Source organism: Alligator mississippiensis, chromosome 10 (genome assembly GCF_030867095.1).
Source record: "Alligator mississippiensis isolate rAllMis1 chromosome 10, rAllMis1, whole genome shotgun sequence".
NCBI classification, from domain to species: Eukaryota; Metazoa; Chordata; order Crocodylia; family Alligatoridae; genus Alligator; species Alligator mississippiensis.
The window spans coordinates 67,105,752-67,177,840 of record NC_081833.1 but is presented as its reverse complement, the minus strand read 5'-3'; the positions used below and the strand labels follow the sequence as shown (position 1 = coordinate 67,177,840).

General features: G+C 44.1%; 1 long non-coding RNA gene across 1 annotated transcript; it reads right to left on the bottom strand.

Annotated features, from left to right (window-relative positions):
- Nucleotides 1–12,905: 12,905 nt before the first annotated feature.
- Nucleotides 12,906–55,723, bottom strand: LOC132243608 (uncharacterized). Its single transcript, XR_009455300.1, has 3 exons — nt 55,125–55,723; nt 14,531–14,639; nt 12,906–13,730 (listed from the first exon to the last, which is right to left on the bottom strand). It is a non-coding gene; the product is annotated as an uncharacterized LOC132243608 (long non-coding RNA).
- Nucleotides 55,724–72,089: the final 16,366 nt, after the last annotated feature.

Here is a 72,089-nt window from a genome sequence, read left to right as displayed (position 1 = left end):
ATCAGGCTGGGGAAAGGAACTGAGCCCAATTGCTCAGTTCCCCTCCCCAACACTAGATCAGACTGGGGGGTGAGAAGTCCACCCAGCTGGGCTGACTTCCCATCCCCAGCGCTTGATGGATCTCCCCATTCGATCTAGCGCTGGGGATGGGGAGTAAACCCACCTGGGCTGGCTCCCCACCTCCAGCCCGATTTAGCGAAACATCAAAGCCACATTGAAATAGCCTCACTGTTTCAACAAAGCAAAACAGAATAGCCATTTTGAATTGAAATTAAGTTCAAAACAGAACGCTGTTCCGTTGAAACCTCAAAACTCAAGGTGGAATGAAACAGTGCTGTTTCGCACAGCCCTAGCTGCCATGGGGCTAACAGTGACATGATCAGCCATTGCTATGGTGGTAGTTATTTTTTTTTCCCCTCCCTAACCCTCTTGCAGTGTCCAGGGGGTCATACCTCATCCCGTCTTCTCCGCCCCGAGTTACACTACTATTCCTGCTATATTGGGATGGTTCAACACCATGGTAAAAATTTGAAAAAGTGATGCATGTTTTTGAATCTGCAGCTCACGGCCACCTTTTTAAGAAATTGGTTTTCAGATAGTACTGTGAAAAGCAAGGCCTTTTCAAGGCATGTCAAGTTGTCCACTGGAAAAAAACAACAAAAAAACCCAAGACTTCCAAGGCCACCCCCACTTCTGAAAGTGTAGGTCATGATGGTTAGGTAGAGGGCCTGTCAAGATGCAGAACTGCAAACTCACATTCCATCTGGATTCAGTGGAATCAATTTCCCCAAAAAGGCCAATTCCTGGAGCAGAATTTATGTTTAATTCAAACTCTGCCTCTGCTAGTAATCTTTACCTCATGGCTCTTCACTTTTTTCTAATCAGAGAGTGGCCACTAGGGTCCTCAAAGAGCACTGAGCTGTCTGTTTTTACCCAGTATCTGTGTGAGGAGGTAGCCATGGGATCACTCAATAGATAGAAACATGAGTATTGAATGCAAGTAATAGAAAATCAAATGCTGAAAATCTGCTACTTTCCAGTGAGATATGGGAATATACAGCAGCCAAATGTTTGACTTTTATGAACTCTGGTTTTGCATTAACCCCCACCCCACCCCCAGCTGAGTATATGAAACAAAATGTATATCTAACCTGAAAAAGCCAAGAATGAGAAATACTATAAAGGCATGTCCAAAATGAGTTTTTGCTGCCATTAGAATTTTCTTTTGAGTTACTAAATGCTGCTTGTTTCTATTATGCATTAACATAGCATTGGGCATTTAATTGCCTCACTTCTTAAAAGAAAGAAAATAGGAATTGCTGCTTGTTAACAATACTACCATTAAAAAGGTTCTAGTTAGGCTTTTAAATTCACCTCCTCTTCAGGTTAACAGAGTGGCTGTGGGCCAAGTTCCCATTAGTACTTCAGCTGTATTCTCTGGCTGGAGACAATTTTCTGGCTAGTTTAACAGGAAAGAAGCCCACAGTTCATGTTCCCAAATCTTTCCTTTAGGGCTGAACTTCAGCAGTTAAATTGTGTTAAAACACAGCTTCCCCAATCTACATTACGATTTAAAAGTGAGTTGGTCTCAACATTTCAGCAGATGCACCCACCATGATTTCCTTTATTCTAGATTTATTCAGTGGAGAAGCTGCACAGGAACAGCAATCAAAACACAACAGTGGTCACTGGTCAGGCAAGATCATGATGTCACTAAGTAAGGGCCAAAGCCTTCTTTTGATACTACACAGATTGTCTCAAGGCCAGAGACCAGACACTTTCAGGGTCTAAAGCTCAAAAACAGCCTGCCATAGCAGTGTTCCCAGAATCTCTGCCATGAAGCTGGGAGAATGGAAGCTCTGGGAACCCCAGATCTATGCAAGGATTGGCCTCAGGGAGACTGCAAGACCTTGGCATCTGGTGGCTTGCACAGCTGCCAACAGCCTGCATCAAAGGGCAGTGAGGCAGCAACAGGGGAACCAACAAGAAAGTCAAGTTACCCATGCTGCCACAAGGTCTGTGGGGTATATTTTATGTAGGAAAAAGTGCACCCATAGTTCCAAAATGAAATGCTATTGGAATTGCCAATTTTCAGGAAATGAAAAAATATATAACTTAACACCCATACACACTTGGGATTGTATATGGTAAAGTGTATACTTTTGGTTGTGTAGTGTGCATGTGTGTTTAATGTGGGCCAGCTGACCCCTGTTGTTCTGGTCATATGAGCTCAGCACATGGCAAGCTAGGGCCTGTATCCGGTCAAAATATGTAAAACCCTCTGGCTTCATTGGCCAGAGAAAGAAAGAAATGCTCTAGGCAGATTAAGAAAGAGGATGTCACACCAGGTATATAAGAATAACTTGACTAAGGTTTCTCTTTCTTTCTCCTAGGGTTGCTGAGAGCTGCAGTTAAATTGGGAGCCAGGAAACCTGCTCTCCATGGGGGAAGGGGAAAGCTCCCCCACTCTTCATTGGAGAGGCAAGTGAAAGCTATGTGACAGGAAAGTCTCAGGTACAGGGAGAGAAAGTCTGCTTCAGAGTTTGAGACTCCTGTTTTCTTCCTTGTCCCAGGGGTGCTACCACAGGGGGGGCTAGAGACCCTTTTCTCAAGGGACCCTGGGACGGGAGTTATACATTTCAAAGAAAAGGTTTGTAAAAGGAATCACTTACCATATACAGGAAAGCAGACGCTGAGGGAACAAAAGACGGAGCCCACGCGGTTTACAAGCTGCACCTATATACAGCTGGGACCAGAGGGCAACGTCAGAGGCAATCACCCACCGGCAAGGCTAAAAAGAGGCCGATGAAGGCAAAAAGAGGAGAGTGAGGAAGATGATGGTGGCTCTCCACACCAGCAGCAAACAGCACCAGTTAGAAGATGGACCTCAGAAGTGGAGAGTAGCAGAGGAGGCTGTAGAAACTCTCCAAGACGGCAGCGAGCCACCCCGGCTCATAGATATTAAACAGAGCACAGCAGCAGAGGCTGCTGCAGCTGCAGACAGTATCGAGTTGGGAGCAGATACCCTGATCAGAGAGCAACAATAGAGGTTGCTGAAGCTCAGTGTGCTGGCATCAAGCGGCGCCCGGACAGAGAAGCAAGGTATGTTCGGAGCCAGACACCCTGGGGGGTGAAAGAAGAACCCCATGCTGGGGGTAATCCATGTTGGCACCCGGAGAACAGCATCACTGAAGACAGAATCATGACCGACCCGGGAACGACAGAGACGTCACATTCCAGTAGGTCACAGGTACCAGATTATAAAGATAATCTGACCCACAGAAGGGGAGAAGATAGATCCACGGAAAGTTAGAGTGGAGCAGCTTTGAGGGGATGCCATTGGGTCATGACCCTGAGGCAGAAAGAGGGAGATGACAGCATACTTTCTGTCCCTTTTTCTTGTCCGCCTTTTTGTCCTTGACCTCTTTGTCTTAGTTGTAGTCTATATTAATATGTTTGCATTTGTTGTATTTTTTGTCAGGGTTCAGCCATTTTGGTGTTCTTTTCCTTTGATTCTTTTGCATGTTGCTGTAGTCAGGGATGTCTAGAAGAAAATCCGAACTGCATCACATTGTTAGAGTGACCCTGAGGCTTGATAAGCGGTTGCTAAAAACAGGGGAAAAAAGGCAGAACGGGCACAACCAGTAGGCCTGTGATTCATCACGGAAACAAGCCTGAGAAAGTAATCCTGAGGAGGACATCCAGATAAGAAGTCATCTTTACTGGAGGGACAGCTGCCACAAAATCTGGAGGCCCGCTGGAGGTTGCTGTAAGGAAGGGGTGTAGGGAAGGTGGAGCCCCATGAACATCCATTGGAAAGAGCAACTAACCCTGAGGGACCAGAGGATGAAACCCCCACTGAAGATACAATCAAAGTTGTGGCTGGAGAGTTTAGGGTCCTCCTCAGGGGTGATCGAAGTCCCTCCCAGGGATCACATGACTCCCCTTGGCCCCCACCACCAGGCGCTCTTGCTAGGGTGGCACGGGAATGGGCGTTTGAAGCCCAGCAGGCACAACCCTCTTTCGTTTCCCCCCCCCCCCCCCTCGAGCAGGGTTGTTGATCCCTGGAGTAGTTTGCGTCAGGGATTAAATACCCCCATAGTAGTATCCCACTCAAGGCCTGTATGGCCAGAACTGCCAGGACTCCATTCCTGATCAGAATGACCAGGAACAGGGTCCTGGCAGTTACTGGCCACGTGGGCTTGGCCCCCTCTGTTTTGTAATTGTACTGTTTCCGCATTGTAGTATAGGGGAGACTAGATGTCTGGGCTACAGCCATAGGCCTGGGCTCTTTTTGCTGTTTCACAGCTATTAAGTTCCAGCCTACCTGTGTGGCTGAACCCCAGCTATGTTTGGCTGGCAGATGTGTGTCAGGGAAAAGCCTGGCATGGTTTGAGCCAGGGTGAGACCTGGGGCTTCTTGTTATTGATCCAGACCTGTGAAGTATAAGGCTGCCCAGCTTTTGCTTCCCAGTTCAGGCCCAGCGAGATAGGCCTGGGCCTCCTTTTCTCTTTTTTGTACTTTGTCCCAACCAAGCAGTGTGATTGGGTGCTAGTTATAGTTCAGGGCCAAGCCAAGATAGGCCTGACTTTTCCTTTGAGTTCTTTTGCAGTTTTCTGCCCAGCAGAGCTGGGATTGAGACTAAGGATTTTGGGGTGCAGTATGCTGACAAAAATTGCAGGTAGAAGTTGAAGTTCATACTCTGTCTCCAGAAACAGCTGAGGCCCCTGCAATGCAGAAGGACCCATGCACTTGAGCAGTTCCTTGTGGCACAGTGAACCCAAAAAGCATCTCATAGGACTGTCCAGTGTGGGGCCTCCTCTGCAGCCCATTGTAGAAGGGCAGAAATAGGGCTGCAGGCCTCCAGAACTACCCATTGGGGAGCCTGGGCAGAGCCATCCCTTGGGTAGGATGAATTGGGGCAACCACCCCAGGCCCTGTGCTGGGTGGGGGGGGGGGGAGGCACATAGCTGGGTGGAGCAGCCATGGATTCTCCTGCAGTGCTCACCTGGAGCTAGTGGCTCAGCCCTGTGCTGTGGAAGAAGCTGCTTGCCCAACCCTGACCATGAGCCACCAGCTTCACATCCTCTGAAGAGCAGCTTGTCCAGTCCAGGGTACCCAGGATCTGCTTGACACTGGACACAACATTTCATTGCTATGACACTGCCATGCCATGCCCTTGCAGGGGTCCCATGGCCTCGTGCAGTGTTAAAGGAGCCCTGCACAGGCTGATTTGCCCTGTGCCCCACACCCCCTTACCCAGGCTCAGAGCCAAACCTATGGGTGCAGCCTCCCCCCAAAGGATGCCAACTAAAAAGCAAAGTCTATAGCTAAGTTTTAAAATTATATTTTGCATTTTGTTTTATTTTCTGTAATAAATTTGGGCTTCTGTGGTTACACTATTTGTGAGAAGGGGGTTTTGTTTAGCAGTTTTAGTGTTCAGTAAGTTTAGTGTTCCCAGACTTCTGGGTTGGGGCGTGAGGCACTGGCATAGTTTATTAGGTACTCCAAAACTTGAACCTGGCCCTTTTTGTGGCCAACCAGTGCCTGGAAGAAGGGTTACATAATAAAGTAAAAAAATAAATAAATAAAATCAGCCGGTAAACTGGAAATCCTACTCTTCAGTCAATTTATGTATGACCCCCAAAATCCTGTTTGTTCACTGAACAGTGGAAACAGCCCCTTCACAGCATCTGAGGAAGAGAACTTGCATGCTATAGCTAGATCTAACTTAGTCTGTAAAATTGCATGTCTACTCTACCCTCTTTTTCATTATGTGTTTGTGGCTTTGCTGCCGTATAGGAAAAGAGCAGAATTTATCTGTCTCCTAAGTTAGAACTTAAATGTGAAAGGTCTATCTGAAAAAATGAAATGACATGAGGTGAAAACTCCAGCTGGCAAAGCCTCATGGTGGATCTGGGATGCATGGCAAATCTAGAGCAGAATGCCAGCAAATATAGTCTCTCTATAGTAAAAGACATGGAAACGGTGAGAAATGCAAAGCTGCCCAAAAGATGACAAGGCAAGGCCGATAGGAAACCCTAGAAGGTTGCATGTCCTGACTGCCTAGAAGGTTGACCTATTCAGTATATAGGTCAGCCTGCCATTTGTAATGAGATGTCGCAATATGTTGTAAACACTACTGCAAGGAAGTGTTGCTATGGTTTTATCTTTTTCTCATTAGGAATAAAGGTCAGGTATAGGTAGGTGCCTTCGGTTGCTCTCGGCTCATTTGAGTGCAGGCCGTAGAAGAAACACATTACAGAATAAAAGTGAATTGCTTCAGGCTTGCAAGTTACGTAAGCCAACACCGAGGCAGAGGGCTCGTGAAAATGGTACGGTAGTAAATCATCTAATTTCTCACTGCCTCTGCTTCATTTTCTGATGGAAGTTGATATTTTAAAAGGCTTTAAAATTCAGCTCTGATCAGAAAATGTAGTTAGTTGTTGGAAAAGCAGCTGTGTGAAATAGCTATGTTCCCCCTCAAGCCCCAATAGAGCTTCCAATCAGCTGCCAATAAGGAGAGATGCAAATGCAATCCTCTCAATTTTTCTTCTCTTATCACTAATTTATTATTTCATTTCAACATTTCTAGCAGGTACTCATTCAAACAGCATGACCCAATGGAGTGAGAGCTGAGGATCTTGAATTCTCTTCCTGGCCCTTCCAGTGACCTGTTTATGCAAGTCACTTCCTTTGTGTCTTTGCTTCTTTCTCCATTATTTACCCACTTTTTTTTTTTTTTTACACTATTTATTTAAATAGGTGGCTCTCAACCTGGGTGCTGCAGCACCCTGGCTGCCTTGAGTTTCTTTCAAGGGTGCCACAGGATACACATGATTCACAAGATTTTTCACATAGGTTTTCAAGATTTTCAAATAGGAATCAACAGTATTAAAAACATTTTGACCTGTTGTCATCTTCCTGAATTTTTTGCAACTGACAAGTGTCTTTATTATTTCCTGTAGAAAACAAGTGAAAATTATGACCTGGAATTTTCAGTGGGCTGCCTTCAGTGTAAGGGGGGCCTTGGCTCTAAAAGGCTTCCGAACTACCAGTTTAGATAATAAGCATTGTAAGGTGCTATTATATGCTTCTATACTGTGATTAGCTTGGTAGATATATTCTGGCTGTAGAAACATAAGTCTAGAAGGGTCTTGGATTACCGAGACTGATGTCATTCTATCACGGGACCATGTAATAATTCATAAGTATATTGAGCTTCATCTTAAAAGCAGTTACCTTTTCACCCTACTACTCCCACTGGAAAGGCGTTCCAGGACCTGAATACTTGTAACATTTAGGAACCTTCTGCCAATTTCTAGCTTAAATGTATTCATGTCTGTTGTATACCCATCTATTCCTTTTGCCAACTCTATACACACACACTTCCCTCTTTGGTTTTTCCCTCCCTGCCCCACAAAGTTTCTATATCCAATGTCCATATTATCTTTCAGTCTTTATTAGCAACATACATGTAATTCTTCTAGTCTTTTGTCATAAGATAGGTTCTTCATGATCATCCCAGTGGCTCTTCTCCGAATCTTAGTTCAACTAACCTTTTTTGAATGTGTACGACAAGAATTATTTTTAGTATTTTAGATTAAGTCTCACCTGCCTTGTACAATAGCATTCTCTCTCTCTGGCCACATCCAGACATGCAGGCATGTGAGGTTTGTGACACCACAAGCCTCTTTGTGGTGTCTCATCAAGCAACAAAGTACCTGTGTAGCCCCTGTAGTTATGTGGAGCTGGGCAGCTTGGCTGAGGCACCGACCACTATTTTTTTTTTTGCCTGGCAAGGGCAGGAAAGGACCAGTTCTTACCAGGAGGTACAGAGCTGGAGGGAATGGAGTGGCATGTGGCACCAACACCGCAGTTTGTGAGCACCTGCACACTGAGGATTAAGAAGTGGGTGGGTTGTGATGTCACAAACCCTCATCCACTGCTGGAGCTTAGAAGACCAGAAACATCAGTCAGGTGGGAGAGAGACTGCAATATGTCTGCATTGCTCATTCCAGCAGGGAGCAAGGTAAACAGTAGTGCCAGTTCCCCAGACTGGAGACCCAGACAGATCTCCAGTTGTCTGATGGTGCAGGACAGGGGAGAAGAAAGTACTGCATGAAGCCCATGTCCAGATGCCCAAAGACAAAAACCCAGAAGATGAAACCAGGAAATCCTCGCACTGAAGTCCAAAGACAAAATGTCCACAAGGAGTAAAGTAAGCAAAAAACAAAAAAGGGGAAAATTTAGAACAGAGGCAATGGCTCACAGGACAAGTGCGAGCTCATATATTAAATGAAGGGGACACAATTGATCACAGATAAGGAGGGACAGCCCCAAGCTGCATGCATTATTGATGTAGGGCGAATTCTTCTCATAATTGAATTTACCACTGGATTTTCTTTTGGTATTATTTTTTATTATATGGCATATGAAATGATTTTATTTATATTTTCATGCCCATGAATTAATTGATTGAGCAGGGCAATTCAGAGCCACTTTTGGACATATGATGAATTAAGTCAGGCACCCAGGTACCCAAGATTAATTTATAAGTGTACTCCTCACCCTGACACAAAAGGGGACTGAGAGAAAATTAAGGATGAGTGAAGAGCCAGATACCACTTACTCACAATTATGACAAGTGGAGCCATCATGTCTCGGTTGGCAAGTAGATGAGGTGTAGGGGAGGTGGAGCCCCAAGAAGCATCATCAGTGGGAACATGCTCACAATAGTCTTTACCATCACAGAGACCTCCCTTTACTCTTATTGCAATCATGATGTGGCATAGACATAGACATTAGGGCTGGAAGGGATCTCGGAAGATCGAGTCCAGCCCCCTGCCCAAAGGGCAGGAAGTCAGCTGGGGTCATAGGATCCCAGCAAGCTAAGCATCCAGTTTCATCTTGAAGGTGTTCAATGAAGGCGCTTGAACCACCTCCGGCGGCAGGCTGTTCCAGACCTTGGGGGCTTGGACAGTAAAGAAATTCTTCCCTATGTCCAGCCTGAAATGATCTTGAAGTAGTTTGTGACCATTAGACCTAGTCATCCCTTGGTGCGCTCTGGTGAACAAACGTTCCCCTAGATACTGGTGGTCACCCCTGATAAACTTGTAGGTGGCCATCAGATCACCCCTGAGCCTACGCTTTTCCAGGCTAAAGAGCCCCAGGGCTCTCAGCCTGTCGTCGTAGGGTCTGCTTCCCTGACCTCTGATCATGCGCGTGGCTCTTCTCTGGACTCTCTCAAGCTTCTCCACATCCTTTTTGAATTGCGGAGCCCTAAACTGGACGCAGTACTCCAGCTGCGGCCTCACTAAGGCCTAGTACAGGGGGAGAATGACGTCCCGGGATTTGCTTGAGAAGCATCTATGGATGCAAGCCAGCGTTTTGGTCACTTTACTAGCCGCAGCATCGCATTGCAGGCTCATGTTCATCTTATGGTCAATGATGACCCCCAAGTCTCTTTCTTCCATAGTGCTAGCCAACATAGCACTGCCAAGCCTATAAGGATGCTGCAGGTTCCCCCCCCCCCCCCCAAGGTGGAGAACCTTGCATTTATCAGCTTTGAACACCATCAGATTCTCGTCCTCCCACTTGCTGAGCCTGTCCAGGTCAGCCTGGATCACCCGCCTGTCTTCTGGTGTGGATGCTTTGCCCCAAAGTTTGGTGTCATCAGCGAACTTGGCCAGTCCGCTTCTGACTCCAGTGTCCACATCATTAATGAAGATGTTGAACAGTATGGGTCCAAGGACAGAACCTTGGGGGACCCCACTGGTCACAGGACACCATGATGAGTGACTTCCATCAATTACTACCTTCTGGGTCTGACCCCGGAGCCAATTTTCCCGCCAGTGGATCGTGGAGGACCCAAGGCGACAATTGACCAGTTTCTCCAAGAGGTGATCATGGGACACCAGATCGAAGGCTTTTTTGAAGTCAAGATATACGACATCAATCTCTTCTCCCTTGTCCAGGTGATAGGTCACCTGGTCGTAGAAGGAAATGAGATTGGTCAAGCAAGACCTACCCACAACAAACCCGTGCTGGCTATCCCTTAAGATGTTGACGTCGGCCAGACCATTAAGGATGGCCTCCTTAATAAACTTTTCTAAGATCTTCCCTGGGGTAGAAGTCAGGCTGATGGGCCTATAGTTAGCCGGATCCACTTTCCTCCCTTTCTTGAAGATAGGCACCACATTGACCTTCTTCCAGTCTTCGGGCACTACACCAGAGCGCCAAGAGTTTTCAAAGATCCGTGCTAGAGGCTGGGCTATGATGCTCACCAGCTCCTTGAGTACCCTGGGGTGAAGATTGTCAGGGCTGGCTGACTTGAAGGTATCCAGCTTCTCAAGATGTTCCTTCAGAAAGGAAGCATTAATGGAGGGCAGGGGATCACCTTCACCCGGACTTCCCGGCCCTGTAGCGGGCATGGGCGTCCCATGGGGCTGATGAAAGACTGACGCAAAGTACCTATTTAATAGGTTGGCTTTTTCCTGGGCATCAGTTGTCAGCTGCCCCATCTGGTTCAGCAGGGGTCCAACGTTGCCCCTGCTTTTCCTCCGGCTCCCCACATATCTGAAAAAGGACTTTTTATTGTCCTTGATGCTCAAAGCTAGCTGGAGTTCAGTTGCAGCCTTGGCTTTCCTGGTCTGCTCCCTACAGGACCGGACCAGTGCAGAATAATCCTCCTTGGAGGTGACTCCCATCCTCCATCCTTTGTAGGCCTTTCTTTTTAGCCTCAGGTGGTCTGCTAGGTCCCTGGAGAGCCAGGGGGGCTGCTGTGCCCTCTTGCTGCCTTTCTTCTGAGATGGAATAGACTTAGTTTGGGCATTGAGGATCGCTCCCTTGAGGAGCAACCACTCTTCTTGGACTCCCCTCTCCCTGTGATCACAGTCCCTTAGGGCCTCACTGACAAGCCTCCTGAGCTTGTCAAAGTCGGCTTTCCTAAAGTCAAGGACTTGCGTGTTGCTGACCGACTTGCCAGCTTTTCGGTGGATGGTGAAGGCGATTAGCTCGTGGTCGCTGTCACCCAGCTTCCCATCAATCACTAGGTCGCTGACTACGTCATCCCCAGTAGCCAGTACCAGGTCGAGCAGCGCTTTGCCTCTCTTTGGCCCATAGACTTCTTGAGTCAGGTAGAGGTCATCCATGCATGACAGGAAGTTCTGTGACCGCTCAGATTTTGCTGAGCGATCCTCCCATGAGATGTCCGGGTAATTGAAGTCACCCATGACAACCATGGTCCTGGAGCAAGCTGCCTCAGCCAGTTCCTGGGCAAACTCCTGGTCAAGCTCAGGACTTTGGGTGGGAGGTCTTTAATAGACTCCCACCATTGTGTCCCCTGTGCCGTGTTCCCCACGGATTTTAACCCAGAGGGTCTCCAGCCGTCCACCCTGGTCGCCAATATCGGCTTGCAGGGACGTGTAGCTTTCCTTAACATAGAGAAAAGGGGCGGGCTTGTAGCTCTCTACACGATTCCTCCTGTACAGGCTATAGCCATCTATACCCGTGGTCCAGTCATGGGTGGAGTCCCACCAGATTTCCGTTATCCCTATGACATCGTAATTGTTTGCACTGAGCAGGAGGATGAGTTCCTCCTGCTTATTCCCCAAACTCCTGGCATTAGTGTACAGGCAGGCAAGTGCCCCCTGGGGGGCTCCTTCCTTGCCCACAGATTTTACCAGGGCTGGGGTGGGCTCCCTTGAGTGCCGTGATCCGCTGGCTTTGCAAGGATTGCTCAGCAGCCCAGCAGTGGCGGTAGTCCCCCCGTCCCCCAACGGGCTTAGTTTAAAGCCCGGTGGAGTAGGTCAGCCAGTCTGGCTGAGAAGAGCCTCCTCCCCAGGGGAGAGAGGTGGAGGCCATCTCTTCCCAGCAGCTCGCTGCCTCTCTCGCCAAAGAGCGGGCTGTGGTCATGAAAGCCAAAGCCTTCTTGACAACACCAGCACTGCAGTCTTTGGTTGACCACATAGATCCTCCTGTCCCTTCTCAGCCAAAGCATCTCCCCCCCTCTAATTCTGCCCTAGCTCCTCCAGCACGCTGGAAGCCAGGAAGAGTGGGGAAATGGCAATTTCCCTGAAGGGGGGCACTTTGCCCCACACCAAAGCACATGTGCAGGTGTGTCTGCAGTTGTAAGAAGTGGCAGCACAAGTTTGTGGCACTACTCCTTTTGCTACTGCAAACACATGCCCCTGCATTTGGGGACATGTCCTCTCTCTCAATGGTGATACACCTAGGATGCATTTGCCTCTCATGGCTGTATAAACACTAGCCTCTCATCGTTATTCTGTGATCAATAAGAAAATCCAGCCATTTCCATCCCCACAGTCCCTACCATAATATAATTAATTAATTTCTATTAATAATTCTCATTGTCCCATTCCCAAATAATAGTGAAATCCTTGTTTAATTAGAGGTTTAGGCCAAATACAGCTCATCAGATGAATTAGAAGTTAATTACTTAGAACATCTAAATGCATTTCTTCTGGCTGTCCCTTGCAACCTTCCCTTTTAGGCTATATTTTTCCCAGTTATGTTATTCTGGTAAGTGTCAAATCCCAGCCAGAAAACATGCCCATTACCATCCAATAGCCATAAAAATAAATTAGGTACTATACAGGGGTTTGCAATAGAGGTGGGGGGGTGGGGAAGGAGTGTTCAGGATTCACCATCAAAATTATTCTTGTAAAAAGTTGGTTTTTAGCTGCCTTCATCATATATTTATTTATGCTGAAAGTGATGCATCCTTATGGCAACAAAAAAAAAAAAATGTTCTTTTCAGGTATTTATTCATGGAATTACTACTTTTTTCTGTCCTGTGTTATAGCCGAGATTGATAGATTTTAATGCTTCCCCTTATTGATCTTGTAATTTGCTCCACTCTAACTAGTTTATTGACCAATTTCATTTTAAAAGGGACTTATGTACTCCATAAAATTAAGGTAAATTAGTACATTTTCTTCCACTTCATAAAATCTTTGGAGGCAAAGCAGTTGCCATGGAAAGGGCTTAACTCCTACAGAAATAATTAACTTGAGTGTAAGAGAGCTCATAGAGATATGTAAAGGTTTCAAATCTATCTTAATATACTGCAGACAATAAGACAGCACCCCGATATAATAACTAAGAGCAACAAAGAGCAAACTCAAAGCGAGGCAATATGCCAAGCTAGCTAAGGAAACTGTTAACATTACCATAATTTTCTTTTAAGCTGACAAATATTCACAATGGGGCAGTATAGGTTATACATGCTACCCTTTAGTGCTCACTAGATGTGTTGCATAACCGGTATCTCCTGTTCATTGTAAGCTTCCCACAGTTAACCTGTTCTCCCAAAGTGGCAGAAGAAAACAGCAAAAGGAAGTCTAGCAGTTTAATTAGGCCATACAGAGGAACAAGTATTTCTGATACATTGGACAAACCTGCATTAGAGTGGGATTGATGAGAAACAGCTGTTCACGAATCAATTCTCAGGTTTGCAAAGCAACATTTATTACATCGATCGCATACATTTTATTCCTGGGTACACGGCCTTCATTACTTGCCATTTTGTTGCTCTAAGTGACAAAGGAAAAACCTTTCCTTTTCCTTCTCAGTTCATTCTACATCCATGTGTGTGTCCAGAATTGGCGTTATATGAGCTTCTAAGGATTTTTCTTGAATGTGTAGAGTCCTTTGACTGCCCTTCTCTATTTAGTCTTCCAAAACTACAGTTTTTTCCACAGGTGGCACTGCAGTGTAAAAAAAAAAAAAAAAAAACCTGCTGGAATTCCATCCAAAAAGGCATAAGCAAGCCCAAATCACTGCTAAATTTATAGAAAAGTCCTAAAACAAATAAGCAATAAAAGAAGAGAAAAAAAAACAAAAAAAACCCCAACAACTGTTCATTCAAGGCGTATTCAAAGGCCCACTGTAGCCAGTAGAAAGATTTATTGATCCAAGGCTTTAGATTAGGCCCTTGCTTTGAGTATGAAAGAGCTCAGGTATTTATAGAGCTTAGCCATGGCCTTTTCTACGTTACAAACTCCAGCAAGCCACTAGTGGCATGAAAAAAAAAAATCATACATGGTAGTTGATGCAGCTGCTTTAGTGAAACCCCAGGGAAAATATGGTTCTGCTGGCAGAACTTCTGTTTTCCAGGGGCTGTCGTATAACTCTGGTCGCAGAAAGACTCCTTCTATACCAGAGGCCCAGCTGCCAAAGTATAACCGCTTGCTTAGTTGCAGCCACCCTCCATAACCTGTTGATTAATCATTCCTAGATTCTGCCTCCAGGTCTCATACTAGTTTGTGAGCAGCACAAAGATGCTTGGGGTTTCTGCACCTATACCACATATCTTAAAAACTAAATATAAAAACTACATGAAATGCAAGGGTGCCTCAAACTGGAAATAAACAGAATTTATTAACAGTCAGTCATTCACAGCAATTATTGGGACATTTTGTTGCAAATGTACAGAATGCTACACAAAGCAAAATGGAGCTTAGAATAATTAAACATAAAAGTTCACACCTTTTTAAGAATTACTGACCTGGAATTTCAGCTTGAAAATACTTTTAGGTCTTGGGTCCCTGGGAGGGTGTAATAAATACTGCAGGTATACAAGACTGACTTCTGGGAAAGACTCTTTTCAAAGCTACCTATGTGAAAAGCAGAGGTAGGCAAGAATATTTTTTTCCTGTGCCACAAGAAGTTGAGATTTCAAGGATTTCCTCTCCCAAAGCAGGATAGAAGCTTAATTTTATTTTCCCCAAACAGATTGACAAATGAAAAACAAAGAAACAAAACCAAATCTCCAGCAAGAGATACTGTGGATTAGTTGTGATGAAAAAGCTGCAGATGAGAGTTCATCTTCAGTTGTAATATCCAAGTACCCAATTCGAAGGTGACGAGGGAGAAAAAATGAACTCACTCTTTAAAATTTCAATGATAGCAAAGATGGTAGGAGAATATTTTCCTCACTGCCTTTATAATATGCCAATATAAGTCAAGCCTGTTTCTGTTGTTTGTATAGCTGATTATGCATACAAACATAGTATCTCATAAACTGAAATTTCCTATTTTTCTGTGCTTTAAGTGATACTTCATCAAGTTCACTGCAGTGTATTGAGGATGTTTGTGCAATAACTCTGAGACAACTACTTCATTTCATAGTCTGACCAAGACACAACATTAAATACATGTATAGTTGATTGTCTCACTATAGGGATACAGTCTTAAGGTAGAACCACAAAACTTGCAGGTTTTAAGGCCCTCCCTTCCTCCAAACCTTCTTGAAGCAGCATAGGCATAAAGAGAGACATAAAGAAGGATCAAAAGGCACTGAACTACTTGTACACACCAGTATCATAGGATGCAAGTTATCCAGCAGGAATTGAGATTTATCTAGAGGATTTATTTATGGACTTAACTCCATACTAGCGTAACTTAAGTGCTACAAGGTAGAAATGACACCATCTTGAAATCCTGAAATCTCCTCCAATACATTATGGGATTTGAGATTAAGGAGAGAGTTTTGAGGCATGGGAGATGTGAGTGAAACACAAACCAACAATATGAAGGATTAGAAAATTCCCAGCAATTTAGCAAGAAGATAGTAGGAACAAATCAAGTAAGTATCAAGTAATTTGATAAGCAGCAGACCTGGGCAGTCTCAGGCCATTCTGAAGCCTGCCCACCCCTATTAATAATTATTCAGAAAGTTTATAAGACATTAAAAAGGGAGAATATGAGAACAATTCTCCTGCAGTTGGTCTGCGACATATATAAATGTACCATAAACTAAAAAAACTAATAAAACAAAAGAGCTATTTATAGCAGTGTGTATTTATAGATGGTCTAAATTCTTATTATTTATATAAATAGCTTTATACTGCTTGACACTTGCAATATAAATAATAAAAATTAAGACCAAAATGTGAAGCAGTGTAAACCTATTTATATAAATAATAAGAATTTAAACCATATATTTATAACTCTTGTCATTCAGTAATTCAGGAAATCCAGCATTGCAGTCTTCATTTTTTAGGATAGAAAAAAAATGAAGACATATTATAATGTTTCAGACTGCTTTTTTCTCATAGCCCAAGATGAAGTTAACTGCTGGGGATGCCAATCACTGGATACTGGTAGCATTTATTTATTTATTTAAATCGGAGGCGATAACCCATGTAGTCTGACACTTAGTAAGACACCAGCATCTGACACCTCCAATATCCACTGGACACCACAGGAGCTATCTATCTCGTCTCACACGCAGTTGTAAGAGCAAGATTGACAAGTTCTTGTCTTTTTGGAGTCATCCCTAAGCTTCTTCCCATTTGCATTAGTCAGACACAGGCTTTGTCTCCTTGAGAAGAAATCAATGTTTGGCCAAAAAAAGAGAGGCAAAAGCTTGACAAGCATCTGTGCATGGTGTCTCAGTGTATGTTCTCCCTTTCTCCGATTATGCGCATCAACAGATGAATATAAACACACACATAAACACACCAGAAGAGTTGGCATTCTTTCCTGCAGATTGAAACGCCACTTCAGAAGGAGTGAGAGAATTCATGAAAAGTGGTATCCTAGCCTTTACTAGCAGTTACTAAAAACTGAGACTTCCATAATCACTTCACAGTTGTATCATCACAATCTCTTTGCTTTCTATTCTGTTATACCCAATGCCACCAATGCAGCCATGCCATATGCACTAACCCTTTTTTTACCAACTGTGTTGTTTTCTTTCATTAGCTTGCAGTAGTCACTAATAACATTCAATATAATCTCAACAGTTACCACGCACTTGCTTTTTGGTAATTGGACAATAAAAGATGGGAAATAGTGACTTTTTAATAGCTCCTATCATGCTGTGAAGATGCAGTGTCACACAGCATAATTATAATAAAAAGATGCTGCTATAAAATCCACATCCAGAGTAAAGGGTGGGGTGGGGGGAAGTGTTGCACATCAAGACAATCAGGGCTCATAGTAGAAATGATATCTTTTATTAGACCAACAACATTTTTTAGATTTTTTTTTTTTTTTTTTTTTTTTTTTTTTTTTTTTTTTTTTTGCAAACCCCTTTTTGGTCTAATAAAAGATATCATCTCTACTACAAGTCCCAGTTGCCTAGTCCTCTAGACCAATATGGCTACAGCCTGGATACCTGGCATAGAGACATACTTTTATATAAACTAGCAATAAACAAAATACCTCTTTCTCCATCCCAGGCATTGTTAAATATGGCAAGGACTAAACAAAAATCAAAAAGTTTATTTCTCTCAATAGGGAGGTATGATGGTGAGCAGCACTTGAATTAGGAAGAAAATATTCTTTAAATTTGCAGCAAAGATGCTATCATCTAATCCACTGTGACTAGTTTATCAATTTGTTCTGCTTAATAAAGTGTAAAAATCAATAGAAAATTGTTCCAGAGACAAAAAAAGAAAAAGCAGACTGCACAAAGAGTGGAGGTGCCTGAACTCCAGACCTGAATCTTGTATAAAAGTTCAGAAGAAATGGTTTGCTAGGTAGCTAGGGACAAGTTGCAGAGTTCTCTCCTAGAACAGAGGTAAAGAAAATATGATACTAGCATCTACTTCAAGGATGTTATCATCTATCTTTAACTGCACGGTTGACACATGGCACTCATGCCACAAGAGGCACAGGCAGCCTGTGTGTGGGGTACACAGCCGATCAGGGAAGAGAGCAAGTAGCACAGCAGCAAATAGGGCAGAGAGTAGAAAACAGAGCAGAAGTTTGGGCAGGAAGAAGACTGAAGAACAGGAGATTGGCAAAGGCACAGGGCAAGGAGTAGAAAGCAGAGCAGAAGATTGGGAAAAGGATCTGAGAAGCACTTGGGGAGGACACAGGGTTTAATTTGTGGTATACCTGCCAAAAAGGTTGGTCCTCACTGTTTTTATTGTATGTTTGTAATAGAGACTATATTAAGGGGCCCTAACTTAGAATCACAGAAAAAAGTAGGGCTAGAAGAGACTTCCAGAAGTCATTTAGTCCAACCCCCCGCTAGTGGCAGGAGCAGCCAAACCAACTCATACAGATCCATTTTCTAGCCTATTAGTAAAACTACACAGTCAACCCAGACACAAAGCACAAGACATAATATCCTAGCACACCACCGGTGAGGCAGGGGAACAATGGCAGCCGATGTCCTGCTGCTACAAGGATCATTAAAAGATGCTTGAGGGATCCACACCTCCTGCTACACGCGGGGAACGCTGAAACGGTTCTATTTTTGGAACTTGTAGAGCACCAACTAAGGTGGCCAGAGCAAACATGGTGGCAGCAGCAGCTTAGCCAGGTTTGTATAGGAGTCCAGGGATGAATAAGGCTGCTGCCCCCTGCCTCCCATAGGGTTTGCCCTGGGTGCCAAAATTGTTCACTATGTCACTGGAAACCTGGCTCAAATTTCAAAGCATGTATGCAATATTAAAGTGAAATAATAATAAAATGTTCTTTTCCCATTTTCTTTTTTTCTTCTGGTCCTTGACTGTACCCCACGTACATGTAAAAAAATTGCATAACTACAGTGAGATGTTCATGGATTCAGTGGTTCAGAACTGATCTCTTAACACTTACGGGATATGCACATTACCCTGATGTTTTAGTCCGAGTCAACCAGATGGGGTCTTCATACCCATATGCGACCTCATTAAGTCAATGGAGTTCCACATGGATATAGGGATCTGTCCACACAGCTCAATTTTCAGCATTAGAGTTCAAGGTATAATAAGGAACAGCACATACTAGATGGAATGGCACTCCCCACTGCCTCTGAGCACTGAATATTTTTTTTTGTGCAAAAGAGAATGTTCTGTGGCTATTTCACAAAGACAGTATAGCTCCTTTACAAAAAAAAAAAAAAAAAGTAACAAGAAAGCAAGCCATAGCTTATTTTTGTCATGCAAAAATGAGATAAAAAAATTTTTATTTGAAACTTCAGTTGTGCCTTGTACATGCATTGTGCAGTTGTACACATCAAAAGCTGTAGTGACGGCTTTTCTCATACTAAGTAAAGGGAAAGTATAATTATTTGTTTATATTTGCAAGTTCTAAGGACCTGTGCACATCTCATTTGACTATATCACAAAAGAATAATTTATTGCAACTACCTAACAAAAAGCTACCACCCAACCTGGCTCTTTCAATTCCTTGCTCATTTCCTTTTGAATCTCTCTCCTATATTGCAGTGAAATCTCATCTCTCCAGCCCTCTGCTGCAAGCTCCTAGGCTGTAACAAACCTCAGTCTCAGAAATGTCAAGCACAATGAAAAATGGAAATCACAACAGAGAAAGTTGTTCTCTGCTCCTCTGGGCCTCACTTTCTCTAGCTTCTGGGTCACTGAGTGAGCTGCATATGCTACAAGCCTACCACTTCTCCATTGTTGCTTTATGCACTGCCAGAGGAGTGCAGTTCACAGGGTAGAAGGGGGAAATATCTCCCCATGCCTTGCTTTCTTAAGAAAACAGTCTTCAATTCAGCTGCCAAGATAAGGGGGAGTTCTATTAGCAATGCCTGCTCCAAGTATTACAGCTAATTTAGGGGTGGGGTGGGGTTGAAGGGTGGGATGGGATTGTGGGAATTTATATATTTATTTTTATACACACACACACACACACACACACACACACACACACACACACACACACACACACACCAGCATATCTAAATGAAAGGAGAATATACATATCTTCTCAGAGAAAGTTCCCCAAGTGTATGGATATAAAAAGACACTGTAGATACTGGGACTCACCTACTGCATGTGTGTAAGAAGACATCTGCTTTTTTTAACGTGTACATTCTCATCTCTCTCTGCCCACCTATACTACTTGAGTGATATCCAACAAATTGTCAGGCTAGGACAGATCCTCAGGGCTAGGGACAGACCTTACACAAACTGGCTTAAGTGCTCAGAAACTGATTGAAACCTGTGACAGAACACAAGTTCAGTACACAAGCCAGTCTGAAAATGGCCCAAACTGGCTCAAGATAAACCTGGTTGAATGTAGTATCAGACTTAACACCAGCTGCATAAACCAGTCTGACCCAAATCAGTTAACTGATAGAGTTGAAGTCAAGAGCACTATGGCAACTTACTCCAGCCCTAGGATGTGGACTGACACACACAGGTATCTTTGTATTGAAGAAGCAAACAATGGACTGGCTGCTTGAAGTAACTGGATTCTTGCTGCTTGCTCATAACTGCAGTGCGTTTGCACACTTTTTGGACACAAGTCTAGTTTGGTCAGATCAACTTTTAACATGATTTCAATGTGCACAGTTGTTCGTTATAGATAAATGCATCCCGCTGTACAACAAACAGCTCTCTAACTCACAGTGACTGGCAAAAGAACAATTAATTCTGACACATAAGAGCAAGTGCGTGCTCTTTTAAATTATTGATAGTGATCTAGAGAAAACAGAGCCAGGAAGAAGAGTGCAGCTGTTTCGGTTACTTTCTATGTTAAAAGAGACAAATAAATAAGTAAAAATACTTTAAAACACATTATGGAGATAAATGGTATTTGCCTTAGTTGAACTGAAAGCTTTAAAATGCATATACAAAGATAGATATGTATCTATTATCCAAGAACAATAAAAATACTTGGCAACCCCACTGAAAGAGTCCTGGCAACATAATAAATAGGTATAATTTGAAACCAATCACTTTTTTAAATTTTTAATGCCCATATGTAATTTCTGGTGTCACAACTGAACACCTAATATCAATATTTCTGATGATCAACTAAGAGTCTCAATTGCTGCACAAAATCAGAAATATACAAGCAGGATGGCAAGCATAATATTAAACAACGTAATGCAAACATATTTCCAACTGATATGACTTTCCTGATTAAAAACATTACAATATAAAACAATCATTGAGAGTTTACTTTTAATTTACTTTTTAATCAGCTTTATTTTAATCAGAAAATTGTATCTAGCAAAACTCATTTAATGATATCTAGAAGGAATGAAATAAACTCTTACTATTATGTTGATAGTTTTTATGTAACGTTTAGTATTAGTTTATGCCCAGCGAGCAGGCTATATGTAGTAAAATTATGCAAAATAATAAAGATGGAATCTAGTCATTTATTAAAAAGTCACAACATATTGTGTTCTGTAATGCTCTCTAGTAAGCTGTTTATAAGATGAAATGCATTATGCTGAAATCAAAACATTATTAGCCATCTTAGGAAAATGAAAGTGTATATTAACCTGTAGCTTATGTTTCTTTATGAATATTGTTGAACAGTTAAGTTAGAAGCATTTTGTTTTTTTAAAACTCAATTTACTATTTTGACCATGGCTCTGTATTAGTTTTCAGTTTGTAGTTTTGCAATTTAAGCTGGTCGAGATCATAAAATATCCTGTTTGACAACTTTTTCATGAAGGGAAAGAGGTGCTGAGGAGAAGAGCAAGTATGAAGCAAGGACCTGGTCTCCTACCTCTCAAATAAGTGCCTTTGTGCACAGGCTGTTGGCTAGTTTGGAGATGAAGTATTTTTGTCTGACAAATATCAAAAGGTCTGAGGTTTGTCCTTATGTGCCACATCTCACTTTTAATGAACAATACTCCCCCTGCCCCCATTTGTCCTACCAATGATGGAAAGATTAGCTAGTTTCAAAAGTGCTAATGCTGGAAACTTGCAGATTTAGTACTCAATTTTTTGGCATCTTAGTCTAACTTGAATATGTTCCGTGTACCTTCAGTTATGGGCAACTGGTGCCTCCTGAGTCTGGGTGCGCACCAACAGCTGATTGCCAACCGGGGAGGGGGGGATCCCCCCCCAGTGGCCAGTCACTGACCCCAGAAGCACCAGTGGCAAAAACAGGGAGTACCACTGGTGTTAGTCTTAGTGGCCCTCACTGGCTGGGGAGGGGGGCATGTTCTTCCACTAACCTCCCTATGCCTTCTGTAAAAAAAAAAATCAATCCTTTTCATAGAATCAAAAAAATTAGGATTGGAAGGGACTTTAGGAGGTCATCTAGTCCAACCTCCTGCTCAAAGCAGGACCATCCCCAACTAGATAATTCCAGTAAGGGCTTTGTCAAACTGGGCTTTAAATCCTCCAAGGATAGATATTCTACCACCTCTCTAGGTAACCTGCTCCAGGGCTTCACCATGCTCCTAATGAGAGAGTTTTTCCTAACATCCAACCTAAACCTCCCTTGCTGCAACTTGAAACCGTTGCTCCTCGTTCTGTCATCTGTCACCACTGAGAACAGTCTAGCTGGTAGTTGAAGGTCGCTATGAAATCCCCTCTCAGTCTTCTCTTCTGCAGACTAAATACGCCCAGTTCCCTCAGCTTCTCCTCATAAATCATGTGCCCCAACTTCAAAACCATTTTTATTGCTAAATTAGCCTCCAATTCTTCTGTTGAACACAATGTTTAAAAGGCTGCAGGTAGGTTAATTGAGTAGACTTTCAACCAATAAGCAACGGGTCACCATCAGCTTGGTTGCCACCTCATTTTTTATTGTATTATTCATGAAAGTGCTACTTCTAGGAATGATCAGGCCAATTAAGATCATAGCTGACTGGCCAACACCAAGTTACTTCTCAGATATCCATTCTGGGGAGTGGTTCAGTTTGGGTGACCTTGGGAAAAAGCTTGTGGGAGAGTCTGAAATGGTCTATGTGTACATAAGAAAAAAGGACTTTGTAGACTTCTAAGTTGGGTATAGTTGGGGATGGGTATAATTGTCTAATAAAGTACATGAAAACTCTGAAGTTTAGCATGATAGAAATTATAGTTTGGTTATTCAGTATATACTTTCTTCTCTCGATCATTTAAAAATGTGCAGTACTACACAGGTTATTCCCTATGCCAGAGTGCAGAAATTAAAAAAAAAAAAAAAGATAATATACACACTCTTCTGAAAGAGCAATAAAAAACAACATTGAATCAGTATCTTGTGTTCAACATTCACAAGAAAAATAATGAGTCTGTTTATGTTGTAGGATCAGGACTTAAGTCTATTAGTTCCCTACTTCTATAAATGGATTCTCATTCTTCTAAAAAACTTTGCATGAAATATCTAGTGTTATTGATCTGCTTCTGTTTATAACACAGGATTATTACAAGATTTTATATGCTCGTTCATGCAAAACAGAACTGATTTTTGAATTGGGGTCGTTATCCTTGCTCTTCCTGAGAGGTTTCATTCCAAAGCAAACAAGTTAAGGCAGTGCAGAGAATGATACTGGTTATACAATAGCAACTTTATTTTCCTTACTTAGCCAGACTGAGTTAATACTCCAGTATTCCCAGAGGCATCAGTCAGATGGCCAAAGATAGACATTTTCCACTGGTAGAAATTAACGAGAGCTTTCTACTGATGGAAATTATTCTGGAAGAAGCAGTGGGACAGGCATTCAGCCTGAAGCTGCACCCTCTCCCCTGCCCTCTGCACCAGGTTGGGGTGATCCCAATCTGGGGAAAGCATGGGGAGAGCAGTGGCTCCTGGTACCCAGAAGCAGTGGGGAAAGACCCCTGTGTTTCCCAAGACAGGAGACATCTAAGTGTGGGGAACAGGTACTCCACTCCTCTTCTGCAGACTGATCTGAAATGGAAAAAGCCCCTCTGCATCTACCCCTCAGATTGGGGACCCTGGTCTGAGGAGTGGGCAGGGAGCATCTGCTCCTGTCCTTGGCTCCCAGTGTCCAGGAGATGATTGCAGGGAGAAGCACAGCAACTACCTTGTGCATACACTCCTCAGACCCTGGTCAGGGAACAGTGAAGGGACTTTGCTCTGTTGTTACATTCTCCTCCAGAGAGAGTGTCTCTGGTAGGAGAAATGTAGGTTAAGACCTGAAAGATCTTTCTCCCAGAAGGGGCATGTTTCTCCAGTGAGAAATTGCATGAGAACTTGAAGCTTGTATACATGTCATTTCTGTTGGGAGAAAAACAGTTCTCCTCCATAGAAATGCAATGCCTGTATATTGCCTAAGACTCCCCCTCTCCCCTTCCATTACTGGGTAAGGAAGATACACCATGGCTAACTTCAACACAAGAATTTTTGTCAAAACAGTCTGGTTAATTTCCAAAGTGAGCATTAAGTACTGCACAGTGCCTATCAGCTTCCCCCACAGGAAATCCTGCTGTGTAATCTTCCGAGATAGAATTTGTTGTGTTGCATGGTAGTTGGTTCCACTGTAATGATGAGTGAAATGAACTTTAGCTAATCATTTCAAAGTTGTGCTAGAGATTGAGCCCCACAACTTGCATTAAAATTAATGCTTTGAAATATTCTTTCCCCCTTTGTACAGTTTGAAAAACTTTAGTGTTCTTCTGGGTAAAAGATGTTCCATCAATATATAGATGGGAATTATTCTCATTTATAAAACTTATGAAGTCTGAATATTTGGCTTTCCAAACACCTTACCTACATAGAAACATTGGATCTACATATAAAGAACTTATCTACATATAAAAAACGTTTTAAAGGAAAGCTACGGGAGATTTAATCCCCTCTGCCCCAAGAATATTATTAAGCACTAGTCAATCAGAATTTTTCCAAACCCACATAAGCCAGAATGTGGACTCACTGGAAAGAAAAGTTTTGATATTTCTGTTTCAATTAAACTGTCAGGGAAAAATATTAATATAAAAAACTTTAATAAAACTTCAGTATTCATTTCAACATTTTTTGAATGAAGCATTTAAAATTTACAACTTAATAAGTATTAAAGCTTATTTTATACATACATACATTTCTTTATTATTGCTTTGAAAACATGCACTGTTAAAATAGAGGTAAAATATTGGAAATCTGTTGCAGTGATAAAAATGTGTGGGAATCAAAAATGTATTTTGCAGGTGGTTTTGAAAGTGTTTTCTTCCTCAAAAACAGAAAACTAATTGCAGATTTCATTTGGAAAAATCTAATTCCCACCCAGCTCTACTTCAAACCATATCTATTGAATTGCTTTAAATTAAACACAAGCTTATAAAGAACTTTATTATCAAATCTGAGAATCTAGAGGTAATAGAAAATACATCCCCAAAACATCAGATTGTAGCAATACCATGCTTGGGACTAGGGACTGCATGATATCAGTTATATCTATAGGTGTCTCTTCTGTATAGCATACTAAGAGACTGTCTTTCTATTTCAACATTAAAGTTCTGTAGCCATGGCTATGGACTTACTATTTCTGGAAGTAAGTGAGGTAACCTGTCTCAAGAAACTGAACCTTTAATAATACACACACAAAATATAATACACTCATGTCCTGTGCCTAGAGGACAGACAGCTTTGCCCTAACACTACTTAAATTTAATAATAACACAATATTTCAAGTAGATGTCAAATCTAGCTTGGAAGTGCTGAAGGAGTATATGACAGCTTTGACATTCAAGTTGGACAAAAGAAGTGGCCACCTACTCACCAGCAATTCAGAAGCAACATGGGCTCTATGTGGTCCAGATCTTCAAGCTCTTTTGGGATAAGGTTTACAAGATTTGGGAAAGATGCCACACATTCAGTCCACCAGATGCCTCTCTCCAAGCCTCAAATTCAAGTAGATCAATTAAGAAGCATTCATCAAACCAACAATTAGATCGTTTCTTCTGGCCACAACTATTTAGTGAATAGCTCTTCTTTCTTGATAGCTGGACATCTATTTATCATCCAGTGCTGTGGTTAACAGAAGCCATCCTATGATAATGTAAACTACCATCTAACTAGGTATCATTTCCATCTCTCTTTCACTTTCCTATCCCATCTCTTTTTTACCTTGACTTATTCCATGCTCCCTTCTTTTGCAGAGTGGAAAAATAATACTTCTGAGAATAGCCATTAAATCAGATGCATTCACACACTATACAGATGTAGTGTGTATGCACAAATTATGTTTGTGCATGTAAATTCTATTATCCACTTCCATAAGTGATAGTGCATGGAAAACTGCTCATATACGTGCTGTCAAACAAAAGAGCAAGCATTAAATATACATCACAATTTGATCATTTGGCCCTAGGCATTCACTCCTTACATGAGCATACTGTTCTTAACGGACAGCTGGCCAAGTGCCCCGCCAGGTTTGAATGAAGGTTTGATCTCCATACTAATGCTAATAATACACAAACTGCACTGGAATTTTGAATAAGGAAAGCAGAGTTTATAGATATGCAACCTGGAAGAGCTCTAGAGCTATTTTCACTGAAAAAGGTTCTTTAGTTAAGGAAATAATTTAAAGAAAACCATGTGGGAGCTTCTACTGGAGCACTTATGGGAACAATTGCACCTGTTTTACTGGCCTAGTATCTCAATAAACCAGTAGATTTATGTCTTCATATGGGTCAGACTGGTTCAGAGGTCCTCAAGATGGGTATTTGGCTTCCTGCCACTGATGGAGCCAATTCTGACAAAACAGAAGGAGAGAGATGGTTGCAGGGGATTTGAAGTCAACAACTTCTGGATTTACTATAACCTGAGCTCATTTTAAAATTGGAAAGATTAGGTTTTAAGGAAGCTATCAATGTAAAGCACACAAAGAGTATGAAGTGAGAGAGAGAGAGAAAAAAAAACTTAACTAGGAGAAACAAATGGCAAATTCACAAATCAATCTCCATGTCTCTCATACTGAAATTAAACTTTCTTGTCAGAATGCTTGAAGCTACACTCATGTATCCTGCAGGCCATGAACAGAAAGTTGATTGGACCGTAAGGGAGAATGAGAAAGAGTACAAAGTTTTGACTTTGGAGAAATTGAATAAGGTGACATTTTGCCTTGGAGGGAGATTTTAGTGGTTTGGTGCATGACAGCGATTAGTTTTGCTCTTATTGAAGAAGATATTTTGGGACAAGATGCATACATACCATCTCAGGCTCCGAGTCAGCAAAGCACTTGGGTAGCCCCACTGGCTTCAATGAAATCACACATTAGTGGGGAAGCGCTGTGTTGGACTAGAGTCTGATTGGACCTGTGAATTTTTCTGACTTTCTTCTGCCTATCCTTCCCTATCCTCCATGCATTTCTGGAGCCCTTATTTATTACCTCACCTTTGCCATTAGGTTTCACCTCCTTTGGGCAATGCTTTAAGTACCTTGGGAAGCACCTTGCACACTTAAACACTGCACTATCAGTAACAAGAGCTAATCCTGAAAATACCATTGGAAAGGAGTCATTTTACTGCATGGGGCTGATAGAAGAAGGGAAAAGCTGTTGACTATTTGTTGTTTATAGCTCAGTTTAAGACCAGCCTAGTGCAGCTCAATTAGCTTAAATATATATGTCCTCTGTCCTTGGTCTCTAGCAGTGCAGCAAAATGATTGATGCAGCTCAGCATAACTGCACACCATATTTCAGAGATAATTTGGAGTGAACGTATGATACAGTTGCAAAATACTCCTGTCAGGCTTGTCCTGCCTGTACCCTGCTCATCCACACGTTCCAAACCCAGAAGTTTGCTAGTAAAGTCATCCCTGTGGCTGCTCTTAAGCACAACATAACTAACAGAGCATTATGGAAGTTTAATTAATTATGTAACACTATAAGTATTAGGCTTGTGCAAAGCAGAAAGTATTTGCTTCTGATTCAGCAATTCAGAGGAACAGCAATTCACTTTGGCGATTCAAATCACCGTCCCAGTTTGATTTGGCCAAATCTGAAGATATTCAGCCATAGACTATACAGACAGGCAGTGCCAGCACGAGCAGCTGGGGGAGCAACCAGATGAGCCCCAAGAGAAGCCGTGACTTGTCTGGGTGCCCCCCTGCTAGGGCGAGGCAGGCAATGCTAGCAGCCCTGGGAAAAGCCACAGGGGCTGAGGGGAAAGCCCCCCGTTAGTTACCCCAGCCCCCAATCATTCCTCCCAGCTTCCAGTTTGATCCCCCTAGCTCCTGTGGCTTCTCCTGGGGCTGCCAGCACCGCCTGCTTTGTCCCAGCGAGGGAGCAGCCAGATGAGCTGCGGCTTGAGCTGGCAGCCCTGGGAGAAGCTGCGAAGCCTGGGAGGAAGGAGTAGGGAGCTGGGGGAGTGAACAGGGGCTTCCACCCAGCTCAATCCCCCCAGCCTCTGGGGTTTTTCCTATGACAGCCAGCACTGTCTGCCTTGCCGGGGGTGGGAAGCAGGCAGGGGAGCAGCTGGACGAGCCATGGCTCCTCTTGGGGTTGCTGGCTCAGGCTGGGGCTTGTCCAGCCGCTCCTGCCACCAGTGCTTAGTGCCTGCCTGTACAGTCTACGGCTGAATCTCTGAATCGATTCAGAGAGATAAGTGGGTCTCCCGATTCAGTTCGGATTCAGAGATTTGGCTGTCGAATTGACTACCAAAACTCTGCACAGCCCTAATAAATATCTTATTTCGGTAAGTATGCAAGCTAAAATGTATACATCTATATAGAATACGTCAACGTAGTTAATGTATATTTTTATTTTGGCAAATGAATCCATGGGATAGATTACTCATAGCACATAAAATGATTGAAAAAAAAAAACCTAAACAAACAACCCCCCCCCCACTTTTATTTCTATGGTCATGGACACTCCATATGCTTTAATAAGTTCAAACTGATAATACGATTACTTGAGTTGCTAGCCAAACATGACTGCTCGAGTCAATGGCACTAGCTTTAGAACCCAGAGATGAGGCTCTGAAAGTAGACTCTGGTTAGCACTGTGTAAGCTTTTACTCACGTCACCATGAGTTAAGACTGGATTACAGTAATGTCATAATGAGGAATGAAGTACAATCAAAGAGCAAGTTGACATCGGCAAGTAGAGAGTTGAAGACTAATATACAACACACACACACACACACACGCTGTTGTTTGAGCTGTAACTCCTTTAATTTTTAAGAAGGCTTTCAAGTCCTGATTGAGCATGAACAATTCAGAGAAAGAACATGTAATTTTAAGAAAACTACCTTCACAGTCAAACTCTGCACGCATGTTCTCTCTTGATATATTTTGTCCTCATTTGAGGGGGGGAAAAAAAAAAATAAAAAAAATGAAAAGTTCCATCTCTCACGGTTATATACTTCCCAAGTTTCTACCTCACTTGTTGCAATACTACTGCTGGAGGAGAGATGTTTTAACTCAAGGATGAACAACTTTCAGATTGATTTCTGTTTACCATGGAAATTACTTTAGCCTATTAAATCTACTTTCATGTGAATGGTATTAAAGAGGAATTGAAGGCCATTATTAAAAAGTTACTCTGCTGGCCTTGAAAGATTATTTAAATAATCTTTGAATACAGCCTGATATAGACCAAATTGAACTTTCTGAAATTTAGGAAGATTAATAGAATAAAGCATGGTGCTAGTCCATAATCACATTTCTAACCTTTCAAGCTTTTCAATGCCTCCATAGTTTGTTGACAGATTTTTTTTTTTTTCCTAGTAGACCGAACGATAAGGAACCAGATAGGACTGGCTGGCTGTAGATATCCAGCTAACCAGTGATTTTATCTCTGCTCATCTGTTATTTAAGCATTTCAGAGATGACAACCATCCCATAACTCCAAAATGGTAGAAATGCACAGCTGAAGCTAAATACAACACATCTCACTATGCAAATTCTTAAGGCAAGATCCAGCAAAGGATTTATGAGCCTAAAAGCTGGGAAATGTAGTGACTAACATTCAGGTGTTTGGTTTCATAGTTGGTAGGGTCAGAAGGGACCCAAGCAGATCATTTAGTCTGACCCCCTGCCATGGGCAGGAAAGGATGCTGGGGTCAAATGACCCCAGCTAAGTGGCTGTCTAGCTTCCTTCTGAAGACCCCCAGGGTAGGGGTGAGCACCATTTCCCTTGGAAGTTGGTTCCAGCTCCTAGCCGCCTTGACAGTGAAGCAGTGACTCCTGATAGCTAGCCTGAATCTACTCTCAGTCAACTTATGGCCGTTGTTCCTTGTTACCCCCGATGAAATGAAATCCAGAATCTTGTTAGTCAAAAACCTTCCCTATCTAGTGCATGGGGAAAGGTGTGCAAAGTAGTGAGGAGCTGCCTAAGGGCTTGCCAATAGGAAATGCTAAGCATAGGGGCACAGCTTAAATACCATGCTTCTAAGGGGTTTAGGTACTACAGCCAGCTCTTCAGGGGCACAGGATTTACTTGAGCTCTGTAGCCAGAATTCCCTCCTGAAGACAAGAGCCCTCCTTTTTTCAGTATGTTTTAAGGTAGCAGAAGTGGGTAATAGCCACTAGACTACTGTATAAAATAGGACTATGACAGAGATGGACACCCACAATAAATTTTCCCTCCGTCTGACAAGGCCCCAACCCGCCTCTTCCGACCACACAGGAGAGTGCTATAAATCAGGAGTGACCAACCTGCGGCATGTGGACCACAAGCATCATGGGTAGTCCGTGTGTGTGGCATGCAGCAGATTGGGAAGGGGACAGGTAGAGTGGAGGATAGGACAGGGAGTAGAAAGAACAGCAAATCAGGCAGGGAACACAGGCAAAAAGCAGAGCAGGTGGAAGAGGGTGATCAGAGGGGTATTTGGGGAGGGTGTGGGGGATCATTTGTGGCACACCTGCTAAAAATATTGGTCCTCACTGCCCAAAACTATTCCTGGGAGAGAGGCTTTCCAGTTCTCTAGGTGAAGCTGTCACTGTGCAGAGATTCACTGGACCAGAGGCAACAAGCTCACAGGATAACATGCCCCTAACTTAGTGGACAGGGCACTTGCCTGGGAGGAGGGAGTTCGATGCCTTGTCTACACCACCATGCCAGCAGGTCATGCACGTTCCATGGGCGTGCAACACATGTTCCAGGGGTCCAATGAATGCTGATTTTTTCCCCAACACAAACAGGATGAGTGGAGCATGCTCTATCAAAAATAGCCTTCAGCTTGGTGTTTAGAGCGCTCTTCTGGAAGAAGGCTGGGTTGTTCATCACAGTGTAATTTCTCTATAGAAAGTGTAAAACTTCTGCTAAGAACGTTCTCCATTCCTCTTATGCAAGAAAGAAAGTGAAATTCAGAAGCAAATGGGCAGCTAGCCATTAATTTGAACTGAACCAATACCAACTACTAAGTGGAGTTTGATTAATAGGAAACAGGCTTAATCAATTCCAAGACATGAAATAAAGCTGTTTTCCCACTGATTCCCTCATCCTCCTTGATCCTAATGATTGATTGCAATAGAAATGTATACATCTCCAGAATTCCTTTCATCCCAAAAGATCTCCAAGCCCTTTAAAACAAGGACTCCAGCCCTGAAAACTTTATGCACATAATTAACTTCATGACCATTAGCAGTTACCTTGAATTTAAAGGGACTTAGTGAGTACATAACTTTCTGGCTGATCCTGGTTCTCCAATATAGAGGTGGGAACCCCATGGACATTATTGTACTTCTGTAAATTTACTTACCCATAGCTTATTACATAAACCAGGGCTAAATTCTTATGCTAATTTAAAATCAATGAGTTTAAAACAGAATCCTTTGCCCTAGGGTCTTTTAAAGCATTTTGTAGACATTTCCACCTCCAAGTAGGTGCTCCTATAACCTCTACCGCTGTTGTATCTGCATAGTGTTTCACTGCCTGGATACATCCCTGGATTGAAGAGAGCTATTAGAAGGCTCGCCAGTCGAAAAACCTGGCCTGCTGAACACTGTTAGGTACTTTATAATCAAATAAGTGATCACATATATTCTAGTTCCTGACAATTTATTGCTTTGATTACTGATCTACTTAGTACTGTTAATATATATGGTCTCAAGCTCTGTAATGAAGTTTTTCTCCCATATTTGATTTGCTTTCTTGGGCAGGGGTGTTTTGCTTCTCACATTTTTTCAAATCTGGAACTCAACAACAGTCCAAATTCATCCCACAGTGGAGTTTTATAGGCTTCTCTGAACCAGCAGATTTAATTTGCAACATTATTATTCATAAAAGTTATTTTCTTAAACAAACAAGAACTCTGAACTTCATCGCTGATAAATTTATGGCGTACTTTGTTTTGCCATACTGGGTTAATCCATTATGTAAGAAACCTAAATGCAACCAAATTTAACAGCATTAATTGTTTTTGATGCCTACTTCAACAAGACTATTTCCTTTATCTCACTTCTCACCCTCCCCCCCAAATAAAAAAAAAAAAAAAATTTACAGGGGAAAAATAAGCCTCAAAACTACCAGCTGCTGCATTTTGTAGAATAGGTTGTATTCCCCCCCCACTTACACTTCGGTAAGATTGGTATGCTATGCTACTATATTTTGGACAGGATCATGTGGAATTGTACCAAAGTCTGGACAAAATAGAGTCATAAGATTCTCTCTTCTTTTTTTAATTATACATACATACATACATACATACCACCAAGTTCAAGTATCCAAATATATAATTTTTTTTTTTTTGGGGGGGGGGGGGCACTTGAACTTGGTGGTTCAGATCATTTTGAATGGATTTGAGTTATACCCGTAAGGTTCATTTACCCTTTACCTTTAATTCAAACCTGGGACAGGCAGAAATGGAGTTACAATAAAAAGATAATCATGAATTGCTCAGTGATTCTGTAGTGTAGAATGATTAAAGATATATTAAAAAGCTCTATTTTCTTGCTTGTTGCACATTATGATTTACCACTGGAAGGAGCTAGAGTAATGATGTTGAATTACTGACAAAAAGTAGCAACAGGCCAGCACTATGGTTAAACATTTAGAAGGGGAAAAAAGATAGTCACACCTAAAGGAAAGGGAAAGGAATCCATTACACAGAGATTCAGGGAATAGTGACTGAGATTTACAAGATCTTAAAAACACAGCAAAAACACACATCTTACAGACTGAACACAGTATAATTTAAACCCCCTGATAGATTCCACGCCTCCTGCCCCCATTTGTTAAGAGAATAAGGAGGGCAGGCATAGAGGGAGACTAGTCAAAAGGATACTCAGCAGCATCTGAGTGGCTCTGTCTCCTTTATGTAAACCATCAGGGACTCTAATATATAGGAATCTTGCTTTCTTAAATAAGATAGATTTTGCAATCTGGGTAGAGAGACAGTCACTTCCTAGCTCTGTCACAAGGATGATTAGAATGACACCAGCTTTCTTAGAACTCAAAAAAAAATTAGACATGGGGCCTTTCCATTTTCTTTTTAAAAAGCTGCCCTCCCCACCCCAATTAACTGAACTGTGTTATCAAAATTAACTGAACTGACCTGTGTCACCGAGCTGTGACCCTTGCAAAACTTAACCAGGCCAACTTTGTATCACAACCACCATTTTCACCCCCATTAGTCCATCTTATACATCTTCCACATTATGGCTTGCCTTACTCATCAGGTCTTTTGCAGTCACATGACTTTTTCCCTATGGTGGGAGAATTCGTAGTACAGTGGGCAGAATAAGACTGCTGGTTATATTCAGACTTGGGACTTTAGAACCAGCTGAATCCAAATGCATGGAAAGGCTGTTGGCTTCACTGAGGCTCTGCATGGGTGCAAGGGGTCCATTAGCATGGAGTCAAGCGCCAGACCTGGCCCTAAAATACCAGCCTCCAGGGGTTCCTCTATTTTACACAGGCTGGCAATTATCTTTTGAAGACTTGATGTTGCCTGAACCAAAACCGTCACTACCTGCTTTATAGTCATTCCTATTTTTACATTACTGGAGGCTGAACATGCTTTTCTGGCTGGTGCTAGACAGACAGTTTTCCTGAGGCCATTGATCAATTGACCATATGCTTATTAAGACTAGGTAGAGACATTCAAAGAGCCTATGGCAGAATAGAGCTAAGTTACAAAAAAGAGGTGCAGTTTAAATATGGGGACAAATCTTAGGTTGGGTTCCACCATTTTTAACCCAGTCTGTATTGAAATTCGGTTCTCCAATGGCTATAGACAGGTTTCCGATTGCTTAGACTGGTAAAAGTATAATGTCTGTACCTGGCCTAAGTGCCCAAGTCTTTTGTATAGTGATCTCCTGTACCAAGGAGGCAACTGGATTTTTTCCAAGACCAAGGCCCAACAGTTCAACATAATCTTGCCCATCTCCTACCACACAATGTTCCTTTTTTTTTCCCCCCTTTTATAAAGAGTCTGGGCTCTTGGGAGGGGTGAGGAGTGTTAATTCAACTCCTATTCAAAAATCAGTGACAAAATACATGATTTTTGTCAGAGCAAAATAAAGTCCCATATTTGGGGCCATCTCTGCTTTCCCCTCATGATTGTCTTCACACTTCTGTTGGCACTTGCTCAAACTACCAATCGAGTGATTCTTCTCTGCTTTTATCACCATACTGTCATTTATACCTCTCCAGAGTGTAAAAAACACAAACCAGAACGGGAGCATTTGCACGCAGAATGACTCCACAAGGTAAAAGGAAATAGAGAATCAGGCCCTTTGCATTTAAGAGCCATGTTCCCTCATCAGCTTGACACGTCTAACATCAGTTGCTTCTGTTCTTTTCCTGTTCCACTAGGTTTTGATGGTTGCCCAAGCAAAACATTTTGTTAAAGCTGTTCTTTTAAATTAAGGTATTTGGGAGCTGTGACTATTAGCCTGTCTTTCAGGTTACTGACTTTTAATAGCAAATTCCTGGGATAGTGGGAAGTGTATTGGTTTAACTGCTGACTAATACCTGAGCATAATAATTCTTTTAAAGGTTGTTTAGATATGTTTTTTCAAGGTGGTTCTTTTTTTTCAGCCCGTCATTTCCTATTGTACTAGCAAAAAGCACCAACCTGTAAAAAAGTGCATCCAGCTCGTTTAAAATTGCTCTTTTTAACCAGGCTTGTACATTTCTGAATGTGCTTGCTCTAGTAACTCTCAGTAGCTATTTCCTTAACTCTGTAATGGAAAACAAATCCTGTTGATTGTAATGACACAACAAGGAATATCTAAAAACATAGGTTCAGAAGGATAATGGTCATTTTAATTTTAATTCGTTTTAACTACAATTGTCATTATTTTTCAATGTCAACATATCCTGGATCAGATATTGATTGATCAGATTGAGGAAGGGGAGGTTAAAGCTCCCATTTCATAATTCATTATTTGTCCAGTAAAAATAATTGGAGCCATATTTCAAACCAAAAAGTTCCCATTAAATATTACAGAACTCTTCAACCCATCTACTCTATAAAAATAAAGGAAAAGATTACATCTAGTTTAAAGTCGGTAGAGTATGTCAGACTGTATCATTACTTGTTTTCTCATCTTGCATTTTTGATGTACAGAGGCAAGCATTTTGTAAAGTGATGCATTTTATTGGACCAACTATGCAGTTGGGCTAGTGTTAGACCAACCTTCAAAACCATGATATTCTTCCTCAGGTCAAAGTACAAAGAGAATGGATTTCTACCACTTCTTACAAGACACGAGCCGGCAACCTCTGTACTGTGTCTTCAACTGCAGAATAGTCAAAACAAGGGCTTGGTTGTGTCATAGACCCACCGTAATACAAGAATCACATCTTCTGTTTGTTTATAAATGTAATATTCTGCACTTTGGCTGGATCATACTGAATTCTCCCCAAGTGCACTCACTGGGTTACCTGAGCTGTGCAAATAATTGTTTTGGCAGCTGAATTAAATTAAAAAAAAGTTATTTTCTGTTGACCCAAAAGCCAAATGAAAACAATGAAAAACACAAAACAAAACTGGAAACGGACCCAAACCCTCAACCATCTACTTCTCCTTTTTGCTGGGTTAGAAATGGTGCCTAACCCTTCTTTCAGAGCTACCAAAGCCAGTTTGTTTCAATATGTCCAGTACTTTTTCCTTCATTTTTCTTTGGCCCAAAATTATTCACCAAACACGTCCCATATTCACAATAGCGCATCAGCTAAAGCTACATTTGTTGGCATATACAATACAATTTATCCAAAAACTGGTGAGCCTTATTTATTTAAAAAAAATGGACACTAGAAAATTATTCAGGCTATTTAGTTTGGTGTAGTGCAGAAATTGAAACAGCAATGCAAATACTATAGCATTTTAAACATTAATTCAGTGCAACATTCCTGGATATTCCTGAAATTGGATTTTTAAATCAATCACCATTTTGCCTTTAATTGTTAACAGACCTACTAAGTGCTGTTGCAATATATTTGCATTTTATACGCAAAACCTCTTTCCCACAGGATTATAACCCTTAATAGTAGGCTGCTGTTATAGAACACTAAGTTACTGTGTCAGGCATAACTATTTTGTATTAGGATTACCTTGAATACAGATTGAAGTTTCTAAGTGTTAAATTTGATATAATAATAAAACTTAGTAATCAGTGATGTGTGGTTTTTTTCAGAAGTCTGGAGTGGATAGTGGAAAGCTAGGTTTTCTATTCATGGAACCAGAATTAAAAAAAAAAACCAACAAAAAAACAAAGACACACAGTTAAAGAAAATGTGTCATCTTCCAAATAGAGAGAAAGTATCATCTGACTAACTGACAATACAATTAGAGAATGCTCTTTAGGCAAAACAAAAAAAAAGTGTTGTGGGCTAGAAAGTTAAACACTGAATAACACTCCATGACAAAAAAATCCCAAGGCAAAGTGAACCATTCCATTCCCAGGTACATGGAGGGGAAAGTTATGAATAATGCATTCTATATAATATTTTTGTCATGTATTATTGAAAGTATTAGTGCTGACTACAAGTAATCATATGCCCTTTCCACTACAGTTCTGTGATGCGCTTAATATCCTCTCTTGATTGCATTAGTGTAAAAACAGGATGTATTTTTTTTTTATTTTATTTTTTTTTACAACCTATATTTTCAAAACCCGAGATGCCACATGCATATTTAGGGGACAATTCATTATAATATAAATTCTTTATATCAACATCCCAGTGTTTATGTTTTTTTCAAAGGAATGAAGTAAAAATAAAAAGCATTTGCTAAATCATGATTTCATAAATGCCTCAGCTTAATACCATGGCTCATTAGCCCCATAACTCAGATTTCATGATAGTCTTGAAAGCTAAATTTGCTCTTCAACAATATATATTAATCACATCAAGGTTCCCTTCTTTTACTCAGCTAAAACGTTACGTGAAGTTCAGGTGAAGGTTACACAGAGATGAGCCAAATATCATTCTTGGCCTCATTTTGCAAAAGAATTACCAATGCACGCACACGTCAGAAGCAGAAGATCCTCGCTTGTGCCTGAAGTCCACTTGGGCACTGTAGCAGTAAGGATTAACTCACTTCCCGAGGGCCAACATGATGACAGGATGAAGTTCTGAGCCATCTTTGTGTCTGCGTTAGTAGTTGAAATAAAGCCCTTTTGGGAGCAAGAAGTCACCTCGCTTTCATGCCAGGCCTCAGGAAGGGAGTTAACCCTTACTAATATAGGCACATAATATAGAATAGCCAGTGACTATGATGTAGGGCTGTAAAAATATTTAAAATGATAGAACTTTTAACTAAAACAAACCAACCAACACCCACATTTCTGGTCAATTGAAATATCATTTGTGAATTAATGTAAAAAAATTCAGCTAATAGTTTCAGCCCATTTCAAAACATGCTAGATTCACAAAGGAACACCACAGTGAGGAGAAGAATTACACACGCATTTTATGGTTAGGCTATGCATGTCGAAATCCTTTCTATATCCGATTCATAACAGGGACTTAGGTTTCTGTCCTGAGGAAAGTATCCTTCACATTATACTATAAAATGGTTTGGCGAGAGCTCTCTCAAAATCTGGCACATTTAAGTTATTTTACTTGGAATCATAAGGGATATCTTTTTGTTCTTTTATAAAATACAACAAGTTGTCTTGATTTTGGGTATCTGAAATAATTCCTAATTTCTAAAAAGTTCTGAAAAAAAAATAGTTACAGGTTGACTCTCTGTATATAGAGGAATTTGTGATTTGGTCAACAAGTATTTTGAAACAAAATTGATAAACAAAACTACTACTTTTGAAGTCCAAGAACCCACGCATAATTGGTACAGCCATCTTGATTAAGGTTTCCCATCAAATCACTGAACCGTTTTCTTGTGTGATAAAATGTGATAATATTCTAAAGAGGAAACAATTAAAAACTCTATTGAATCGTAACATAAGCTATCCAAAACAAGTTTTTTTATTTAGTCCTTTTGAATGAACAGAAATAAGTTATTAAAAAAAAAAAAAAAAAGCCTAGCAACGGAATTAAATATAAAAAGGTATACCGTGGAAAACCATTTGGACATCAGCAATACAATGAACCAAGTCTCTGAAAATAAGCATGAAAGTTGCATCTGTAAAGTTTCTGGAAACTTCTTCATCTTTAATTGAAGACCTTTGGTAATTTCTATTGAACTGGAAGGACTGTAACAGGTAGTTCATAGTAAATAGTAAACATGGAAAGCCTCAGTTTAGGTTAACTAAACTGCCATCATTGGGTCCCTTTGATAGAACACATTGGTTGTAATTTTTTATTTGCCACTATCCTTATTGCTTGAGAAGCTGTGTCTTTATGAAAACAATACTTCTTTCCTTTAATGATGCTGGAAATGCCTTTGACCTGTACTTCAGTGACCTGCATTTATGACTTTATTCAAAATTGAACTGCACTGTAATCCATCTATCAGAATTTTTTCAGGCTCAATTTTGCATTTGTGGAGGTCACTGATAAAACTCCCTTATAACTGACAAGAATCAGACCCTTAATTTCTTTTCATTGAACTCAACCGTAAGAATAATTATCTTGATTTCATTTTTTATTTCTAAGAGTTCAAGGAGTGGGAACAAAGCACAATTTTAGTTTGTTAGAAAGCAATAAAAGTGGCTTGTAAATTGTTTATTACCTCAAATGTTTACTTTAATGAACAAAAACTATACCATTTTTTTCTTTTCAGCATGCTCTTTGCCTGCAGCTTCCATAATTTGTTTCTTGGTTTGGAATTCAATAGAGCAATTGTTCCGATCCAACATCTACCGAAGTCAATTAAAAATAACTCTGTGGGTTGTACTGTTAAAAGTCTTAGATCCAATATCCTGACTTCTGGAATGGCCAAAACCAGATGTTTCAGAGAGATATGCAAGAAACCTATTAAACCCTAGTAATGAAAGGCTGGTTCCCGACTGTTGGCATGATGCTTGAGGTCTCCGAGTTCTTAATGTAAGAGCAATTATTATTTTAGTGATCTTTATTTTAATCAGACAATTATTTCAATTAGTCTGATTTGCAGCCAAAGCATCATCCATACATCAGCCAAAATATAGCTAAATCAAACAAAAAAAATTCTACTCTTTACATTGCTTTCCCCATTAGAAATTAAGAATAACTAACATATGTTTTAAAATAATCATTATGAAATAGTCAACAGAAATAAAACACCAAAAAAAAAAAAAACATGAACTTTCAACCTTTAAAATTCTCCCTACAGTTTTAATTTGGTTATGTTGGCATTACAGTATGTAACATTATCAATTCCTGGTGTCCTTGTTAAATGTCAATTTTGGTGTCTAAGTGGGAAATTTATTAAGATTCAAAGGGCAGATAGATATCCAATTCCAGTTGAAACTCACAGACAGCTGGGTGCCTAAGTTCCACATGTGCCTCTGAAACCCTGTCACGTATCGTTTGCTTTTAAACTATAGAAAAAATACACAGTTGTGTGTTGTGAAGCAAAATAGTAAGAAACTTATTTGAGCAGTATACTGACTTCTGGATTCTTGTTTTTTTCCTATATTTTTGTGAATAGATTCAGGCTAGGTAAAGACATTGCGCATAAAGCAATACAAGCGATTGGAAACCAGTCTGAACCTTTAACAGAACAGAAGCTCAATAAACATAGACTGGCTTCAAAACGGCAGAACCTGGTCTAAGTTAGACCTGGATGGTCATAGTATTAGACTTAAGTGGTTTAGGTTGGAATAGTATATCAAAATTCTTTCCCAGATCCCATAGGGAATCATTTTACTTTGGTGTCCCATCTCCTACCTGCGTGGCCAAGCAGGGGAGGGTGGGGGGAGCACTGCCTTGGGCCCCAAGTCCACACAGCACAGGAGAGGGACCCATGCAACAGGGGGCTATGTGCCCCCAATCCTTTTCCCCCCACCCCACCCACCTGGCATCCACATGGCTCTGAGTTATGGTTCCTAGCTGAGGCTGTCCACTGGGTGAGCAACTGGGGGTAGGATGGGGGGGAATGGGAGGTGGAAAATGCAGGCCTGTGCTGCATGTGGCCTCCTACCTGTGCAGGCTTGGGGAGGGGAAGGAGAATAGAACTTCTCACCACGTGGGCCTCCTCCTCCTGACAGTTTCATCCAGGAGCCATGGCTCAGAGCTGCATACTGTCCACATCTCCGAAAACTTGGGGGCAGGGAAGTGGAAGTGGACTCCCTCCACTGTGCAGACCCAGCCTGGCGCCCTTTGGCCAGCAAGCTGGGAGGGGCCCCATGCAGTGGGGTTGCCGCTCCCCCCACCTTCCAACATGCAGTTCCCGGCAGAGCAGATTGCAGTGTAGTCCTTCCCTGGCTTGGATCTGGTAGGGCCAGGGGGGTTGAGAAGCTGAAGGCTCTATTCTTCTTCCTGTTCCCACCACCACTGACAACTGGCAGCTGATAGGGGGCTGAAGCTGATTCCCCACTGGCCAGTCAGGGGTGGCCAGCTGTTCAGCTGGACTCAGCATTTTCTTTCAGCCTGCTCTAGGGCCCCAACTAGCTAGTAGCCTCTATGCTCTCCCCGTCCCTTGCCCTCCCTATTCCCACCCAAGGGTTAATAAGAGTTCTGTGTGTTCCCAAACTAACCTAGGGTACATAGAAAAAGCCATGAATGTTAAGAAGGCTAATGGCATACTGTGCTGCATTGGTAGGTATGTTGCCAACAGGTGAAGGGAAGTGATTATGCCCCTCTATTCAGCACTGGCAAGGCCACATCTAGAGTCCCGTGTTCAGTTTTGGGCCCTCCACTACAGAAAGGATGTGGACAAATTGGAGGAAGTCCAGCAGAGGGCAACAAAAATGGTTCGGGGGCTGGGGCACATGACATCTGAGGAGAGGCTGAGGGAACTGGGCTCATTTAGTCTAGAGAAGAGAAGATGGAGGAGGGATTTAATTGCAGCCTTCAACTCCCTGAAGCAGGTTCCAAAGAGGCTGGAGCTGGACTGCTCTCAGTGGTGGCAGATGACAGAACAAGGAGCATCGGTGTCAAGTTGCAGCAAGGGAAGTTTATGTTAGATATTAGGAACATAATCTCTCACTAGGAAGGTAGTAAAACACTGGAACAGGTTATCCAGGGAGGTGGTGGAATCTACACCCTTAGAGGTTTTCAAGACCTGGCTGGACAAAGCTTTGGTTGGAATGATCTAGGTGGGGATGGTCCTACTTTGAGCAGGGGGGTGGAGTGGATGACCTCCTGAGGTCCCTTCCAACCTTCCTTTTCTATGTTAATATGAATCTGCATCAGGATTTTTGAGCCTCCATTACTACATTTAATATACACCAAGGCTAGTTATGTGCCCAATGTTATTAGGCACAAAAGCTAGGCTTTTTCTGATCTCTTTCATTTCACCAACTCTATAGTGCACTTTTTGCCCCAACATTTGTCCAACGTCTCTCCAAGCCAGAGGTATAACAAGGCAGCTGGGAACCCAGGGAAGTGGACTCATAGGAGCAGCAGTGACTTCTGACTGCTGTTGTGCCATGTTATGTCTCAGCTGTGTGTTCTTGGGAACCCTGGCACAGGATGCAGTCTGTCCGACTCACCCCCCTCCCTCCCCTCCTCTACATAAGTGAAACTGATTAAGATGCAGTGAGAGACGCACCTAAGACCCTCCAGATAAGGGTGACAAGAGTGAAACAGCTGCCCTAGGTCTCATTTGCATCCGAGATGGAACCAGATGACCATTCATTTACATGATAGATGGAGAACAGAAAGCCTGAAGCAGAGACTGCAGTGAATTCTGGGACCAGAGAAGCAGGCGAGCGCTGCATGACGGGGAATCTGTGCTCCAAATGTTAATCAACCCATGTTCACACACACCTAGCTCAGCATTTATCAGACCAGTTCTAATCTGGATTTACTAAGGACTCCCCCTCCCCCCCCCCCCCCCGACACACACACCTCTAAGTTTAATAGGCACCTCGGGCTGTAAATTCCCCGGTCCCACTATGGGAGGCATATTTAAACTTGATTGACTAAAACTCGGTTGCCGGGTTAGGGAATGTTGAGGCAAGAGACCGAGTCAGAGGGGGTACGGGCAACATTTGAACAATGGTTAAGGGTTCATCACAGCATCCAGCCCATTGGAGCCCTAATCACAGGTGTTGTCATACTTTTCCCGAGATGACTGGTGGGAGTCTTCTCCACAAAAGGTTATGAACACCCCAATAATTGTCTTAAGTCTGTTAAAAGACTATAGTAAGATCTGGAAAAGTCATGCTAAGCTGAGGCTTGTTCACAACAAGTAAAAATCCAAAATCCTGATGCTGCAAGCTATCTATTGTTTCTGAAGAAACCATGAGATATCCCATCAGTATATCTGCTATCCATAGGAATTTCAAGCTGGCTTCCAAGTATCTGGTAACTCCCTAACATTATGTATTTCCTGATTATCAATCAGGATCTTGAGATGTTCCAAACCAGATAACCCCTTGTCAATAGAAAAGACAATAATTTACACAATTGAGGATGCTTCGAAGCAGCTGAACTGAGGGTATAAAAATCTGTAAAAAGTGTGTGCGCTTCAAGAAAGAAAGAAAGAAAGAAAGAAAGACTTTTGACTTTTAAGAGACCTTTATTCCCCGGAGGGTGATGACTCGGAGCCAGTCAAAAGCATGTACAAAGACGCCCGAAGCTCTGGGCCTCGTGGACAAGGCCTGGGCTCGTGGCCTGCAAGGCCTGCCCGTACACGCTAGACAAAAAAACACCAACCAACACAACGAACATAAGGACTATTTACAGTATTTACAGTTCTGCCAGCAGGGACACCCATGGAGGCCTCCGGGGTCGACCCGCACGAGCAAAAGTCCAGGGCCTCGGCCCGCTTGACGCGTCTCTGCGGCTTGAGCAGCCGGTGGCATCACAGAGCGAGGATCAGGCGTCCCGCCTCGACCCGGCACAGCACCCCCTCGAGGGCCCAGCGCTCCTCAAAGGCGGGCACCGCCCGCCGGAGGACAGCGTGCTCAAACTCGAGCGAGAGGCGGGCCCGCACCAGCAGGCGGAAGAGCTGCAGGGCGTCGACCATCCCGGTGCCGCTGAGCTGGTTTCGCCGGCTCTTCAGGGTGGCCATCTTGGCCTGGCCCAGCAGGAAGTTGGCCAGGCTGACCGTGGCCCGCTCGGCCGCCCGGTACGGAAAGGAGTGGACGTAAGCGTCTTCGGAGAGGTCACGGCCCAGTACCCGAAGCAGTGCGCCCAGGGCGGCAAAGAGAGGCTGCAGCCGGGGGCAGTCGAGGAAGGCGTGGAAAATGTCCTCGTCCAGCACCCCCGGGCAGAAGGGGCAGGCCGCCGAGGCCGCTGGGTCCAAGTGACGCACAAAGGTGCCGGTGGCCAGGATGCCGTGCACGAGCCGCCACTGCAGGTCGCCGGTCTTCTTGGCGATGGGCGCCTTATACAGCGTGCGCCACGCCGGGGTCCCGGGCCGCGCCAGGCGCCGCCGCCACGCGGTGTCCGGGCGGCCGGCGAGCACCTGGGCGTGCCGGGTGCGCACCACCCACATGTAGAGGCCCTTGCGGGGCAGGGTGCCAAAAGGGCAGCCCGTATTGCTGCTGGGGGGCACCGGGAGCCTGAGCAGCGTGTTGGGCCGCTCGGCCAGCTCGCCGGGTACCGCTGGGATGACGGGTAGCGGTGGGAAGGCGTCTTCTGCGGCGTCTGCGGCGGGGAGGGGCCGGCGAGTCTGGAGATGGGCTTCCAGGGCGGTCGCTGCCTCCGTCGGGAGGGCGGCCCTAACGGCCCGCAGAAGCCGCCCCGCGGTGCGGACGGAGCGCATGGCCAGCCGGGCAGCCAGGGCCTCGGGTGACAGCCAGTCCGACCGAGCGGGGTCCAGGAGGTGCTCCAGGCGGGTGGAGCGCGCCTCGACGAGAGCTGCCGTGAGGCTGGCGGAGGCCAGGCTCGGCACGACACGGTGCAGGGCCGGGTTGTGGACCAAGGGCTCTCGAAGGAGCTGCGGGAACCGCAGGTGCCTGGCCTGGGGACAGAGATGGAAGGCCGCCCGCCAGGCCCGCACCACGCTGCGGTAGAACGGGGGAAGGACCGCCCCGTTCAGGAAGGTGAGGTCCAGTTGGAACAGCTCCCGGTCAAAGCCGAGGCCCCCCACTCGCCGCAGGAATCGGCACGCCAGCTGTCGCCACGGGAGGTGGCCTTCGGTGTACAGGAGCCGCTGGAGGGCCTGCAGCCGATAGGCGGCCACCCTGCTGGCCAGATCGATCAGGCCCTGGCCCCCCTCGCCGGTGGGCAGGTAGAGGGCAGCTCGTGGGAGCCAGTGGCGTCCGTCCCACAGGAAATCGACCAGGAGCCGCTGCAGTCGCTCCAGTAGCTCCGGCGGAGGGTCCAGCACCGCGCAGCGGTGCCACAGGGTTGCCGCCGCCAGGTTATTGATGACGAGGACGCGCCCCCGGTAGGAAAGGCTGGGCAGGCGCCAGCGCCACCGCTGCAGGCGGGCCTCCACTCCCTCCTCGAGGCCGTCCCAGTTTCGCGCCATGAAGGTCGTCGGCCCCAGGAACACGCCCAAGACCTTGAGGCCCTCGCGGCGCCAGGCGAGGCCCCCCGGCAAGTCCGGCGGAGGCCTGCCAGTCCATGCGCCAAGCAGCAGAGTGTCACTCTTGCCCCAGTTGATGCGGGCGGAGGAGGCGCGCTCGTAGGCCCGCTGGCAATCTGCCAGAGCCCGCACGTCTTCCCGGGTGGCGAGGAAGACGGTGACGTCGTCCGCGTAGGCCGACAGCCGGAGACGAGGGCCAGCGGACGGGCCCGTGGCCGATGGCAGGGCCACCCCACTCAGGCGGCGGCGCAGCGCGTGTAACAGCGGCTCGATGGCCAGGGCGTAGAGCATGCCCGACAGCGGACAGCCCTGGCGAATGCCCCTGCGCGCGGGGAACGGAGCGCAAAGCACCCCGTTCACCTTGAGCAGGCTGGAAATGTCCCGGTACAAGACCCGGAGGGCCCCGGTGAAGAGGGGCCCAAAGCCAAAGGCCTCCAGCGTGCGGAAGAGGTAGGCGTGGCCCACGCGGTCAAAGGCCTTCTCCTGGTCGAGAGAGAGGAGGCCGACGTCGAGGCCAAAGAGCTCGCTAGCCGTGAGCAGGTCCCGCAGCAGGAACAGGTTGTCTTGTATGGTCCTGCCCGGCACGCAGTAGCTCTGCTCGGGCCCGGTGAGAGAGGCCATGACCGCGCGGAGGCGGGTGGCCAGCGCTTTGGCCAGAATCTTGTAGTCCGCGCACAGCAGGGAGACCGGCCGCCAGTTCTTCATGTAGCCCAGGTCTCCCTTCTTGGGCAGCAGGGTCAGCACCGCTCGGCGGCAGCTGATCGGCAAGACCTTGTCGGCGAGGCTCTCCTGGAAAACGCGCAGGAGGCTGGGGCCGAGGAGAGGCCAGAAGGTCTTGTAGAACTCGGCAGGCAGCCCGTCGAGGCCCGGGGCTTTGCCGGAGGCGAGGCCGGCCGTGGCGGCCGCCAGCTCTTCCAGGGACAAGTCCCGCTCCAGCTCGCCGGCCTCCAGGGCATCGAGACGCGGTAGGCCCTCGTGGAGTTCCCGCGTGGCCTCGGGGCACGACGGCTCGGCCGCGAACAGGTCGCGATAGAAGGCGACGGCACGTTCGCGGACTTCGCCCGGCTCTGTAATGACCCGGCCCTCAGGAGTCTTGAGATGGTCCAAGGCTTTGCTCGCTGCCCGCCGCCGCTCCAGGTCGAAAAAGAAGCGGGTCGGGGCGTCGGTTTCCACCAGCTCCTGGCAGCGGGCGCGGATCCTCGCGCCGCGGGCCGCGCTCTCCGCCAAGTCGCGCAGGCATTTCCTGCGGAGCCGGAGGCTCTCGCTCAGTGCTGCGTCGCTGCCGGCGGCCAGCAGAGCAGCCTCGAGCTCCGCCACGTCCTCTTCCAACTCCCGGACACGGCGGCGCGTCTCGTTCGCGGCCAGCTGGGTGTACTGCTGGCAGAAGGCTCGGGTCTGGACCTTGCCCACGTCCCACCACAGCTTCCAGGAGGAGTGGCTCGGTCTCGCAGCCTCCCACCTCCGCCAAAAGTGGGCAAAGCAGTCCCGGAAATAAGAGTCCTGGAGCAGACTGATGTTCAAACACCAATACGGTGCCCGTGCACAGGCTCTCCCCGGCAGGCTCAGTTCGCTGAAGGCCAGGCCATGATCTGATAGACCCGAGGGAGCGATGCGGCTGCTGCGCAGGAGTGGCAGGTGGTGCCTGGTGATATAAAGGCGGTCGAGGCGAGCCATGGTGAGACCGCCGGCACTCGTCTTGGCCCAGGTGTACTGGCGCGCATCGGGATGCAGGGCTCGCCAGACGTCCACGAGGTCTGCCCCCTCCAGGGCAGCTTGCAGCTTGCGAGCGGAGGGCAGGTGGGGCTCAGGCCCTGTGCGGTCGAGGCGCGGGGCAGTGGTGCAATTGAAATCGCCCCCGAGGAGGAGCAGGTCATCATCCTCGCTAGCGTCGCGCAGGAGGGCAGCCAAGCTCTCAAAGAAAGCGACCCTCTCCTGGCCATCGGAGGGCGCGTAGATGTTGACGAGCAGCAGACGGTGTTGCGCGAGGGTGACGCGGACGGTCAGCAGGCGGCCGGGGACGACCTCCCGCGGCACCGCCGCGTCAAGCTGCAGCTGCGGCGATAAGAGTGTCGCGACCCCCGCGCGGAGGCTGGTGCCGTGGCTCAGGAACACCTGTCCTCGCCAGGCAGCCCGCCAGGCCGCCTGGTTGAACCTGTCAGAGTGGGTCTCTTGTAGGAAGGCGATGGCCAGCCTCTTCTGTCGCAGGAGCTCCAGGACGGCCTCGCGCTTCACCGCGTCTCGACAGCCGTTGACGTTGAAGGTGCCAATGGTTGTGGCTGCCATGGGGGTGGGTGTGGGAGAGGAGGAGCAAAGCAGAGTGCGGGTGGAAGAGCGAGCACCCAAGAGCAGAGCAAGGCAATACAGACAGGTCAGGGAAGGCCTACCGTGCCCTACTCTAGTCGAGGGACCCGCCCAGGCCCCACTCCACTCTCACCCTCTGGGCAAGTTTGTCCAGACGGTAGGCCATCTGACGTGTGCCCCGATCTTGCTTCATGAGCTTGACTGCCGCCCTGGCAGCCTTGACAAACACTTCGGGGTCCGCACACCACTGGGTGATGTGCCCCGCTACATTTTTCTGCCCCTTGGTTAGCTTCAGCAAGGACAGGAGTCCCCCATAGTCAGGAGAGACCCAGGGGGGCTCCGCCAGCTTGGGGTGCATGTTGCCCACGGAAGAGCGGCGAGGCCGCACCCCCGGCGGGAGCTCGCCCGCAACTGCAGCGTCGACCCCCTCGATGTCCAGGCACATCAGCCGCCTCTCGTCGTCCGAGTCGAGGACGGGCTCCGCGAGGACATTCCCTGTCTTCTTGGGGGGGGAGGGGCCATCCCGCTCACGACGTCTCTTGCGAGACTCCGAGAGCTGGATCTCCATCTCGCTAACGTCCCCATCTGCTCCGGTAGGCTGGGGCGTGACCAAAGGGGCAGCGGGCTCTCCCGCCACCCCCGGGGCCAGGCCACCGGAAGAGAGACATTCGCCACTATCCCTGCTGCCGCCTGACTCCGGAGGCTGGGGGACAGGCGAGGGGAGGGGGACCCCTGAAGGCCCCTCCCCCCCACCCGCTAAGTCTGCCTCGTCGGTGGCTACATCCGACGGGGCGGGTGGTGTGGCAGCCGGAACGGGGTCCGGCTCTGTAGTGGGGGGGTCCTCGGCACTGGCCGAGGAGGGGTCTGTCAGGGATGGGGTGTCCTGAGAGGCCCCCCTCATCTCCCTCTCTTTTTCGGGTGGTAGGGAGGATGCCCGAGCCCCATCATCCGATGAGGCTCCAGCACCGCAGTCCCCGGCCACCCCAGCCACTTCGGCCGGGGCAGGCAGGGGGCAAGGGGAGGCGTCCGCCTCTCCACCTGGTGGGGCTGCCGCACCGAGGCCAGGGGGCGCCACAGACGGGGGAGGGGGCGGTGGGGCCACGGTAGTAGCACCAGCCCCTCGGCTGGACGATGGCTTCCCGCTGGAGACCCCGGTCCCCTGAGATGGAATGGGGGGGGAAGGAGGTCGGGAGGAAGAGCTCCCAGCCTCCCTGGGCCTGCCGCGTGCCCCAGAGGTCGACGCGCCGTCTCTCGGCGCTGCCGCAGGCGGCGATGGTCCGGCCGCCTTGCTGCGAGGGCACTGCGCGGCCAGGTGGGAGGAGCCCCCGCACTTGAAGCACGTGGTCTCTCCCACAGACAGATAGATAACAAACCGCCGCCCCTCGAGCATGAGGCTCAGGGAGCGAGGCAGCGACTGGGGGCCCTCCTTGAGGAGCATGAAGACCTGCCTCCGAAAGGACAGGACGTGCTTGCCCTGAGGGTTCTTGTTTCCCATCGGCAGGCGGCGAAAAGGACTCGCAGGAAGCCCATAGGCCTCGAGTCCCCTGGCCAGCTCCCGATTGGAAACGTGCGGTGGGACGTTGGAAATCACCACCCTCACTGCCTGAGTCTCTAGGGGCGTGACAGGGTAGTGGATGCCCGCAATGTCCAGGCCCTCCGCACACACCCTGTCAACCAAGGCGGGCTTGCTCAAATAGATCATCGGGACCGTGTTCACGCGCCCCGCGTAGCGGATGGTACGCCATCCCAGGAGGGCGGCCAGAGCCTCCACGCAAGCCTCGAGCCCCACATGGAGAGGGGCATGAACCCTCAGGCCATGAGACAGTGGGAGGTCCTGAGAGACATCCTCATGCCAGCTGCCAGGCGTAGGAGCCGCCATTCCTCGCCAGGACAGGGTTAAACTGCGAAGCGCAGAAAAAAAAAAAAAAACCTCAGGCTGACCCGGGGACTGGGACTGGGAGGGGGCTGAAAACGCCCCAAAATCGGCCTGAGGGGAGGCAGAGCAACCCCGCAGGGGCTCAGGGCAAGCCCCAAGGCAGGGGCAGATGGCAGGGACCAAGGGAAGGGGCCCTGGGGGAGGGAGGCAGCAGAAATCAAAGGGACAACTCAGGCGGGGGTGGGGGAGGGGCAGAGACAAACGAGGCTGCCAGAGCCCAGGGGAAAAAGGCTCAGAAAGTGGGGGGAGGGGGCAGGGAGGGGGGCCCCAGGGACAGGGTGGGGAGAAGCAAGGGTTTTTTTTGGGGGGGGGCAGGAAAAGGGGGGCAGGGAGTGCGAGGCAACGAGCTGAAAGCACCTGAGCTGGAGGAGCTTAGAAGGGCTTCAGCTGTCGGCGGCCATCTTGAAAGAAAGAAAGAAAGAAAGAAAGAAAGAAAGAAAGAAAGAAAGAAAGAAAGAAAGAAAGAAAGAAAGAAAGAAAGAAAGAAAGAAAGAAAGAAAGAAAGAAAGAAAGAAAGAAAGAAAGAAAGAAAGAAAGAAAGAAAGAAAGAAAGAAAGAAAGAAAGAAAGAAAGAAAGAAAGAAAGAAAGAAAGAAAGAAAGAAAGAAAGAAAGAAAGAAAGAAAGAAAGAAAGAAAGAAAGAAAGAAAGAAAGAAAGAAAGAAAGAAAGAAAGAAAGAAAGAAAGAAAGAAAACTCCTGTGCTGACACCATCCCCTGTCGTTCTTGGGACGCTGGAAGAACAAATCATCTCTGTCTTCAAGAATTGTGCTGTGGACTGTGCCTGCCAGTTTTGCAGCCCGAGTACCTTGGACTGGTGAGATCCCAGCGCTCTCTCTCTCTAGGCATAAATTTCTGAACCTGAACCGTATTAGTTAAGCTTGAGTTAAGTTTCCCCAAATACTTAGTGAAACCAGGGTAGTATTGCAATTGTTTGTTTGTTTTTCTTTTGCATGTCTATTATTATTAGTACCATTATATATTTCATATGTTTAGCAATAAATAATTTTTTTATAGTCAAACTGGTAGTAACTGGGTATATTTTTCCTTCTCTGCTTCTCTTTTCTCCCGTGCTCTGCAGCAATGCTTCTTTTACCCAAACTAAAGATCCCTGTGAAGCCCAAAAATATTGTGGGGTCTGCTCATCAAGAGACCAAAGATTGGGACGTGCTGAGTTTGAAACACATAAGGGGATCAGCTTGTACAGGCTGATTGACCCAGTTTAACTCAGACCTGCCCCTATGAACTGAATGCTGGCCCATGAGGGTGTCAGCTGGACACCCAGCCGGATTCAGAGGGATTCTATTCACCTGTGTGCTTGTGTCTGACTGCAGTTTACTGTTGCTCTGATGAACTGATTCTTGGCATAGAGGGTGTCAGCCTGTCCATGCTGATCGACCCAGCCAGGTCAGGCGTGTCACGTTAATTTGTGTGTGTTTGTGTGCATGACTGATTTGGTGACTGGAGGAACCCAGCCCCATTGAGATTGAGTCCTGCAAGATAGCTCCATTAGGAGTGAGGGCTTGCAGAAGGGAGAGATACAGCTCCGTATAGTAACACAAGCAGCACATTGACAAAAAATCACCAAGACCCTAGAAACTATCCCTAATAAATGAGCACACCCCAAAGTAATGGGCAAATCTGGTAACAGCCACCATCGTGATCACACTGCTGTAGTGGAAGATGCTAGTTTCTCCCCTCTATTCCCTGCTTCAGTTCAGCACCCGGGCTTGCCGTCTCGATTGCCCCACCTAGTAACACTACTGTTCTCAAGTAAACAGTTGGTCCAATAAATGTGTCCCTGTAAGACCCTTGCTTCTCACATATTTCTTTGACCGCAACAGCTACAGAACCCCAACCCTATTAGGCATAGGAAACATTGCGGCTCTGTTTTTCAGGTTACAAAGAAAATGTTCCTGGTATTTTAAACATCAGTTTTTTTGTGGGTGTATGAAGTTCCTTAAAAACTACTTGTTTGGCTGAGACCCCAGGTGTTATGTTTGCATCCTGAACTTTTTTTTTGTTCCTGTAGTTTTATATTTATTACCAGAGGGATTAAAAACAACACTATAGGTACATTTATGGATGTTATATGCCACCTGAATACAAGCAGGAACACTGACAAACTTAACTAGAGTGGCATGAATAGCACTGCTCTAATAAGATCCTTGAAGGAAAGAAAGGCAGTGATGCCAATAAAGTGCTCATGATAATATCTAATTGAAAAGGGTTTGTGGATTCAAGTTAAGGAGAGGACTGGCTTTTAAGTGATTCACTCTGAATTTCTAAACACAAAGGGTGCAGAGAAAAGCAATTACAGTAATATCAGCTCAACAAGAGAGAAAAGCAAAGAATGCATTTGAAAGCAAGATTTCAGGCCTCATTCTGCTCACTCATTTCATCAGGGCAAATAAGGAATTTAACTTTGGTAGGCAAGAGTGAATCAGACAGTTTGAGAATATTGTTTGCTTTCCCTTCCTGCGGGGTCAAGCAAGGTCTTCTCTTGTCCAGAAATTGTTCTTTAATATTCTTGTAAGTTAGTGGGATGTTCAGAAGCCTAAACAAGGGACAAAAGCATCCATTCCATTTATCCATAGCCATGTGACCAAGCCATCACCTTTCATAAGCATCTGTCACTACTGATCTGGCCACTGTGCCCCAGCTCAACAGGTGGACTGTGTGATTTCACTGCCCTTTCCAACCATACATTTCTTTGATACAGAGCCATTTATTCCAAAACCCATTGAAATTAATGGGGGGAAAACCCCCCACAAAATGATTTGGTTTTAGATCAGCCTATAAGAGGTCCTGGAAGCTGTAGGACCAGTCACTCATTAAATGTTATGCAAGGTCAATTCCTAGGAAAAAAAATTGAATTTAAGCTTTGGCATCACTTCAAGCCTACAGCATCTTTACTATTTCAGTCCCACAACTGCCAAGTAAATATTTGTGATGGTGGTTTTATGATGTAAATGAGCTAGTCTTCACTCACTCTGTCAAAAATTGTCCCTCTCATCTAGGAGAAATGCCCATTGGTTGCATTCTAAAATATCACCAAAAGCTATTGGAGTGCTATTTCAAGAGACTTTTCACAACAGCGCTATTTGACTCATGGAATCAATTCATATAGTGCAAAAATGTATTACCAGGGATATTTTGTCATGGGACATTTCTTTGGGAATATTCTCTCTCATTACTATCCACCAGAGCTGGCAAAATTTGTTTGTGTGAGTTTTCTAGCTTAATTCTGAAGACCCCCGAGACTCAAGTAATTCAGATAATCTGTAGATAAACAAGCAAATTTGGGGGCAATTCTCTGAATTACTAAACATCCTGAGACTTAGCCATCACAAATGTATTTATGGAAAAGTTATAATACTCTTTCATTTTTATAACCTGATGTTCAGGTTAGGCTATTAGGCAGGGCCTGCTTCTTCTCACTTATTAGGGTTACCTGGCATAAAACTAGTGATTTTGGTTTAATACTCAATGTAGCAGGTCTGAGTGAATGAAGAGTCAGGCCCTGGTATTTCACGTAAAGTAATCTCAGTGGCATGACCTGCAAGAACTGTGCCAGACAGGTCAAGCTGTTTTGCATCGCTCATGTGGTACATAGTAGGCACAAACCTAATCTTAATTGTTCAATGTTTGACAGCTATTTTGCATTATCAGAACAGTGCAAAACAGTAGAGGCCTGCCAGTGAATTTGATTTTCATTGCTGTTATTGAACAGAGTCAATGGAACAGGACTGACAGAACCAGAGACATGATATATTAACTTAGCAATGAGCTATCAGATGTGGACAATTAGTGAGAAATTCTTCAGAAGAAAAAAAAAATCTTTAGGTACATAATTGCATGCTTAATCTGGGAACACTATTACCTCAGCTGCACATGCCAGATAGGTAATTATGCACCCAAATACCTACATATTTGGATCTTTTGCACAACTACTTGCATAATCACAGTAATTGCACACCCAAAAATATTTGAGAATCTGGCAATGGAAGTCTCCCTGGATAATAAAAATTAACTCACTTAAAATTACTTCACTCTAAAAGTAATGCCACATGATGTGGCATTGGGCTATGCTAATTCTCAGTTTTATACCTTCCTGTGGCATTGGATGGAGCAGGAAAGCAAAGACAATCTTTGGTAGATTCCTGCCCCCCTCCCCAAGGTAACTGTTGTGGGTATGCGAGAACCTTCCAACTGCTGCAAAATACTTTGCCATGCATCTCACTTAAATGTTATGATTAAATTAAGAATCTTCCACCACTGGTTCGTGTGTAATTTAGATATGGCTCAGGGGGCTTTCTTTAAGATAAATTGCTTCACATTTATGCCTATTAGGAAACTGACCACAAACAAATACAAGGACCATCGTCTGCTTAAAGTAATGAAAGAAGACTGATCGCTTAATTAGTTTTAAATAAAAACTATGACATGCTCAATGGTCAGGCTTGGTAGAAGGATGCTGTCATCTCTTTTTACATCAAATATACCATTTAAGGTACATGTAGTCACAAAAGCTACTTACAAAATCATGTTTTAATTCTGCCCATAAATGAAATTCAAGTTATGTAGGTCTCTTAATTCTTCTAAAAAGCTACTTATCTAAAGTTTATACACCTTTGATGTTGAGGGTGGCTAGTCCCTGGAATGACATGCCAGGCTGGGCTGCTTTATTGTAGGCATAGCTACCCAAGAATCAACCATTGCCCCAGCCATGACTCCTGCTCTAAAGACAGGAGGGTGACATTTGAGCTTTGGATGGTCAAATTTCCTGGCTTTCTGGCTACTTTGTCCTTTGACTGGGGTTCATGACCTCTATTTTCAGCCCCTATTTAATGAGGCTGAAAATAAATATTTCTCATTTTAAATTTTCCACTGATAATGATTTAAAAATGATTAAAATTAAATTTAATAAAAAATAAAATAAATAATAATAAAAAAAAGCAAAGTTTCTCTGGCTTGGCATCCTTTTTCCTTTGCACTAGACTAGCTAAAGTAACGCGTTAGCTTGTTTAAACACTGCCCTTCCCAAATGAAAGGCAAGAAGACTACGTAAAACCAGATATGAGATAATACCATGAGAATGGTCAGTGACTTGACTGGTAATGGTTCATCTTTTGTAAGACAATGTTGGCAAATAAAATATTCTTTTTCAAGTTTAAGGAGAGATGAAACAGTTAAATGAAGAGTTAGATCTTACCCACAGTCCTTTAAGGATCTGGAAATATCCAGGCCCCCATCTCTGCTAGCTTCCTGATGGCATCAGATGTAAAAATGCCATAAAACTTGTCAAGAGTCATCAATCCAGTTTTTCAAACAAGTGGCATCCAGGTGAAAGTCTTCACTTTTGAAGGCTAGTCCAAACCAGACTCTCGTTTCAGCTGTGTTGGAGGACTCACTCCACCTTCACTAACAGGAGGGCCCTAATTCTTTTTATTTTATGTTGTATTATAATACTTCTTGAAAAGACACAGAAATGCAACCTGTGCTAGGTGCTAACAAATGATGCATGAATGCTGTAAAGCTACTATTGGTAAAGCCTGATAACATTGCATAGTCCTTTGTAACGTGCACGTAAGAAACAGGGACAGATTTTCAGAGGTACTTGGGCACTGAAAAATTCATGTAGTGGGATTTCCAGAAGTTTTTAGGTACCAAAAAAACTTGAGACCAGGTCAATGGTCCCTATAGATAGAAATAATCTATGACAACATGCAGGTCAGCATAGACTCCAATAAATGCAAGTGCTCTCCTATTGCAAATCCCCTCTGTTCCCAGAAGGGTCAGCTTCCATGTATTTCTCACAGTAAATGTAGATACACAGCACTTAAGTGTTTGATGCACTATCTGTACTCTGTTTTCACTGAATGTTTCTAGGGCTCAGCTAGTCATGAATAATGATGAGCAACCCTGTCCTTTGACATGAGTTGGCTAGTCAAATGCTACTACGCTCAGTTACAGGTCCTGCCATCCCTTCAGTTTATCTTCTACCTAGTGTTGAAAGAGCCCACTCTGAGGTTTCCATAGTGGTGCTTCTCTTTCATATCCTGGTGAGCAGCAGATCTGCATTATGAGATATATGCACATTAACTCTAAACTTAACTTTCATTTGCTAAATCTGCTGATAGCAATTATGGTAACACACTATTTTATTTTACATTCAAGATATATCCAATGCTGGTCAGCAAGGCAGCACTGGTTCCCACACCTGTGGCTGGGTCATTTTTGTTTCTAGCCATACTTAAACAAATACAACGCTTAATAGTCCTTACCATAACTTCTTCTTGCTCATAATCCTTCCCGAAGGCTCAGAGCTTTTAGATGCAAGGGCTTAGAAACAACCTTAGCAAACTCTCCTCCTGCAAGAAGCTTTTCCTTACAGCTTTCAAACAGCATAGAAGACATTAGCCTCCTTTCCTCACACAGACTGCCCTCCCCAGCTCAGCCCAGATTGCCTTTCTTTCTCACAGCAGATTAGGTTCATTTGAATCACATGATGCCTTTGAATCAATCAGTCCTCTCACCTGGGGAAGCTGTTGATTGTTGGCAAAGGGCAAGCAATTGCCCCCTCCCTGTGAAGGCCAGTTCACCCTACAGACCTAAAGTTGAGAACTCCTTCAGTACCTTTGGGTTTGACATCACTATAGGGAAAGAAGAGAGTAAAAATAAAAGTATAAGAAAGGCAAGCCCGTCACAGAAATACTACAACAACTGTTTTCCTTTCATAAGATGTCTTCTTTTTTTTCCAGCCCTGAAGTAGGTAGGATCATCTAATTCACAGTTTAAATGCATTTGGAATTTCTGAAGGTGGGTTCTCCTGGCCCTTAGTCCCTCAGCACCATACTTTGCCAGTCATCACGTGACTGGCAAAAAGGTGAAAATGAAGGAAGGGATGATGTGCAATCGAGCTTAAATCTCACCACATGCTTGTTTATGGGTCCAATGATCTTGATAGAAAAAAAGTGTGCTGAAAGGCAATGAAGGGGTTAACACCATAGAGTAGGTCTCCCTACCCGTCACTACAGGGGTGGCCACCTTCAGGTTATAAAAGCACTAACTTCTGTTGCAATAGGTTTTTCTCTGTCTTACTTAAGACCACTTCGGCTGTAATACAGTGATGGGTGCTGAACTTGTTTAGGGCTATCAAGTCTATTTATTATGCTAGTTCAGTGCTTTATGCAATTCCTTTTCTTTTAGAACTAAACTATACTAGACTGTTTAGTATTAGTAATGGGTTTCCTATTTCTAGGAGCTATTTCTGAGGGTATTCATTATCTCAGTAGTACCCCAAACAATGCAGTAATGTCCATGGACTGCAGGAAGTGGAAGCCTCTGCCATATTGCAGTAGAATATAGATGAGGGAGAGCTCCCCTGGAAGAAATCGGACACATATTTATTTAGGCTGCCGGACACAGATTAAGACCAATAGCTTTCTAACATCCAGAATAAGCATCACAGCCTGTGGTGTCATGTCACTGAGTAGGGGAACATAAATTCTGTCCTGGACTAGACAGCCATGATGTAGACTGCTGAATATACTTTCTCAAATCTGCTAAGTGGCAGTTCCTGGAGGTGATTAGCTAAGCTGCTCTTTCTCAGCTGTAGCACCTGTGCTGGTTCCCAGTACCTGCATGGTTTGTGAAGACTGCCAGCTCTTTCAAATAGATCAGAACCCCCCACTAAAGGCTTTTAGTTGCATCTAAGATTTGCAGCCTTGTTGTAATTGCACTGCATTGATGCCAGTACTGATTTTTCTCTCAGTCATTTCTGCTTGCTCACCCTAACATTTGATTCCTGTTGCACGTGTCTACATTTTTCAATGTTCTCTAATTGACTGAGAGGGGGATAATAATTCCATGAATAGCAATAAGAGTAAATACTTCAGAGAGCCAAACTGTGATATAAATCAAACCTGTCATACTGCAGTACACGATAGCTGATAGTACTCATTTCACCCATCAGAATATTTACTATTCTCGTATTAATTACTATACTTCAGCTCCTGCTCCTCTATTTTGAGCACTTTAACCAATAAAGTAATATCAGGGATTTTCTTAGCCCACTGCATTATTATTTTGTCCTAACCTATTTATTTTCTATCAGACAATGAGTTGTTGGAAATAAACTTTTCAATCATATCGGAAGTGAAATGGGAAAACACATCTACGTTTTCCTAATGTGCATATTGCTTGCATATCTCTCTACCTTACTCTCGCTAGTAATGTATTCTAGAGCCAATTACCATGATATCTGAATGCCTAACATACCTGCAAAATGCAGAAGGTGATTTAACCAGGATTCTTTCCCTTCTGCATCTGAATAAATAGGGTTGTTTGTATGCTGCTGTTTGTAATATAGTACTCGTTTTAATTACTGCTGTATAGGAAACTGATGCTGAAATGTATACTGTCACTCTAAAAAGCCTCTTCACACATTTTTAATCCGAGTGTGCTGCAGTATCCCCATATCCCAGATGTGGCCCAGGCTTCAAACTTCCTCACTCTTCCCTTGATAACCCCCCACTCTTGCAATGCCCTTTCCCTTGTGTCACCCTCCAGCTTAATGCTGAGTCTTGATTAGCTTCCTGACCTCCCTTGGCCATGGCATGCAAAAACAAAAAGGAGAAAGGACCTTATTTTTAATGCCTTCCACTCTGCTGCCCCTGCCGATGTTGGTGTCTCAATCCATCTGTGTCACTGTGCTGAGTTAGCTGTTTGCCATGCCCATGACTTCCTCCATTGATTTACAGGCGATGCTGAGCGTAGCTTTTGCGCTAATCAGCATAACTTTGCCTTAGTTTGTAGGCAGCAATTATGCTCTGAGCGTTAGCACAAAGCAGCTCTTTACATCCTGAAGTTATTATTAAAACAAACAAATGCATGTGCCTATCTCTGGGCACAAATTGTTCCGCAAAAGAGCAAAGGAAGGACTGACCCAATTTGTAAATACATACTTTAGCCCTATCCTATTCCCTATATAGGATAAAGAAATGAAAGCTAATGCACCAGAGTATTTGCTCATCTGAACACAAGAGTCAAAGCAGAAGAATAAGGTATCCAGCAGGGGGCCCACATGAAGCCATTGGACATATTGTATTGTATGGGAAGAAATATCAGATAGGCTTAAAAATGACTATCATACCAACCTGCCACCTGTGCATTATTTATGGCCATCACTGGTTTCCATTCATGAAGTGGCAGGTTATTTGTCTGGTTCAGAAAATAGTTCAAAATACCACTCTCAATTATTTAAACTACATCAGTACTTGCACTGCATAACATGTCCAGTCATTTCAAAACACCCGTTTAAAATGACCTTTTCACTCGGGTTCAGTTTTCTCCATCTTTTGGAACTATTAATTGCATGCGAGGAGATTTAGTGCTTTCCACAAGGATGAGTTTTCAAACTAAAAAAAGGACTCACAGTATGCTGGGTTTCAAGCTGCAAGGGTTTTAAGGGTTTGTATTATGATGATGATGATTTTCCCAGGCATATAAAGCAGGCTACAAAGCCTCACTTTCATTACTTGTCATTGTGTGTGTCAATAGTCCAAGAGGCTACTTGTATGAGGAAAGATTTTCATGATTTGGCCCATGTCTACTTTCATGCCGTTAAAGTTTAGGCTTTCGGTGGCATCAGTAGTACCTGGCAATAAGAAAGCATCAGGTCAGAACTCGCTTCCGGTAGAATCAATGGGTCAAATCTCACTTACTTTAAATGGCAAGACTGATTTCATTGTTTGCATTTCCCTTAAATACTGGTAATAACAAAATGGTTTCAATAGCTCCTTTAGCTGAACCTTTTATAAATACCTCTCTCACACAACCATGCTATCCCAGTTAAAAGTAAATGGTGCAGCAGACAGGGGGCCTGTAACTTCTGTAGGTTGTAGCAGCTAGAAAATGTGTTCACAGAGACTTTTTTGAAAAAAAATTGCTTCTATTCCTCATCTACGTGGGGAAAAGTGGGAAGCAGCATGAACTAAATGCCAGCATTCTGCAGGGGCACCCAGATATTTATCAACTTCAGATAAGATGCAAACACTATCACCCAGCTACACAAGGGGATTGTCTGGGATCAGCAAATAGATGAGGAGCAGCTCAGAGTATAATGAAGACCGCAGTGTCAGCAAAGTCTCCTTACTGTTTCTGTATTTCCAAATAACACTGGCCATGAAAATGGCCCTTTTCAAACCACAACTGGCAAGAAGATTGCTAGCTGCTCTTTTCAGAGAGAAAGTTTTTTTCTACCGGGCACTAATCAGCACTAGGTTTTAAGAGAAAATTTCCAAAGAAGAATATGGAACAACAGGGAACATGAGCATGGTCATGGGTACGAGTCACTAAATTATGCTTCTGTATAAAGATAAATGAAAAAGGATGCGTCTCCCCTTTTTGCTGACAATTTGCTATTAATGGATGATGACAGGCAGGCGACAAACACTTGTTTCCCTTCCTTCCGCCTAGAAAACCGTTTCTATTCCCTTCAGTTTTGCATGTTATTCAGTGACTCCTGAACTTTTCATAATAATATTGAAAAAGTTAATCCCCCGTGAGGGAGGAGAAATTTACCTGCATTTGCAAACTTTATCATGTCAACGCTGTAGCTGTACAAGTTCTGTGCCTATTTATTACAAATGAGTTTAACGTACCTACCCCAAATCAATTCTGTCACAGAAGAATACTCTAATTACATTTTATTGCTACGACCGGATTTATTGCTTTTACAAATAGCATCACTCACACATAGCATGTACTTAAATGGGAGAAATATGTCTCTTGAAATAATTGCCAAGTTATCAATGGAAAATTGTAAGAGAATAGCCTGTAATTAAAGTTTTTTTTTTAAGCACTTTCTACTACCAGCAGCCTCCTCTCTCAACCTTTTTTGGATGAGATGCTAATGTAATGGGTGAGATGGGCTGTTAAGGATATACATAGACATATATTTAATATATGCACACATCTCTAATGCTTCCCTCTCTTTCTTGCATTTTTTTTCCCCACTTCTCTTCTGAAATATAAGCCTACACTAAATCTTTCCTGGACTTTAAACTGCTAAAAGAAAATAATTTGAATTCCAAAGGAATGACAAAATCATCTGCAACCTGGAGCTGAAGTACTTGTGACAACTTCTCTTCGGCAGCTGCTTTGTGGGGTTTTCCTATGAGATTTCCCCACTGTGCTGCTGCTGCCACATACATCTGAGTGTAAAGCATAGGCCAGGACATACCCATATCAACACAGAGATGGTTTCTCCATCACTGAAAATGTATTTGTGTCACCAGGACTTCTCCATGCCACCCAGGGAGCCAAAATGTAAAGTTATGCCTCTGTGCAGAGCTTCAGGAGAGCTGGCAAGAGCTCTTCAAACTTTTCATAGCACCCTAGTAAAGGCAAGCCAAAGACCCTCACAGCCAACACAGCCACAGCCCTATCCAGGAGTCGAGAGTTGGGTGCCTCCTCAGTTTTCCATTGGGATTGGGAGGCTCTGGGATGCAGCTTTCATAGCAGACATGCTGAACTTCTCCATTGCTTAGCTGTGGTGTCACTAGAGTGGCCTCTCATTAAGTTATTTATTAACATATATACACCACTGAGACCCAACTGGTTTAGCTCTGAACTTGATGAATACCTGGGACCCACTTCAACATTTGCTTTTAATGGAAATCCACTGCACAACTTTAAAGACAAGCTATCGACTGCTCAGTAATTGGTACATAGCCTGAATTAGATGCTGCAATCCTCCTTCTGGGCCCTGGTAACCAAATATTTTGCTCACAGGACAGAGGATTCAACATATTGCTGCTGTAGAAAAATGTGCGCTACATTAAGGCCCCTGACACAGATTATATCTCTTACACAATTACTGGTTAACTGCACAATAAATTTGGATCACATTTATGTGTAATGTAATTATCGTACCATAAAAACAACTTTCTGGCTATAAAAAGAGCCAACCAGATACAAAGCTAGTGCTTGAAAATGTATAACAGCTTTTATACCTGGTTTCTATCCTGCTTTAATTTGAATGCGTGGCAGGGAATACATTGGGTGATAGGTATCTGCTGGGTCCTCTGGCATCCCAGGGTGCATTGCTTCCTCTCCCATTCAGTATAAGGTCCTCTAGAAAAGAATCCCAACTTCGAACGGAGACCTTGCCTATTTTAAGTATAAACCTCTCAGAGCGGGGAGGGGGATTCCCTGCCTGCTCACCACCCACTTGGAGAAAGCAGGAGATAGTTCTCCCTAGGACCTAAGCATCTCCTCTACCCTCAATGGGCAAGGGGTGGGAAATATCCCACAAAACATGGAGCCAGCCATGGGAAAACTCTTGCCTCTACATACAGCTCAACCGGGGATTCTGTCCTCTTACCCAAAAGCCATGGGGAGGCCAGCACTACAGAACAGGTAGGGAACAAGAAGGTAAGAAACAATGGGCCCCATGGGACTTGGAGCGGGGGGGCAGCAAAGGCACCAGTCGCAGGGCTCAAGTGCCTATATACTAATGCTAGGAGCATGGGGAACAAGCAGGATGAACTAGCGCTCCTGCTTGCACTAAACACCTATGACTTAGTGGGGGTAACAGAAACCTGGTGGGATTCATCCCATGACTGGGCGGTACATATTGAGGGCTATAGATTGTATAGAAAGGACAGGTCGGGGAAGAAAGGGGTGGGGGTTGCACTTTATGTCAGTGAGCAATACACATCAAACCTCATCAAGACAGAATCCGAGGTTGAGGAAGTAGAAGGATTGTGGGTTAGGCTACATGGGGGGCAAGGAGAAAGGGATTTGGTGGTAGGGGTCTGTTACAGACCCCCACACCAAGGGGAAGAAATAGATGCGGGGCTCCTGAGGCAACTCTCGGAGACCATAAAAGCTAAAGAGGCGGTAGTCATGGGGGACCTAAACTACCCGGACATCTGCTGGGAGACACAGACAGCAAGGTCCCATCGCTCACGCAGGTTTCTAACTTGTGTACAGGACCTCCACCTGACACAGGAGGTGCATGGTCCCACTAGGGGGAATGCCATACTGGATCTGGTATTGGCAACAGGAGATGACATGATAGGGGACCTCCAGATCGGTAGCTATCTGGGAGACAGTGATCACCTTATAATAGAATTCAACATAAGACGGCGAGTGGGTAAGGTAACTAGTAGGGTGAAAGTGCTAGACTTTAGGAAAGCTGATCTCAATGCACTCAGGCGATTAGTCAAGGAAGCACTGCAGAGTAGGAGTTTTGATGGGATGGGTGCCCAAGAAGGGTGGCTGTGCCTAAAGGAAACGATCCTTTGGGCACAAAGCAAGATGATCCCCGAGCGAGGCAAAAGAGGGAAAGGGGTCAGGAGGCTTCCATGGCTGACCAGAGAAATCCAGGGCAGCCGAAGGGCCAAAAGGGGAGCACATAAAAAGTGGAAACAGGGTGAGATCACTAAAGATGAATATACCTCCTCTGCTCGTGCTTGTAGGGAGGCAGTTAGGCGGGCCAAAGCTACCATGGAGCTGAGGATGGCAACCCAAGTAAAGGACAACAAGAAATTGTTTTTTAGATATATTGGGAGTAAAAGGAAGGCCCAGGGAGGAATAGGACCGCTGCTAAATGGGCAGAAGCAATTGGTGACAGATAGAGGGGACAAGGCTGAACTCCTCAACGAGTTCTTTGCCTCAGTGTTCCTAAGCGAGGGGCACGACAAGTCTCTCACTGGGGTTGTAGAGAGGCAGCAGCAAGGCGCCAGACTTCCATACGTAGATCCTGAGGTGGTGCAGAGTCACTTGGAAGAACTGGATGCCTTTAAATCGGCAGGCCCGGATGGGCTCCATCCGAGGGTGCTGAAGGCACTGGCCGACGTCATTGCAGAGCCACTGGCGGGAATATTCGAATGCTCGTGGCGCACGGGCCAAGTCCCGGAGGACTGGAAAAGGGCTAACGTGGTCCCCATTTTCAAAAAGGGGAGGAAGGAGGACCCGGGCAACTATAGGCCGGTCAGTCTCACCTCCATCCTTGGTAAAGTATTTGAAAAAATTATCAAGGCTCACATTTGTGAGAGCCCGGCAGGGCAAATTATGCTGAGGGGAAACCAGCATGGGTTTGTGGCAGGCAGATCGTGCCTGACCAACCTAGTCTCTTTCTATGACCAGGTTACAAAACGCCTGGACACAGGAGGAGGGGTGGATGTCGTATACTTAGACTTCAGGAAGGCCTTCGATACGGTATCCCACCCCATACTGGTGAACAAGTTAAGAGGCTGTGATGTGGATGACTGCACGGTCCAGTGGGTGGCGAATTGGTTAGAGGGTCGCACCCAAAGAGTTGTGGTAGATGGGTCGGTCTCGACCTGGAAGGGTGTGGGCAGTGGGGTCCCGCAGGGTTCGGTCCTTGGACCGATACTCTTTAATGTCTTCATCAGTGACTTGGACGAGGGAGTGAAATGTACTCTGTCCAAGTTTGCAGATGACACAAAGCTATGGGGAGAAGTGGACACGCCGGAGGGCAGGGAACAGCTGCAGGCAGACCTGGACAGGTTGGACAAGTGGGCAGAAAACAACAGGATGCAGTTCAACAAGGAGAAATGCAAAGTGCTGCACCTAGGGAGGAAAAATGTCCAGCACACCTACAGCCTAGGGAATGACCTGCTGGGTGGCACAGAGGTGGAAAGGGATCTTGGAGTCCTAGTGGACTCCAAGATGAACATGAGTCGGCAGTGTGACGAAGCCATCAGAAAAGCCAATGGCACTTTATCGTGCATCAGCAGATGCATGACAAATAGGTCCAGGGAGGTGATACTTCCCCTCTATAGGGCGTTGGTCAGACCGCAGTTGGAGTACTGCGTGCAATTCTGGGTGCCACACTTCAAGAAGGATGCGGATAACCTGGAGAGGGTACAGCGAAGGGCAACTCGTATGGTCAAGGGCCTGCAGACCAAGCCCTACGAGGAGAGACTAGAGAAACTGGACCTTTTCAGCCTCCGCAAGAGAAGGTTGAGAGGTGACCTTGTGGCTGCCTATAAGTTCATCACGGGGGCACAGAAGGGAATTGGTGAGGATTTATTCACCAAGGCGCCCCCGGGGGTTACAAGAAACAATGGCCACAAGCTAGCAGAGAGCAGATTTAGACTGGACATTAGGAAGAACTTCTTCACAGTTCGAGTGGCCAAGGTCTGGAACAGGCTCCCAAGGGAGGTGGTGCTCTCCCCTACCCTGGGGGTCTTCAAGAGGAGGTTAGACAAGTATCTAGCTGGGGTCATCTAGACCCAGCACTCTTTCCTGCTTATGCAGGGGGTCCGACTTGATGATCTATTGAGGTCCCTTCCGACCCTAACATCTATGAATCTATAAGCACCAAACACAAGGGAAAGCTATCATGCATGCCACTTTTTCCTCCTCCTGACAACCATGCACGTGGTGCAATGCTTCCATTGCAGGAGAAAAGCCATGCTGCTATTAAAATAATGTCTGCCAGGGGCTGAGAAAAACCTCATGCCTACAAAACAGTATTTCCAAGAGAGACTTTAAGAATGCCTCATGGAAAAAGCCTTGAAAGCATTCATAATGCAGCAGGAGTTCTCTCGGGGTTGTGACCTCCCTTAAATTGTCCTACAAGAGAGAGGTAGTGACAGCTGGTAGATGAGACCTTGGCTCCAGGAATTGTGCTAACATCGGCAGAATTTTTCATGTTTTCTAAATAATCCTCTCCCTCCCCTTTCCCTTTTTTTTTTTTTTGAGGTTTTCTGCCAGAAACCTTGGAATTTTTTATCTTCCCTTTGAAGCCCCCATAGCTTGGCCCAAGAAAATTGCACTGTGCTCCCTCTAGAACCTGTGAAAGCCAAACCCAAGTCAGCCAAAGGGAACATCTTTCCATTTTCCTGTAGGCACTGAGCATGCTGCCTCACAGGGGTCAGCACTGAGGGTCTGAGTTTGGGATATGAACTTGGATCGCCCACATCATAACTGGTTTTAGTACCACTTGGTATCTTTGGACTTACACTATGTGATTTTTGCCTGTTTTGTCTAGGATGAATATCTGTGTTCTTTTCTTCAAGCTTGATTTAATGAACTGCTAACTACAAAAGGCAGATAGAAAGGCTGTTGTGCTGCTCATGTAAAGAATTAAAAAAAACCACAGCAGATGTTTCTATGCTTGCCAGTATTACTCACTTCTAAACAATCTACATCCCATTAATGAAGAAAAATACAAAAGCAGAATCCATGAGATACTGGGGGCTGGGAAGGGGAAATGAATGAGTGTTGTGAGTCTGAATCATTGAGCCTGTTATGGAGAAGAAACATTATTATAGCTAGTGCCAGAGGATATTTACACATCTCCCACTTTCTGTCTAACAGCTGCCCTTCTCTGCTAAAATATCTATATAGTGTGTGGCTCCTAGTGAGCCGATTCTATACGACAACTGAAAGCTGATTCCATGCACCACGTGAGCGGTTGTATATTTCCGACTATGGCCCATTTTGTACAATATATTATATGGCAGCCTCTGTGCTAGGATAAGGACACAACAGACATTCAGAAAATCCACTAAGAAGCCTATTTTCTTGTACTGTTCCTCTCTGCTTGCTTGTCCTTGTAGTTTGGTTTTATTTGTATTCTTTTTTTGGTTGGGCAGATCTGCTGAATACTGATGAGACGATGCATGCTTCCGTTCCAGGCAATCAATTCTCTAGTAATTTTTGGGAACCTAGAATATTGAAGCTGGAGTATTTCAGGTACTGTTTCAGGCAGCTCAGAATAACAGATTATTCTGGAGAGCTATCATTTTGAGGGAGGAGTGGGGGGCAGATATCAGAGTTTGCCTAGGAAGATCAGATACTTATATCCTTATCTTTCCTTGGGTCTTTTTCTTTTCCCAGTTTATCTTATCTTCCTTTTTTGATTTCTAGTGAATAATGGCTTTTTTGAAATTTTAGATGGCTTAACTGAATGAAAAATAATTTTCCTTTGTTTAGTGTTAAACATAGTGTTAAATACTGGTGTAATATGGGTAACAGCAGGAGGAACCAGGAGGTAGTCTGCAGGGCTGTGATGTCTATTAGTTTGGACTGCAGTTCCCAGAAATCCCCAGAGTCTGGGGGGCAAGGGAAAAAGGAAGTTGAAGCTTGAGGCTGGAGTAAGGGGAAGGGAATGCAGTGTACACCTGAAACCTGGTCAGCCTTACACAGAGGAGAGCACAGTGGACCTGGAGATCTCACTGTGGGTCTCAATCGGCCAGGCCTGAAGGAGCTGGACTCAGATTTAGGGGCAGCAGCAGGCTGCTGTTTGAGTGCTTTAGGGACCAAAGGCTTGTTAGGGCCAAGCCCTTTGGCCCGTTGGCTTGTGACCCTAACCCCTAGGATTTTCTATATAAAAGTGGGATCTCTCCCTTGCTTCTTGTGCTAGTTTCTAGGGCTGCAGGGTTGGCACACTGGGCCAGATTCTCAGCTAGTGTCATTAGTACATCTTCATGAAAGCCAATAGTAAGCTACTGGTTTGCAGCAGATGTGCCCTGGAGTATTTGGTATGTCTGTTGTACTGTACTACAATGGATACCTAGTAGGACTAGTCAGACTATAGAAGTTATAAGCATCCAGGATGACAACTGACTGAGACAAGAGCTGTAAGCAGGCAGCAGCTTTGAAAATTCAGACATTTTGATTAGTGTGTATTTAGGTTACCATGGTGACCTTTAATAGTTAATAATCAGTGGGTAGGCATGCATGCATTTGTTCTCCCAGAAGAAACTCTCCCTGGAGTGACTTCTACTGGGTTAAAGTTAGGTCATTTTTTTTCCCCAGAACCACCACTTTTGCCCCTAGAAAAATAGCATAAACGTTTGTACACCTATGGTTTCTACTGGGATAGGGGTGGTAGAAACAATGCAGCCTATGAAGGGTAGATTGAGTCATTCCTATATATTGTCTTTCCCTAAGAGAATAGTTCCCTGAGATTAGAACTATGACTCAGAGAATCTATGGAAAACTCAAAGACAAATGAGCTCACCTTGTTGTGTGCTGTTATATGACTCCCTTAAATCTGCATCTTTAAAATGATTAAAAGCACTCCTGTGCATGATACATTTCTTCAGCAATGTAATTCACTCCTCATGCAATTATTTATCCATGTGTACACGTGTTTCACAGATTGCATCACTTAAACCTTTAAGCTGTCAATTCTGAAAATCAATAACATATATTTGGTAAGTATAATTCTGAGCTGTGATAGCTTTTGGATTAGTTCCTGCATTTATTATTACTGATTGATTATTGAATGAATAATTTAAAGTGATATTGTTTACAATTTCTACATTTTTATGGAAAAATGATTTGAGATGTTTTTGGTTACATTTGTTTTGGGGGGTGAGGGAGGGACTTGGTATAACTTCATGTGCTTAGATAATATCCTTCATACATTTACAATGCTCCAGTGAGTATTCAAAATAATATAAAGCTCAATAAAAGTGAAGGGATAAATGTAAAAAATGATAAGCTGTCTGTGAACCCCTAGGTAAATCTTCATTTCCTTTAGACCTCCCAGTTTTTCTACATCAATAATTTACCTTCTTTCTAATTCACTTTATAGATGTAAGAAGTCTATCACTTCTGGGACTCCAGCAAGCAACAGATCGAAAACTCTACCGCATGAACAGAAAAAGAGAGCCTCCATTAGTTATCTATAGCTCTTGGTACCTGCAAGATAACAGGACAGCATAGCTCCTTGTTTAAAAAGAGAAGGCTACACGATTATAATACTCAACTGATTCTATTAGAAAATCAATGGTGACCAGTTAAACACAAGGAATTGTTCAACACGCAAGGAAGCAAGTACCCCATTGGATGGAAAAGATACTGAGAATCTGTTATTATATTATCAAACCTTTGGAGAGCCACTGGGTATCTCCTACTGATTGAAATCTGCTTCAGTATTGTACTGAAATTGTTTCAGTACAATACCTAGTTCAAGGTCACTATGCACTGGAAAGCAAGAATTTGATATTGTACTAAACATACAGGGAGAAACTTTACTGACCTTGTTGATATCAATGAGAAATTTGCCATTCATTTCACTGCAATTAGTCCTTCATCCCCTCAAGATTTGATTTTTGTTTCTGTTTTCTAAATAAATTATACTATACAAACATTTATAGCACAGACACCCTCTGTATTGCATGTAACATGAAGAACTATGTTTCTTTCCTTTTGTTAGACAGATTCTCTCAGCAGGAGGAGTACATTTTTGATTTCTATTTTTGCTTCTGTTTACTTGTAATCCATTTAAATGTTACCAACTGTGCTACTTTTATGTTTTACCATCAGCTAATGCAAATCTCAAATGCACGAAAGCAATAAGCGGGGGAAAAGTTCAATATAAAGAAAAAACGCTGTATTTATTTCAAAGCCTGGAATTTGAAATACACTTGAGCCACCAACTTGAAAACATAAGATGCAACTCCCATTCAGGAGCAATGCTCTGCTTTACATTCCTACAGACCTGACATTAAGAAAGCAGGTTATTATGCAGTGCTCATGACATAAGAGGGGAGAAATGTAGATCTAAGACCCAGGTTTGCTTGCAGGGTTGTCGTTGGGTAAGCCTCCAATTAACGTACATGGTACAAGAGCAGAACCTCTCATGAAGTGAGGAGGGAAGAATGGAGGACCGGAAGAATGGTTAGACTGACAGCCTGGAAAATAAAGGGGGGGAGGGGAGTATTTTAACTGTGTAGAGGGGTGATATGCTTTAGACAGCAAAACTGGCTGAAATTCTGTTAAGATCTTAACTGTGAATTCTGGAAACTTACTTTGAGATAATGCTATCCTACTGCCGAAGCTTCCATTGCAAAAGTAAAATAATCTCCCCTTTTAAAAATAGGCTTTTCTTGAGGTAGTAACATTCCTGCTAAGATAGCAAAACTCTCTCTGAGGAGGGAAAAAAAAAAAGACTTTAGCTTTCTGAGCATAAATTCTTTTGAGGCAGTGGAGCCACTTAGGCTACATGACAGTTAGTCTGAAGATCCTTTTTATAGTACAAAGAATACAAACAATCTTCTTTGATAGGGAAGATAAGATTTATCCAGGCAACCTGGATAATTTATCTTAGTTTGAACAACCAACCACACTGCCATTATAATGGTACCTGTGGGCTCAGAAAAAGCTGGTAAGGATAATAATGGGAAAGAACAAGGAGAGAAGAATTGGCAAGTGATGCAGTTTTTGCTGATGGACATGCTTCAGTGAGAGCTGAACAGAAACACCCAGCCTGTTCTACATAGGTCACTGAACAGTATTCGGATGGCTATGACTTTCTGTGACTTTATACCTAAACCAGATGGATTAAAAAAAAAAGCTATTGAGAGAGAAAAGTGCTCCACATAAATTCCATAGTCAGAAGAAACCATAGCAATCACTCTGTATGATTTCCTGAGTCCGCTCTGATTTCCAGCCACTGGGTCTTCTTGTATTTTTGCTAAATCAAAGTTCCCGACTTTTTTGCTCTTCATCTAAGTGTTAATAGACTGTAATCAAGCTGTTCCTTACACTTTATCACTGATAAATTATATAGATTGAACTCCAGGTGGAGCTATGTAGGGTTTTTCAATACAAATCAACACTTACGTGGAGTCTCAGGACAGCAGCGACTTCCTATGTCTGAAGAAGGGTGATTGCCCCCAAAAGCTTGCAAATGACACTTTCTCAACTACTCGGTTGGTCCAATAACAGATATCACATCTACCCAAAGAACCTTGCCTGTCAATACAGATCATGCTTTCTGATCCTTTAATCATTGTACTGTATCTTCTCTTCTTTTCAGTGTCCTACCTGAAGTGTGCTTACCAGAAGGGGACTCAGTATTCCCACAGAAATTGCTCCAGCTCCAAATATAGAGGTAATAAAACCTCCCTACTCCTACTTGGCCTTCCCTTGCTTATTATGCCCAAGGATCATGTTAATCCTTTCAGACATTAAGTGTTGCACTGGGAGCTCATGTTCACTGATTATCTACCAGCTCCCAAGTCCTTCTCACAATCACTTTTTCCCAGAATAAAAGGAGGTTTTTTTTATTTTCCACATCTTTTTATGATTGTTGGCTGCTCATACCCAGCTTACCAGTTGATCTAAAATCCTTTGTTTCAGATCCCCACACGCTTAATTATTTACCACTCCACCAATTCTTGCTTCACCTATGACTATTGTCTATCATAACTGATCTCTTGAGCCATCCTGGATATGTTATATTGATAGCTGCATCACACTAAATAAATAAAATAGTGAGTTTGACAGATTGACCTACTCTCTATTTATTTTTACCAAAAAAAAAAAAAAAAATAGGAATTTTTTATATTCATCTCAGGCCTCGTCCATCTTATGATTTCAACAAAGATATTTAAAAATAAAGTCTAAAATGAGCACAGTTGATAACATGCCTGTTATTATTGACTTTTCAGTAATGCAGCAGAAGCCAAATATAAGATGCCTTTCACATGGGCTCTAAAGTATTACTGAGCTTAGTGAAAAGCCTCTCTGTCATCATCTCTCAACTTGGTTCTCATCAGGTTGCATATTGTATAAAATGAATGGTTGATATAATAATGCAGTCAGCTTGCTCAAGTTGGGTCCATCATTTGCAAGGGATTCATCCTATCAAGCTGTGTTGTTTCATGCATTTTGACAGATAATACTGAGCTAATTTAAACACAAAGTTTTGGTAAATAAATACAAATTGCCATTGCCTTACATTCTTGTTATTCTAATTTTCAGTTGAAAGATAGCTTTATTGTCTCACAATTGAATCTGTCAAGTTAACATATACATCCATATTACAGTGATAAATGTGTGAGCTGCAGCCTTTTGGACTAAGATTATTTGGTCTCTTTTTATTATCCTTTGGAGGGTTTCAGTGTAACATGTATAACACAGAGGTGGTAATGTATTTTATACATCTCAGCCTTGTAGGTATATCTACACTGCTACTCAAGGGTACTGACAAGGTCATCCTTGAGCCCGAACATGTCTTTCACATACACCATAACCCTCCATCCTCCATCAGCACTTCCGGGCATGCATTGCTGGCCCTACTCAATGATCTGACCCCTAGCCACCACAAGTGTGGGTGCAGCAACCCACAAGGAAGGGACAGGAAAAGGGGAAGTCCACTGGAGCCACAATTCCTTGATCTTCTTCCTTTTTTCTGCCCTCTCCACCCATTCTCTTGCCCAGAAGTTGCCCAGGCAATTTAATCCCCTATTTTGAGGCAAGCCCCTTATGAGGTCAACTCTGTCACTTCAAAAAAAAAAAAAAAAAAAAAAAAAAGAGGCTGCTCAGCATGTCTCAACCTGGCCACTGGAGTAGACACTCATGTGGATGTGGGCTGAGTATGCTGAAATCCATGACTTTAGTAAGAGCTCAAAAGATCAACCCTTCTATGATAAATTTCCAAAGTGTCTTGCAGGCCTGAGAATCAATAGGGTGGAGACCAGGGCTGAGATTGGGTGAAGAATTTAAAACAATTATACAATCAAGCCAATAAAACAAACAAGAAGAGGTCTCTGCCTCTAACAATTTTGATGTAGTTCCCATCCCAACTATTTATAGCCCTGCAACCCCACTCTTCTGCCAGCACTCTTGCCATTCTGTGGACAATGGACAGTGCAGGAGGAAAAGACTGTACCAGAGGATTAGGAGCAATCTGGATTTAGACTCAGACTAAGATTTAAATGTCCTCAGGAACTCCTCGAGGATCCCTTTGGGCGGCAGCTCAGGGACAGGAAAGCACTGAAGCTTCAGCTTGGTAAGTGAAAACCCCATCTTATATGTGGCAATGTGTTGTACGTAGTTGAGATGTAAAGCACATTGCATACAGTATATTTAGTATTCATGACATAAAAAAGAATCATGCACACGTCGAAATTTCTCTTATACAATTACAAATTAAAATAATTAAAAATGTGCCAGTCAGAATCAGGCTTCAAATCTCCAACCTGCAAGCCAGAGCAACACTTCATATTATGAATGGAGTTACTCCTATGTAGTGCCTTCCAGGATATTCCAGTATTCATTGACTTATCATAAAAAATCATGTTTCTATTTCAACAACATCACCCATTATTGAGAAATATATCTAATTTCCATCAAATATGGCCAGAAAGATTTAAACAGGATCCCTTATTACAATGCAATAATGGTTACAGCGATGGGAAGCTTTCGGTGAATGACAGACTAATATATCTTTTAAAAGACTGAAAATC